The sequence below is a fragment of the Dinoponera quadriceps genome, unplaced genomic scaffold (assembly GCF_001313825.1).
Source record: "Dinoponera quadriceps isolate SergipeBrazil2010 unplaced genomic scaffold, ASM131382v1 scaffold1769, whole genome shotgun sequence".
NCBI classification, from domain to species: Eukaryota; Metazoa; Arthropoda; class Insecta; order Hymenoptera; family Formicidae; genus Dinoponera; species Dinoponera quadriceps.
The window spans coordinates 61,585-133,673 of record NW_014555826.1 but is presented as its reverse complement, the minus strand read 5'-3'; the positions used below and the strand labels follow the sequence as shown (position 1 = coordinate 133,673).

Genomic DNA, 72,089 nt, shown 5'->3' with positions numbered 1-72,089 from the left:
TATCTTCCCATCGAACAATATGGTTGCTCTGGTGTGAATCAGCAGCACTTTTATTCAAACACAAATAATATTTGACATTAAATTATTCTGTTTATATGAAATAAACTCAAGTCAAACACTATATTAAATCCAAGGAAACATTTTTCTCCATATAGAAACTCAAAACTCATAGAAATATCAAATCTACCGTGAAAAGAGAAAAATGCATACGCCCAGATCTGGTTCCCAGCCGCCGCTAATATGAGCAATATTACACAACTTTTTACCACGAGCCAAAAATCAAACACTAGTAACAGATCGCTCGCGGCACGTATCGTTAGACACTTGAAAGACCTCCTCCTGTATATTTCATCGAGTGAAGAACGTCGCTCTCGTCGTGCAACGATTCTCCGGTGCATCATCGGCATTCTCGAATTAATACTTAGACGGTAAAACGTGCCGGAGCGCTCGGTACCGGTTCTCGTTTTTATCTTTAGGCCGGTCGCTGCTTTTTCTTTTTCTTTTTTTTTTGGCTCCGTCGTCGGACCGTCCGATGCCAGTTCTCCTTTTTATCTAACCCCGGCGCAACACGATCGACCTCCGCTTTGTACATTCTAATTCCAGAACCGAATCGGACTTTACGATCGATCGCGGCCGTAGCGGGATCCCTCGGATGCAGATTCGTATGCCGATTCCTTGGCATTGACTCGCACGACCTCGAGCATTACAGTAATGGTCGTAACTGCCTTAAAAAGTGGTCTCGGGCGCCATCGGGAGGTATAACATGCAAATTGCCGGTTGTTCGATCCAGCGGGGAAAGCCGGGATTCCTGGATTGGCTATTCGAGCACACACCGCGCCGTTCCGTATATTTTGCCCGGGTGAAGTACGACGGGGCCGGGGGGCGGAGGGAGTCGCTCGGGCGATCCGTGAAACCATAGGAAATTGTACGATTGTGCACCGGAAAATGATGTTCGAATTCAGGGAATCCGCCGGCGCGTTCGGACAGATCGAGGTTTTCATACGTCAGCGGCAACATCGTGCTCGCCCCGGCAATCACCGCTTCAAGAAGTTACGTACCCTTTCAGCTTCTCCCAGTTAAGCCGAGCTATTAAAGGTCAGCGGCGATTTACTGCATAAGCGCACGAGGTGTACGCCCGCGGCTCTCGGGGGAGTTGCGAGGGCCTCGACATGTGAAAGCCCGTCGTTCGTATTTAATCGCTGGAAATGATAATGCGCGACGGTACACGGGAAAAAAAGTTTGCTTGAATTTATCAGACAATGAACGGACCAAACGCGTTTCGGTTGGAGGAAACGGAATTTCTGCTTCCTATAACCCAAACCCGGTTCTTGCAACCAGAAATTCTGTCTCCTTCAACTAAAGCGCGCTCGGTTTCGTTCATTGCCCGGTAAATTCAACCAAACTTTTCTTCGTGTAGAAAATATGAGTAAGAGTCGGCAGTTTTTAACGATATTCTGTCGATATCTGCCGAACCGGAGATTATGTCTGCGATTTTTACCTTTCCTCGGACGGGCGGAGCGAACAACCAAGGCGGGATGGGCACACTCGACTGGCAAAACGCGAAATCGCAAGGATCCCAGACAACAGTGCGCTCGCAAATGTGACGAACTGTCGGCGAGTCTCGGCACCGGTATCGGCCGGACGTGCGTGTTTCATGTCCCGCAGGATCAATGGATTTGCGGGTGAAGAACAAAGGGCCGCGAATGAGACAGAGCGGAGTAGAGGCGGATGCGAGACGAGGGGGAAGAGAAAGAGAGAAAGAGAGAGAGGAAGGTCGAAAAGCGGGAGTAGATCCGCCATGGTGATAGTCGGACTGCGGTGGCCGGGGACCCATGAAAAATAACGAAAATTTAGCCGGAGGGGGATGGGGCCCAGGCGCAAAGCGATTAAGTCCATTATACAGTTTTATCAGCATGAGAAAGATCTAATAGCGGCACCTCCGTCCCCACCATTCCTCGCGCTCCCCTCGCTCGGCCTTTCGCCGGACTAATTCTCACCCCTCGTGAGTGCACCCTCCTTGTGCATATACGTGCACAAGAACCCCCTCGATGTGTCATACGTGCCGCTTGTACTCGCATGTCTTTCTGTGTCGAACGTTTCGTAATGTACGACGAGAGAAAGAGAGAGAAAGAGAAAGAGGAACGCGTACGGATGTGTGAACAGAACGCATTGGCGTACGCTCTCGAAATATTAGAAAAAAAAAATTTATTTCTCGTTGGTTTAAATACATTGTGTACCTCGTTATTGATTTCTGAGTTCTCGACATTTTTTCCCAATTTTCATCAATATTATTATTACACACATTTCCTCCCGAAATACCTGCGCAGATGCAATAATACAAGAACCGTTATTTACAGTTGCGTTAGACGAAAAATAATATTTGTAAATATTAATCAATTTTCGCAGTGACTCTTCTACAAAGAGTAATCTGTGGGGACGAATCCCTTCGATTTTAAAGCTGCGTCAACGATATATAATTCATAACCATGAATAGTCGATAATTTTACGCGGACTTGCGAAGATCGGGGAGCGATCGTTTGATCTACGCTTATGTAAGGCATTAGAATTAACACGGGGGACCACATTGGTGTACGTAACGGACTGACACGCGGTATATCTAACGAGGCCTCGCCTACAACCCTCGGCGATCGAAACACCTGCAGGAAATCACAACCCTCAAATGCAAATATTATCTTAATTGCCATAGAAAGCTGCCGTCGTTACGTATATATACGTAGATTTTTTCCTACCATTTTTTTCCTACCACCTACGTGTCACGGGTGTCGAGTACGAAGACACACGTCGTGATTGAAAGGCGGGAAACGCCACCCCGACTCTTGAAAGAAATTGGACGTTGACGTTCGGTGGTCGATTATAACACAAAGCTGCACGACAACGCTTGGTTTATTAAAAAATAATTTCAGACACAATGCGAACGTCATTGCCTTATTTATTCATCGACTTGTTTGTTAGTGATTGGAATTACTTTACGAAGAACGGGGAAAGATGATAAGTATTATTACATTTTAATAGAATCGACAGATCAACCGAAAGAATTTCTGCCACTTCGCATCAATTCTTATCATAGTAAATACCTTACTTATGCGTTAGAATTCTTCGGAGGACGGTGAAGTTTCCGCCCGCGAAACTGAAGACGTAATGTCGCAAAGTGGCCTTTAGCTGGGTTTCAAGGCACTTGCTCGCTATCAATGCAAATTGCCCGTAATGGAGGCTCTTAGACGAAATCCGATCTCTTCGGGAATGGATAATTCGTGAGTGTCACTTCGCGGTAACCGTGGAAAATCGCTCTGCGGTGAATTGAAGGAGATATAATCCTCGGACGCGGGAGGACTAAAACCACGCGCGCCGAAGGTAAAATAAAAATTTAAACGCAACATTCCCACTGACGTATTGGTTAAGAGAAATATCGAGTTAGCTCCCTCACAAGAAAGAATTACCTTAAACCTATTAACTTCCAACTCTGTTCTTATGTACACTTTCGAGAGATAAGGATCTAGAGAGAGAGAGAGAGAGAGAGAGAGAACTACTTTAATTAATTGACGATATTAACTGTTGCAACGAACTGCGCGATTGCGTTAACGTGGAAAGGAGATCCAGTAGAAACTGAGCCGCTGATACACATTATTTTGCTAACTTACGACTACGGTTATGACGTATTTAGCGCTGTATGTCATGACTTTCACATATTTGAATGTATATACAACGCTAACAAGTCCGTTTCGTCAACCACGACGGCGAATTGTCGATTTAGAAATGGGCTTTGAGCAACGTCCGCTTTGGAAGTTCTTCCTACTGCGCGTATCCATCCTTTTTACACAGGACTTAATTAATTTCTCATGCACGCCGCTTCATAGAAACTCGAATGTCTTGCGCGATTCCACGTGCATAATGAGTTGACGCAAAAGATATTAACAAATCGACCAGCTACGCGCCCCTTAATTGGTCGTTGACTTTCCATCCGATAGCTCGTTACTCGCGAAATTGGTAATTACGGGATCTTATATAATCACGAAGTCATGAAGCGGCATTTACTCCCGATCATTTGTGCAACTCAGATCTATTCATCAACGTGGTTGCAAATAAATAATATTCAAAAATTGCCTTTGTACAATCTTTATTTGATCTTTGCCGATAGTAATTAATCACATACTGTTGATAGCTACACAGTAAAAAATTTGTTAATAAATTTAACATATTTCACACATACCCCAAACGGTCCACCCAAATTTGTGTGTTAATTTAACCTCAAGTGGATATATTGGAAAATATTGTGTTACTTTCGTGTCAAAAATTAACGCAAAATTAATACGTCAACCGACACTGAACTATAAAATGAGTTATTTTAACACTTACACATGTTGAATGTCGGCACAACGAAAAATGCTGAGATAACATAAACGCAAATATATTAAATTAACACACGGATGTGTGAAAAATTTCCTAGAAAAACTTTAACGAGGGCTAATTTTAACACAAGTACAAAATATATTCTTATTGTGTACTAATAACAGATTATTATAACATCAAGTTTTGGAATATTAAAAATTACGTTTTTAAGCTGAAGAAAAAGTTCTCGCTTAACGCGCAGAATAACGTTGGAATAAGCAGCGCGTGCACTCCGGGGAATTAACGCGCGCGGGTCAAGTGCCGCTCCATTAAGTAAATCGACCGCTTTGATATCCGGCGAGATTTTCGTTTTTGCGCGAGCCCCGCTTTTTCCCGCTCCCGACGCGCTGTTAAGACTTCACGATTAACCTTCGACCAGAACGTACGGTTTCTCCCTCGTGCGCCAAATTTCCGCCGTCGCGTCCGTGAGAACGCATTACGATCTTAATGAGCACTTAGCATAACAAACGCAAGATCGGATCGGGTTGCTAAGCGGAGCCGCACACGCATCGACGATGAGCAAGAATGCGCGCGAGCGCATCGAGCGGCTTCGCCGTGAGGGAAACTAGGCGATCGCCCCGAGCCTCGTAAATGCAACGGTTTCGCATGTGCAGCAGCAGCAGTTCGCGTGTGTGAACGTGCGGCGCACAATGATCTCCCTCGTATAAGTAGCTCGTGCGCATATGTGTAAAAACCCCGGATAGTATAAGAGCTGAGCGTGTATGTATGAAGTATAAGAAGGTAGAGTCTCGAATATGCGAGGCTTTCGCACGTGGAAGACATCGGCAAAGATCAGGGGACAACCCTTTGCGGGCGCTTTCAGAGCGCCGGTAACAATTGAACAACCGTTGTTGGTAAATTCAAGCGCGTGCCGACTGTAAATCGAACTTAACTAATCCAACTTAGCTAATTATCGAAAATTCGCTACTTACATCTACATTTCTTCTCAGGTGCGATGAAACACCTGTGGGCACATGTACGTTTTCTCGACCACCTAGACGTTACAAGAGCGGAATACTCTCCAGGTCGGCGCCGATTCCGCGCGTCTCTCTCGTCGACGTACGCTCGGGAGAGAAACGGCGCGACGCTAGAAAGAACAGGTAGCGATCATTCGCGGAGAGAGGTGCGGCTTCGGGCTTCGCCGCGATGCGCATGCGAGCGGCTCCCGACTTATGGAAGTTTAGCCGTTAACTTAACCGGCGTTTACCTTAATCTAAGATCAGCCACGGCCCGAGCCGTGCACCGCGCGGTATAATGTATGGCCGTATGAATATGCATCGGACACGGTAGACTCTGAGGTCTACCGCGTGCGTGTGCCGGGCGCATACACTCGCGCGAGCGCGCCCCGTTGACGTGTTTGCCCACGCTCACTTTGCCGGCACACACTTTGCCGACGATACGCTTTCGTTCTACACGCCATTCGCATGCGCGCGCACATGTATTCCTGCGTATGCGTGTGCCTGTGTGCGTGGGTGCGTGCACGCGCGATTCAATGGTGTTGCCGGTGCGAGCGCCCGTCTAAGAACCTCGATACCGTCGTATTTACTTTAACTTTGCTCTACAACGTAATAATAACGTTCCGGTAAGCGTCGGAAGCGCGCATACGCGTACCGTGGAGATTTCGCGGGGAAAGACCGCCGTCCGTAGGAAGCGCAACGATGTCCAGTCGTCAGGCATCCAGGGTTCGCGCGGATGACAGTCATTCTTCGTCGCTTGATAACTTGGTTGTTAGGCGCTCCTGCGAGAGACTATTACTCGGCTGTACCGTTGTTTAGAGGCTACGTTGAAAATTTCCCATAATTGCGCCTCCCATTTCGAAGGAGATTGCACTTCTTTTTCTTTTTCTCTTTCTTTTCAATAAAATTCAGGGAAACGTTAGAAAATTCGAAATTTTCGATGAAAAATTTGCAACTCCCGAAATTCACGATCCTTCAGATTCTCGCGAAGAATTCGCTCGAAGATTCACCTTCTACTTCGATGTTCGCACTGTATAACGTGCGACTCACAAATTTTCAATCCTGAGAACTGAAAATTTGGAACTTTCAATTCTTTTCGGATACGAACTAAAAGTTGTGTAATAAACTTATCATCTACAATACGTAATCCCACTTAAAAGTACTCCGCTTCTCTCGAAAACTCACTCTTTCTCACACATAGGTCTACATGACCCCCGGTGTTTCAATTAGTTCTTCTGTTTTTAATGATTCAACGGTACCATATTCGATGAATAAAACATAGGACATAATACAAAAAGTAGCGCGCGTCTCGTTCGCTGGTCGTCGGTTAAGCGAATGAGAGCAGGCTGCGTTTTGCGGGTGCGTGTGGGAGTAATTTGTGAGTCGCGCACGATACGGTGCGGACGTCGGGGCGAGTAGAAGGTGGATCTTTATCTGGGCGAATTTTACGAGCGTTTTAAAGGATCGTTAATTTCAGGACTTTTATCGTGCCTCGCCTCGAGCCTCGGCCGCTCGGGTGTCCGCTTCCACCGGCAGCTGCTAAAAGTGGATTTCAACGAAAGTTGAGCATCGATGTTGCGCCGTCTCGTTGTATTAGCGATTCTCTAAATCATCGAAGCGAACGTAAGACTGAAAAGATCGTTGATAAACAAATTTATTCGCGTTGCGTCCGTTTCATGCAACATCTGTTGGCTCGCGGACCGTTTAATTAACTGGGAGGCACATAGTAAAACGTTTTACGACTTCCACGACGAGGCAATATGTCGCGTTCTCGTGTATCTTCACTCGAAATCGAACGCTCAAAAATTGATTTTAATCTCAAATATATTGGCGATCTTAATTACACGTTATCGTAGCCGCTCGATCGATGTCTGAAATACGCTAATTACAAATTGCAATCTCTAAGAGAAGCGTTACGAGTAATAACGATAAAATCATTTTAAGGAAGCGTAATAAATAATCTGTTATTCTTTACGAAGGAGATGCTTTAAAATTCCGCGAGATCCACTAAGCTTTGTAGAAAAATACGGATAAGACGATGCTTGGATCACGGCGAATTCTCGCTGAATATGTCGGGCTTAACTTTATACATTGTTTCAAAGTGACTGAAAAATGTCGTTACGGTCTAGCCGGAGCGTCTGGGATTTATGAGGCTTAATTGGCACGTTGATAGGAGCAGTTTTAACGCTCTTAACTTTTCACTTCGTCTTCCTGACCGGATCGCGAGGCTCAAGTCGTGTCCTCATGTAAATTTAATGACGTACACGTGGATATACTTGTCCAGGGTATTAGGGCGATACATCCATATTAATATCTTCGGGCGGCCTCTCGCGCGTTAAAAAGTTCAAAGAGCCTCGAGGAAATTTCCCGAGGAGATTTCCGACACTCACTAATGGGCGAGAGTGATGCGTTTTAACGACATTAACCTCTCGCCCTCCCACACTCGCCGTTTCCGCGTCGTACATCATTTTTTTTCGCGCACTTGCTATCATTTCTTCCCCCTCCCTGTAAATCTCAGATATGTTATAATTCACGAGCGCGAAATATATCGCGAAAATACAGCGCGTGATATTAAACAAGCGGGAAAGACTCACGAATGTCGACTCACGGCGGACTTTACATTTTCCGGTGGAATATGTTAATATTTCTGGCTCCGCTGTTATTACAAGAATTCCTTTCTGTGCCAAGTGAGACTGCGTTTCGTCATGTGCATAATTCAGGATTGCGTACATCCTACAATGCTGATATTTGCGTTGTTTCTGTTAATCGAGATCGTCGCGAGATAACGTTATCATTAATCGACCTTACTTTATGCTGCGTATGCTCATACGCTTACACATCGGGGATATTTAGGAGAATACGAATGCGCGCGAATATAAATGGCGTTTCCTGGTAATTAGCGTCGGGTTTTTCTACACGTTCGAATTGCATTAGCGGTTTTCCATGGGGATTTCACGAAACTAATTACCGGGCGATAAGTGCACTCTTTAACGATGCTAACTTTTCATTTCGTTGCCTCGTCGGTGCGACACTCGTGGCTAATTCTCATGTTTAATTAATGAGACGCGTACGTACGAACGCATCACCTTCCAGGCGTGCCCGTGCAACACGTACATGCTTGTCCGCCACATCCGCGAAAGGGTGTAAAGGCAAAGCGTGTAAAGGTGCGTGTAAAATAAAAGGTGCAAAAATTAGCCGAGCATTTTCTTACGAGTCACCGACTTTCCTGCCGAGTCACGCTTTGACGATCGCATTACAGGCTCCGTTAATTTTTTTTTCCCTTTTCCTCCCCTAAAGGAACGAGCCGTTTCTCGCGTACAAATCGACGAAGGAATTACTCTCCACGGGGACAATTTCTCGTGACGTGAAATTAGCATAACACACATCGATAACTGATAGTTCTAAAAACTCGGCACACGAGCTATTTCCACGGGAGTCTCTGTGGCGCAGTTAATACATGCCATTTTGTGCCGCGTATGCTGTAATCAGTAAACCACACTCTACCACTTGCATAATTGTAAGGTGTGCATTACAAAGCTCTGTATAAGTAATCTATTATTTCAAAGAAGAATTATTCTCCCGTGTACCCGCGTATCCATAGCAGCACGACATATGGAGCCGCATATGCGTACGACTGCGTGGCCCCCGCTAATTAAATGATGTCACAATCCCCAATTTCTATACTTCTATCGCATTTCTACCTATTCCACCGTACTTAATTCTACTTCGATGCGGTTCCGCCAATGTGGAATAATTATTCGTTACGGGACATACTTGTCTGACTCATGAGCCGACGAATTTCAACGGACATTTTCGGGCGTAATACACCGAAAGAGAAAAAATATTATATTGAAATATATGTTCGCCGAGGAGTATTAAAATAATTATTTCGCTCGGATTAACTAAATATTCAATGCAGCATACTGAGAGAAAAGGAATAAATTAATTACTTCAATGCGCCTTAGCAAATATTTAAATGTAACACTTTTCGGTGTACTTTCCGAGTGCTCATCTATTTATATATTCTATTTTGCGATCCCTATCGCAGGGGAGATCGTCATTTCCATCGATCTAACTCATTATCGGTTTCGGTACCTGATATATTTTCAACATCGGGATCACCCTAATTGAGCCCATCGTCGCACGATTTAACATCCAACTCTACGACATCGGACGAACATATCCCGAGTTAATCAACGTGCTCCTTTGATATGCTTAACGAGCCTTTTCTTGAGCCTCGACGACAGGGCGACGCAAAAAGTTCATGTAGCAAAAAACGCCGCTCGCCCGGACTCCCGTGTCGGCTCGCTCGTCCTCGTGAATTCGTAAATTCGCGGAGTAACTTCGCGGAGAGCTGGTGCCACCCTCCCTCCGTCTCGATAGCACTTCATCCCCTTCCAGGTGGTCTCGCCGGACCCTCTCCCTCCCCTACGCTCTTCTCTCTCTCTCTCGCTCTATCTCTTTCTCTCTCTCTCGACGATCCGCTTCGTCGTTCCATCTCGAGGAGAGCGCACTGGAAGTGGGAGACCAGTATCACAGCCTGCCCCACCTCGCTTAACCCCCCTGTTGCCTCCCCTCCCTCTCTTCCCCCTACTACCGTCGTCTTCGAGCCCGGGTTCCCCCCGCCTCCACCCGGACTATAATGAAAGATATTAACTACAATTTTATATCGAATTACCGCTGAAACACATTTCAAATTACTTGGGCGTAGCCGTGCCACATAGCGGAGGCACCGAGGTTGCTTCAGTTGGGATTGGCGGGATACTTAACACCAACGTGTCGGATTGGCCAGGGCCAGTTGGAAGTGGGGCTAACGCGGGGCGTTCCTCAGAGCCGATATGGCCGCCCAGGAACGAGTGGAGGTGCCTGGTGTCTTCAGTACGGACAGACCAGTCGAGGCAACTCGATGCACACGCACGCCTCGCGCCACGAACACGTCCTCAACCCTCTCAGATCATTTAGAGTGGTTCTACTTCCGGTGGACGTCACGGTTACTTTCGCGAGGATCGATCTCTGGTTCCGGGGGACTGCACGAACGCGATCGTCCGATTCGCGAGTTGCAGGGGCCGGTCCAATCGGTTGGACCGACCGCCCAATTGAGGAGTCTTATGTGGTTCGCCGTAACGAGCAGTCAATCACGAACAAGTTAATAGACATTCGTCCAGGTATCATTCGACCCTGCCAAGTGTCCGGATAAGCCGACGCAGCTGTACATAAATGACTCGGTGACAGTGCGATTTGGAGGGAAGAGCAGTGTCGATAGACCGTAACGGTACTACCCAATCCGATCGGTTTCGAGATCCGTATTCCGACGAACGGCACGCAGTGATCAATTCTGGCGCGTGTGACAGGCGGGACCCGCGATAAGCCGGCTAAACATAGACTCTCGAGCTGGCGAGCTAGACAAACCCCAATCGAGTGTTGAACCGATCGGACTCTGATAGATGTGATCGTTGATCCGGCAACAGTCGCAAGCTGCGGAGGCGCGCCGACATCGAGGAATTCCTCCCGAGGAGGCCGCCGCGCGTCTCACATCGGTTTCGCGCGGTTAAACGACCGGTCGGCGAACGGTAGGGAGCCTCGAACTTGTTCCCATTCGCGAAGAAGGCACGCATCATCTCGTCCCACCGTCTCGTACTCGCGCAAAAGTGAGAGGAACGCGCGCGCGCGCGCACGAGCGCCGCGGGGTCTTATATAAAAATAATTAATAATTGAACGCGCGAGCGAGGAAAAGGAGAAAAAGGAAAGCGGAAATGGCCGGCGGCTTCGCTCTTATGCGCGGCAATTATGTTAAGTGGCCAATTAGCAATTAACCAAGGAGCCGAGCCGAGCGGCCCCTTAATTGCGCCTGGGAAGAAGGTGGAGGTGGCGGAGGTGGAGCGACCGAGTGAACGGGAGGAAGTGCAAGGTGCATCCCGTGAATATCTGTCTCGCGCGCCATTTACTCCAGATTTCGCTCGTCCGAATTCTTCTCGGACTCTGGCCACGCTCGGACGGGCCTGATACTCGAGCGAGATGAATCATCACCGAGTCCCCGAAGCGAAGGTTCCTCTGACTTGACTTCGGAGACGTCGGAGACGAGTGCGTTCGTGTCCTCGGCGCGATCGACCGTCGGCGAAATCCAGACTCGATCCACGGATTCGAGAGCCAGCCTCGAGAATGTCGGGTAACGCGCTCGTCGCACGGGGGCAGGAGTGAGTCCAAGGGCCGAGGTCTACCGGGAATACAGTGAAGTGAAGTTGACACAGTGAGAGAGAGGGCGCGAATTCCTGGCGCAGGCTACGTCGTCACCGTCGGCAAGATTCTGTCTCCCAGGTACCGGGCGAGTCCTGGGGTGGCGACAGAGGCACCTGCAGGTGCCCGTAGCCCGAAGGAACCACCTGCGTCTACCGTGATGACGGTCCATCATCAGCAGAACCACCACGTGGCCGCTCTCAGTGGCGTCGCCGTGGCCAATAACGGACTGAACCTCAGCAGGATGTCCGGCCTGGAGGCGCACCGGCTGGAGAACATCGTCGACCGGAACGGCGTCGAGCGCCTCTCCAACGGTCTGGACTCGCGGAACAACAATCTAAATAATAACAACGGCCTGGAGAGGGGCGACGCCTCGACGACGATGCCGCAGCGATCGAGGTTTATGATCACCGACATCCTGGGCGGCGCGTCCAGCAAGATGCACCAGACCGGGCTGCCCAGCCAGGAACCACCCGGAAGTCCACCCTCGACGCCGCGAGACCTCAGTGTCAGGCATCAGTCCAGAACGTCCTTGAGCAACAGCAATCTGGACGAGGACAGCGACGCCAGCCACCACGACGGCGCTTCCGTTACTTCCAATGGTAAATGTTACTCCGTTGCACGCTTTCGACACCGCTCGTTCCTCCGCGCCACGGCGACGCGGCGAGGACACTAACGATCCGATTTTATCGAGAGTCTTTCCTATCTTTCACAAGGGCCGCTTGCTCTCACTCTCTCCTATTCCTCTCTCGGAAGTGTAATCTACGTCGTTGCGCGAGGTATTTAAAGAGCGCTCACTGTGTGCCGCGCGGTATTCAATTGTGCGGCACTGAGGAGGAATAACGTAATCGAGAAAATTCTAACCAAAAGATTCAAACGAGATACGTATATGTATCAGGCGCGTGTACATTAATTCGTAGCCTTTGTTACCAAACGTCAGGATTTATTTATCAATAGAAGATGTACAATTTTAATTATCGAAACAATCCCCGTGATTGTAATAATTACGCTATCTATCGGGCAGCTGTCGGATGCCATCGCGCCATTGAAACTTGCCGATTTTGAAATCAGTAAAGTCGTCGATAGGTTTTCGAACGTCTTCTATTGTTTGAGAATGCGTGCCGTAGAAATCTAAAGAGGGCCAAGTCTGAAGAATAAGCCGGGCGCGGTACAACTTTCCAGCCCGTATTAAAAAGCATCTTTCCTTTCGCTATGTGAGATCGAGCATTGCCGTGGAGCGGGTCTTCTCGAAATCTTCCCGCGATCGCTGGTACAAGTTGCACGACTCATTGCACCTTCGCCAAGAGCCGAACAAATCACTTTTGTGGCTCCGGCAATATTTCTTGCAGTTGAAATGTAAAACAAATGCCAAATACACACTTGATCGGCAGCAACATAGTTCGCTACTATCTTCTGAAGTTACTATCGATTGTTCCGCGACGTTATGTAGTATTTTGTAAACACAGATAGCGGCTCTTTAAAATCACAATTGAGCGGAAAAGTGTTTAGGGTTAAAACGCTCATTATGGAAGGGAATCAAGCCAAAGGCGTCGAAATTCATTTATAGACTTAATATTAATGCTGTCAATTTCGACCACTCGATTATTTCAGTAACTGAGCGTACGGCCAATTTCAAGCGTTACGAATTACTAATTTCCCTAAGGATTACAAATAATAATAACGTCCGAAATTAACCGAAATTATATTCAGTTACTGAAAGACTCGGGTACCTGAGTAGTCGAGATCGACAGTTCCGGTATAGCAGGTCCGCAATTTTCCACGACGTATGTAGACAGAGTACGCGATTCAGAGGCTATTTTTCAGCGACGGATATATCCGTCGTACGCAGCAGAAGGATTAATGCGAGAGCGTCTTTTGCGAGAGATCGAGGAGGAAGCGCGCGAATTCGGACCTCGCGATTTCGTCGATTCGCCTAACCGCACTCGCGTGGACTTTCACGAAGGTGTCAAGGACACCTACGGGACATGTTCTCTTTCTTTCCCTCTCTTTCTGCTCCTCCCGACCGGATGTTCCAATCGGTGAGATCACGTCGACCGTCGCTGCTTGCGCGCCTCCTTCGGGAATCAGATATATCTTCGCGAAGATAAAGGTCTCTCTCTCTTTTTCTCTGCCTGTCGAGTCCGTTGGACCGACAACGTTTAGGGATTCTAATGGTCCGAAATTGGAGCTCGGCATTCGAGAGCTTTAATTATGTTACCCTCATTTGTTTCATTCATCTTTTCTACCTGTGCCGCTGTCCTCTCCGGACAGTTTAACCCCGGCGGCCGCTAAGTTGTCGTAACTCCTTTGATCGCGCGACGTCGAATTTCGTAAGAACACGCGTGTTGCGCGAAATGGGAGCTGGAATGTTCGGAAAGTGCCCCCGACACTCGCGACTCACGCACGCTAATGATCACCAAAGTTCGCGGGCTTCTGATCCCCGACTAGCGGGTGGAGCGCCGTTCGCGCAGATACAAAAATAGAAAGTCGGCCTTTTCCTCCGAGCGGCGAACACGCGTCGCGCGAAAACACACGTTGCACGTACGAAAAGTGTCGCGGCGCAGTTTTCGCTGGACGCACGCTAATAAACCGTCGCGTCGTTACAAATCACACGGACGCGCGCACGTTTTCTCTCGAAGCTCGGCGAAGGTGTGCTATTAAGGCGGCCTGAGCGTATCGGCACAATTTCCGTTAATTCACAGCTTCTTCTGCCGGGGACCGGTCGTCCTCCTTTTCCCTCGCTCCTTTTTACTTTCCTCCCTTTTACACGCGCGACGAGGAGACGATCGGCCGCCCGACCGTCGCTAAAACCGCTAAGACCGCCGTGTTAGTTCCGTAATCGGCTTATTCCCTCAAAGAAGCGCATTACCGGCAATTACACGGGCGACGTGATTAGAAGCGACGACGGACGGGTCCGGTTAGCCGGTCGGAACGCTAATACCGCTTCCGCGCCACTAAATCCGGCGCTCCTTGTGAAAACAGCGGCGGGCTGTTAAGGCGCCAATTTTTCCACGACATTGACTCGCCGACGGCTCGCACCTTGCGCCCGCTATTTATAACTCCCCCTCTTAAGTGTTTCACGGACAAGACCAATGACCAGCCCCGGCGCGACGTTTGGAAATCTCGAGAGTCACGTCATGGTGATCGATAAACGTCGTCCTTGCCGCGCTAACGGTGACACGGGGGGGGGGGGAATAGGGAAAAGTCGCCCCGCGATAAGGGATATGTGCCGATCGTGCCGGCGGGGCCACGGAATCATGCGGCACGATCGCGCGCGAGCCCGTCTCAACTTTTTATTGGACCTACATTCGGACCGGATCTACGTGGTGAATTTATCGCGGTGTAATAACGAATCTCCGTCCGCGCAAACACTCTCGCGAGCTCGAGCGAGCGTGTGCACGCGAATACATAGAAACATTCCTCTGAAATTACCTATACTTATTAACCGCCGAGCAGTCGAGGCAGCTTCTTGCACCGCGAGCGAAGCCCCAGCCCTCGTATCGAACCGTCGTAAAGACCCTGTGAAAAAACTCGCGGCGTTTCCGCGACAACACGGGACACAAGAGAGCGCTGTTAAAACGCGAGGTGTTTCTTTAAGCTAATAACACCGGCATTCGTCGGTGTTGTCGTGGACGAGAATGAAATAGAGAGAGAGAGAGAGAAGGAGACGCGGTCGGTCATCATCGCGCGCGACCGTAATCGCCAATGCGTAAATGGTATCCACCTTCCGTGGTACGCCATTCCGCGCGCCACGTCGCGCGAATTATTAATGAAGGACAATTAGGAGGAGTAACGCCGATGTAATTGCCGTGCCGCACGCTTTCACGTAGATTGGCCCAGGCGATTTTTTACGGCCGGCCCCGTTAAAGCCCCGCGCGCGCGCGCGCGCGCGTTTGTCCGTCCGTCCCGTCCATTCCAATTTCCCGTCTCGATTATTACATTCCGCCATCGCGCAGCGGCCGACGCCGCGGCTCGTCACGGTACAAATACGATCGATCTTTCACGCGGCGTTGATTAGAAAATTATTAACGTCGGACTAACAGCCAGACGTAATTGCCGGCGGATTTACGCATCGATCATGCGCCGCAGCGCCACCGCAGCTCCGCTCGAGCCGATCGCTCGTTAGCTGTTTACTTCTCGCTAGGATCGCGAGCCCCTAATTATCGTCCCGAGCGTATCCTTACGCGACAATTACACGCGCGCCGCGCGTCATGCTGATGAGCGGGGGGAATCATTAACGAAGGGCAATTTAAAATCGCGACGCCGCCGTTCTAATCGCAGGAGCGGAACACAGCCCGGGCAAGGACATTCCGCGCGTGTAATTTAATCTGGATTTATCGTCCCGCGGTATCTTACAGTGTCACGGTGAAATTGCTGTTTCGCCGCCGGCGGATCGCATGTTTTCCGCCGTGGATCGTCCTTTTTAATCGTGGATTAATGCATAACCGATTTGTCGACGCGAAGCGTTATCGCCTCGCGCGCGCGCCATGCAGTTTGTCAGCGCGATACTCGTCGGTGCCGCTCACGAGCCGTTTGATCGGCGATTAGGGAAACGAATGGGAAAGTAAAGTCGCGGAAATTGCGGGAGCGGAGCGAGATCTCCGTTCTTTCCTCGCTGGAAAGGCCCAGATGCCTGGAATTGAGGACGATTCGCGCGGTTTGCGATTGGAACGCGCGTCAAAAACTAGGTGTAAACCAGGTGTAAACGCGATCGCGTTACGTCACGTAGAGCGTAGAGCGCCAAATTACGCGTGAGAGACGTAACAGATATTTACAACTCTCCTAGCTCCGCGCCACCCGTTTCTTTTAACGCGATCTTAACGTCGGATCAATGCACTCCGTTCTCGCCGGCTGAGAAAGGCGCGAAAAAAAAAAAGAGCGATCTTTCTCCGCGCAGCGGAATATCATTTCTCGGGCGCGTGTGCGAGCCGTTTGTAATCCGCTTACGAAGCCAACATTCGTCGCCCAGGATCGCATTGTTGTCATCTATATGTCGGCCCGGAAGGCCCTGCCAGAGGGCCGTTTCACGCCCTTACGGAACGAGCCCGCCGGCTTTTCGACGCGCGACTAATCCGAGAACCGGAAATGATTGGCAACCGTTTAGAACCCGGCGCGGATTAGCGGCTCTATGCCGAGAGGGACGGACTTTCGCGAGACGAAAGCAATTTCGAGTCCCGAGGCGCCTTTTTGCGAGCGCAAAACCCGACAAGTCGGTGCCGGCTGTCGGCCTTTTGACGACACAATCTGCGCGAGATTAATCCATGATCTGAATATCGAACCGAGAAAGAGAGAAAGAGANGGGGGGGGGGGGGGGGGTTCAACGGTACGCGGTAGAAGCCATGCCGATAACTGGAATGCCGCTGTGACTTGCTCTGTAAGAATATCTCAGCGTAGTAAAACACTTTAAGTGGCTTGTGATGAAAGAACGATTATCTGAATATCAAGAAGGCAACGGTAACTAGGGATGTTGTGATATCATGAAAGTATTGATATTATTACTCAAGCTGATATCGAAATTTAAAGAACTGAAAATTAGAGGTAAAAATCAGAAAAAAATATTTGTTTTGCAAGCTACTTTTAAGAGTTTCGTACATCTATACGCATAATCATCTTATTACGGTGTAAAGATACTTTTACTTCCTGTACCAGATTTTCTACGATTTGTGATCTAAAAATCTTAAAAAGGGTGTGTCAAGGCTCCTGTGTTCTCGCTGTTCTGTTGTTTGATGACATCAGAAGTGAGAAATCGCACGCTGAAGTTATTGCGGTATACGTGGAAATGAAACAATATACGCACAAAATGATACCCGTGATCGATTCCGCGCTCTTGCGAAAATGCCCGGACACTTTCCTTTTACCGCAGCAATCGATAAATAACCGTCAAGTTAACGTAACAGAAATCATGAGAAAAGACAGTTTTAAAAACGTAAGTTGCATATTACAATAAGTTTCACGGAGCGAAAATACAAGATACCTCGAAAATAGTCTGAGCGAAAATTAAAATATCGAAAGGATATCGAAACAAAAATACTGATATAGGTATGAGTGTCGAATGAAAATATCGATGTAAAAATACTCGATATTGAAAGTATTGAAAGAAAAATATCAATTATACATCCAGTATTATCATTACTAAGACATCCTTAACGATAACAATACTGAAAACTTAGAAAACGTAGAAAACATATCAATGGATTTCGGCAGCGGCATCTCGTAATGCTAATATCGGGAAAAAAGTAGCTGTACACGAGAAAAATATTGTAATAAAAATTACTGCAAAATTTTGTAAAGCTGGATCATATTGGAATTATGACTGAAATTATGATGCGTGTTGTAATCTTTAGTGATGTGTACGCATGATACGCATCACTAAAGATTATAACACACATCATGTGTTCCAAAATTTATCGTCAGCGCTGAAAATCTGTAATTCATATATATACTATAGATTGTCGGTACTGGCGGTAAATATTGGAACGCAGCCATTATTTCAATCATAATTCCGGTATGGACTGGCATTACAAAATTTCATGGTAATATTTACCGGAATATTTTCTCCGTGTACGGACGGCGAGCTCTAATGGAGCGTAATCTTATCCGAGAAAAGTGAAGTAAATACGCGCGCGTTCCTCTGCGAAATAATGAAATTCTTTCACGCCGCGCGGAGGATGTAATCATCCCGGTTGCGATACACCGGGTATTAAACAATGTTCAATGCTGAATTTCAATGTGCTCGGGTGTATCGAAGGTTTAGCAATCGTCATCGTGATTTGACGCCGCGCGTAATATCGCGATGGATCTAATCGCGGCGAATGATCGCGCGATTAGCTTACGGGCACGGTAGGAAGGGTATCGTGTTTACAAAGCGGGTGATCTTAGATTACGCGCGGGTGATTAATTATTCCGTCGGAGGCAAACGTTTACGTAGGAAACAATGCGCAGAGGCGCATCGTCTAATCGCGAATTTCGCGGTATCTCGGCNCCCCCCCCTCCCTCACCACCTCCTCCTCCTCTCGAAGCTACTCGAGATCGTTTAAAACCTCCCGATTCAAATCTCGAGCCCTCCCCGCCATCGATGATCCCCTCTATCCTCGCGTTTCTCGCGTCTAATTATTAAATGAACACACGAATCACATGTACTTGCGGCGATTTAAGATCGCGTGATTTCGGTAGCGCAGTTGGTACGACGTATCGATTTCGAGAACGAGTCGCAAAGCGAGGCCAAGTCTGTCAACGCCGATACCGGGCGCTTAAGAGGATTTGAGAATCTTGTTAAGCGTACGCTGGAAACCAACCGCGCGAATCCCGACAACGACGGTAAACACCTGTCGGCGGCGTACGCGAGGAAGTCTTTAGCACAAGTCCGGTCGTATAATGTGCGCGTGAGCGGACTCGAGCCGCTCGCTCAGAATAACGGGGTAATTATTACTAATGCGTACCGCGGTGGATCTGAAACTTTCGAGCACGGGTTTGCCTTTCTTGCGATTCGAGCACTTTTTCGCACGCGGCTTTCGCGCCGGCTCGAGAATGAAGTTGATCAAATTTCTAACGACTCCCATAAACATCCGAGAAACTGATCTTCTAACCGGCACTAATAACGACTAACAGCCACCTTTCTAATTGAAAAAAAAAAAAATGTGTGACAAGAAATGTTTCGTAGAAATAATTCGCAGGCTAATAATGAAACTTACACTTCGACGAATGCTTGATGTTTTAATATAAATACAAGGGCTGCGTGACTTTCGTGGACACGAATACGGATATTCTCAATTGGCTGTGATTTTAATCGTTGAGACTGCAAGCCGACGGATAAATTTTCCCGAGAGTTCGCGTCGTTCTCTTAATTATTCAGCGGACGGTTCGCGGCTCGATGCAGTCGACGCATTTCTATTCGCCGTCTACCGTGGAATGCGCTCGGAACGAAATTCGAGAAACGAACACGGGTGTTATGCACCGCGCAGAAACCTTAGGCTCGTATAATACGATCCGCCGGTAACACTCGATTGCGTTTTTCCCTATAATGTTTCCGCGTGGCGACAGATCACCGTACAAATCGACACACGACACCTCGCGGTCCTTACTCCGCCACGAGATACTTAAGCAGATTATAAAGCGATAACTATTGAGCGAGCTGTTACGATCGCGCAATACACCGCGGATCTTGCTGCAACGGGTAACTATTTCATGTATTCACGCGCGACGTAATGAAGCTTCCACATTTTCATATTTGCTACGTAGATATTATATAATATTCATCCCCAATTATTACATATATACACATCTCACACGTTTTCCTTATACGCATTTCCGTATTTCATTCAATGATGTGAAAATAACATCTCGACTACGCGGAAGAAAAACGCTGTAATGGGGAAACTCAGGAAAAGACGGGGCCGCTAAGAGAAAGGCTTAATAGAAACGAAACAATCTTAGTTGTGATATTCATTGGGACTTTTTTTATAATTAATGTTAATTAAACTCTGACATTATGTAACCAAATTGAAACCAAGAGAAATAAAAAAATAAAAAGAAAACATTATTTAAAAAAAAACTTTTTGACTTCGTTTTATCCCACAACTTGGGGTAAGATGGGAAAGCGTTGAGGATAAGATGTAATAGTAGAAGGCAAGATGATTCTCTCATTATTGAAATATAAATCACAAATGAATCTTGTTATTTCCTTTTCTTTTATATCAAATCCTGCACCAGATTCGCGTGTCCGATACTAACCAATTTGATGAGCCATTCTATCTTCCACAGATTATAAGTACAGGCCTGCGCAATACACGTACTAAATAACATCAGCAAAGCGACACGAAGTTATGTAAAAATAGCAGTAATATTTAGCAGTAATGAGAATGATTAAAATAATATGGGAACATTCCCATCTTGCCTCAACTGGTAGATGCGAAATTACACATGTTTTGTAGAATAACGGAATTTAATTGACACAAAAGACTAATCTACCGTGAAATATAACATATGTGTGATTTATTTATCTCTTTCAGTATCGTACCACAAACAGAAGTTATCTGACACGGCATCAAACAATTCATAAAATTACATCAGATTTATTGGTTTTCGTAAACTCGTTCGAACTTGTGATATGTGTAGTGCGTGCTATTGTTCGTCAAGTTAGCATGTTGACTAGCTTCTCTCTCTCTTTTTTATACATACGAACCAAAGTCTGCAGTTGCGTAGTTATTTCTATATAAAGTTTTAACCTGCGACTCCGTCTCGCTCCTATCTATAGATTTGCTCGATAGAGAAATAAAAAGAGTGAGAATGAGAGAATGAGTGTGTGTGTGTGTATGTATGAGAGCGCTATAATTTGAATAAATCTTCTTGATTGAACAGGAGTTATTGAAACTAATTGCATCACAGAATGTTTTAATAATTCAAGTATTAGTTTCAATAATATTACTATTGAATCAAGAAGATTTGCTCCAATTATGGCGCCGTCGATCAATTCTCTTAACACCACAGCGCCTTCATTTCCGTGTGGCTTTTTTCGTCCCGCGCACAGCGCGTCGAGGAAAGGAAAGAACAATCAGCACGTGTTGACGGACATCAAGAATACGCGATTTCGAGGAAAGCGATGAGAGAAGTCAGCGGCGCGACGTATGGGACAGTAATTTGCCACAACCCTGCTGTTTGTTTATGAAATTCTCGACGGCATTTTGTCCCCCGTGGGATCGCTGCAAATAGAGTGGGCAGGCAATAAAACGTTGCCCCCATAACATTATCCCCAGTGTTTTCTCCCCCAAAGGTGGCGACGCGGTAACACAATACAGAAGAGGGGTCAGATTCTGCCCCGTCGAGGGCCACCGCCTTTTGTACACGATACGAGGAGGGTTTGTAGGTGGCGATGGTAAGAGAGCACACTGTGCGACACGGGGCCAAGCGAAGAGGTGTGACTCGAATTTGTGAGCAAAATTCCGCGGCAGCGTCCCTACGCGCTTTCACGTGAAAAAAGAACTCTCGGGGTTTCACCTTCGTTGCTATCTCGTGTGTGAAGCTCAGGCACACGAGCGATATGGATGTATCCGCTATTGTTTGGTCGAAATAAAATTGTGTGAAAATAGTAAAAATCATTCCAAAGAGAGCTATTCGTTACCACGATAATGAAGAATCCGTCGGGAATATTTACGTTCGTTCCCATATGCTGATCTGTCTTAAAACTGCTTATTATGTGCTGCTTATTTATGCAAGGTTCCTGTATACTCATCTTGTTTTATGTCAGAAGCGAGAAAATCCATGCCAAGAGTTCTTGCGGTATACGCGGTAAAAGATTTTGCGTTAAAAACGGCCCTAAACTAAAATTTTGTGTTACTTTAACATGGGGAATGTATTAAAAAGCACACGAATATAATGTTAAATGAACACAGAATTTTTTACTGTGTACGTTCAAAGAACGTAAAAGAAAAGATATACTCACAAAATGACATTTGTGAGTCGATTCAATATACACTTGCAAAATACTCCGCACATCTTCCTTTTGCTCTAACAATCAATAAATAGCTGTAAAATTAACGTGACAAAATCGCGAGAAAAGATAAGTTAAAAAAAAAAGGTAGGTTGCATGTCATGTTAATTTTACGGTTGTCTATTGAAATATCTTTTTATTTGAACGTATACCGTAAGAATTCTAGGCATGTGTTTCCTCGCTTCCGACGTCACCAAACGAGACAAATGCAGCGAAGAGCCAGCGGCCTTAATTACGCCTTCGAGTTAGCGCCGCATGGAATTGTTTTCGACGTTTCGCGAACATTTCAGTTCACTTCTTCATGGTAAGGAAACGAAAAACCACTTATTATCTCTCTTATCCCGAGTAATCGCTCGCGATTATCGATTGTCACGCTTCTTGTGTCTCAATAACGAAGTATACCCAGTTGTACATGAAGACACACGCGCACTTTTTAACATCCAGCGCGAAATAAAGCGATACGCAAATAAAATCACAGCTACGCAGCACAATGGGAACTCCGGCTTTCCCGTCTCCGTTTTCTTTCTCCTTCTCTTTCCCGCTTCCTCCCTCGGTCCCAGCGAGCTTACCTCTCTGCTCTCATCCACCAAGATCGTAAAATGTGAGACAACGCTTCGCGAAAGCTTTATTATTCCCATTTTTACGATTCGTCCGGCTGACTCTGTCGGTTGCAACTGTCGACGTTGCGTACTTGGCATCTCGCATGTCCATCGCGGGGCCCGCGAGTTCCATGTTAAGTCCTTGGCCCAGTAACGATGTCGAAGAGCTCGATTGCTTGGGAATTCACCGGCCACGGCACTTACACGCTTCATGTCCGCGATATAATTCCCTCACGTATCTACATCTGTTAATTCGCGCGAACATAACTCGCATTGACAATCGCTCGAATATTCGCCCGGTATAAAGCGCAGGAACGTAAGGCAGCGTTCGATTCAAGTCGGCGGGCACGGTAGACATAAAAGGCTTAACAACTTATCGAGATAAAACGGCCGAATATTTATGCGTGACTCGAGTTTAAAATTACAAGATAAGAAACAAACGGGTAAAGAGGATCTCGTTCACGATACGTCTCCGAGATCCCGTTTCGTTTCGCTATCCCGATTTAATTGATCGAAGCGCATGCGTTTCCCCCTCGCGAATCGCAATCGCAACGCACGGAGAGACCACCGGAATGACGATGTGAACGATTTGACCGCGACGTGGACGACGACGGCAACATGCTGGCACTAATTGCAGCGGCGCATAATTGCTCGATAAACATCCTGTTAATCTCACTTTTATGCGCCATACATTGTGCCGCGGCAATGCTCGTAGCACGCAAGTCCCCCCCCTCCCTCCCCCACCCTCATTTCCTCCCTTTTTCTCTCTCCTTCTCCCTTGCTCTTTCTCTTTCGCGTAATACGACTTGGGAACACGTCATGATTTTCACTGGCGCGTATACGCGCCGCATCCGTTACGGGCGCCATGTTTCCGAGGACCTCTGGCAAAATATATTTCGCCGGCTGACAGTGGAAATAACGTTTACCGTCGTGACTTATGGAAAGCGAATACACTCGGGCGAGCGTTGGCGTTAATTTACACGGAGCTTCTGCCGCGCGTCTCGCGGGAACAATGCCGTGGTAAAAAGCGCGTATTTGGAAAACTGGTTCTTGCTTTACTTGAAAGTCGGAAACATTATTAATCCCGACGGGAGTGTTCGCTTTTCGGCATGGAGTATGGAAATAATCTGGGTACGTCATCGCGAATACATCGACAGTCGCTCATCCGTCGCGTCGAAAATCCGAACTCCTTGCGATTTCGCCTGAAAATGCGCGTGAGATTAAAAACCGATTGTTTCGAAGCTAACTTCTTTTAAAATTATTTTTATGGAAAAACGGCACGATATGCGACGTTTTGTTCAAATTCATGCATTTACTTTATATTATTTTTGCGTATTTATTTATTACTTTCGGCGTATATATTTATTATTTTTGGCTTATTTCTGGCTTATTTCAAAGAGGGATATGATGGATTTTAATATTTTGAGTTAGCAACATTAGTAAGAAAATGAGAAAAAGATGAGGAAGGTTAGCTTGCAGATGGGAAGATAATCTCAATAATTATATAATAGTAAGAATACTCACCATACTTTGTAGCTGCTCGTTATAATTTGGCATATTAAAAAGAGATATTTTTGATTCATGATATACAAAAATTATAACGAAAATAGTATAATTCCAAGAAAACATGACGGCCAGATCATGTGACTTAGACAATCAAACCGATCCTGCCTAAAATGCCGTTTCTCTATATTACTTCTGGGATTCTACTTTCGTCTTATTCTCTGGACCGAAGATAACGATAACAAGAAATCATCATAAACATTTTTTAACCAAACACAAAATTACATAGAACCCTGCGACTAGATGTCACGGTAAAAGGTGGGAAGATAAAAGGTGACTGTCCTACCGAAAGAGTAAACGCTAGAGTTACTTCAGCGTCTAGGCGAAGTTTTCGGTAACATATTGAGAGTATCTCGGGAACTTCACCGAAATTCTACGCGAGAGAAAGAGAAAGAAAGAGAGAGAGAGAGAGAGATCCATCAAACGAATTCTCAAATCGCCGCCTCACGCGGAACTGATGCGTTTTAACGTTTTCAAATTTCATTCAATTTCGTTAAGAGCGCGCATTTCGAGCGATTGTCTTGCACGATACGCGTCGTCGTGAGCGATGATGCGTACTTCATATCCGCGAAGAAAATTTATCTGACGAGCCCGCCTCGATGTGTAATATACGTTGCTGCATAATTATATCGATGGAATATCGCAATATCGCAAATATCCGTAATTAGATGGCTTCACGGCGTAATGAATAACGCGCGGAATTTGCGACGCTGAATTATTGTTGCGGGCGAGAAAAAAATATCGATCTCTTGCGATGGAAATTATTAGACTGCGGAAAAACAACGCTGCATAGAAGGCGTATGACTCGATTAGAAGAATGATCCGTGGAGGAAGTTCTGCCATTTTCCCTCTTTGCGGAAAATACCAAGCGCGATCGTCGCGTTTAATCGGCGATCGGCCGACGCCGACGCGTCACGTCTCGATGTCCGAGTTTCAATTTTACCCGTACGTCCGTGCGCGATACACACGGAAGAGATCGAGAGGTGCATGAAGCGCACGATCGCGGACGGACGGCAGGTTGGAAACCACTTTGCGCAAAGCCGATCGGCGGGCGTCGGCGTTTCGCATCAAAGCGAAAACGCGGGGTAAAGAGTGGCGCATGAACACGCTCGTAAAGACGAGACGAACACAGATAAGCCCCGAGCCCAGGGTCTACGTGCCTCGCAGACGAACGGCGCGCGCGGCCAGGAAAAACGAATCCACCCGCCGGGAGAAAGAGGGATGGATGTTGCGCGATGGTTCTCGAGTTACCACGCAGAGGGAAAGAGAGAGAGAAACAGAGAAGAGAGAAGAAACAGAAGAGAGAAAGAGAGAGAGGGAGAGAGAGAGAAGAAGGGCCGGAGGGTGGGCGGGCAGTCGGGGGTGGAAAAGTTCCGCCTAACGTCTTGGAAGTGTCTCAAAAGGAGAACTCCGACGTCGGTTGGGACTCGGGCTCTAAGTGTATCACATAGTAAATTTAGTTTTCCAACCTCCGTTTCCATCCCCCTGGGCGCCACCCTTCACGTCTCTCTCGCGGCCACCCCTTTTCTCTATTTCGCGGACGAGTCTCGGGAGTCGAGTTCGAGCCGAGTCGAGCGAACGGTGCAGATGCAGCCAGGACGCGCGAGTCCTTGCTCCGAGAGCGCGTATCCTGAGGGGATAGATCGGGCGCGCTACGTTAGCCAACATGGCGCGGCAGCTTCTGCAGCCGTTCGAGCGAATCTGGCCGATCAAACGGGGGCTAAGAGCCGCGCTTTCGTCCGGGTTAACTCAATCCACTAGCTTTCTATCTCCCCGACCTCTTTCTCTCTCTCTCCCTCTCTCTCTCCGTCTCTGTCTCTCGCTGTTTCTCTCCCCCGTTTTCGCCGCCACCCTTCCGGTGCTCTGTGTTATTCCTGGCTGCATCATCCCACCCCGCTTCTTCCACCTACTCCTACAGGATGCTTCTCTCCCGCGCCATCCACGACCGTTCCAATCGATGAGTTCGCGACAACGGGCCTTTAGATACTTTCAGGAGCCTCTGCCGGGCTTCTATTCCCTCCGGGGGTTAGGTCTCGATGGTTTTCTGATCGGGACTTCTCGAGAGGAAGAGAGAGAGAGGCTGCTCGATTTACTCGCGGCAAGACACACCCTCCCCGCTGCGAGTTAATTCGAGGAGGGTCGGACGGTCTGTATAACATAACGAAGGGTTCCCTAACGTATCTCGAAAAAAAAATCTACTCTAAATGTCCGCGTCGCGATGTGGAAATTGCGGCTCTTCGAGGACAGTCGATGTAACGTCGGTATAACGTACGCGTCAGACGAAAATCCGCGTGATTCATGTTCACACGTACACACACACACACACACGCACACACACTCATACGGTTATTTTGTCGTGTCACAGCGAATATGCGCTCGTTCGACGCTTCGATCGAACCTCCGAAATTTTGGACAGCGTCCAAGTGTCGTGCCTCCTGCTCTTCACGCCGCGTTACCGGCACCGTCCACCTTTTCCTCTCCGATAATCGCTCGCAATTTTACGCTTTGTCAAAATGAAGCGTAAAATAGAATATCATCTGCCCGTCATCGACTGGCATTGCCGTCTTTTCGAGAAAGAGGGAGAGAGAGGAAGAGGGGAGAAGGAAAGAGCAGAACAAGGACGACGGTGTGACGAGGTTCGCGGCAGATAAAATGGACACGGGCGGCGCGATTGTGTGCCGCGTGTGAGCGTGACTTGTATCGGGTGTAATCGGTTTCCTCGGGGAATCCCACCCTCTCTTTCCCTATCTCTCCCCGGATACGGCGACGTACCGGGGGGATAATTTGCGGCGTCTCGACGCGGCTGCGTGGTCCAATCCGCGGTACCAGCCAATCGGCTCTCAGCTGCGCGCAGAGAGTCGAACTGAGAACAAAAGGATCTCTATCTCCCTCCCTCTCTCTCTCTTTCTCTTTCGCCGATAGAGAGGCGGCTGCAATCGCCATGCAGGCAACGGCAAAAACGACCACCACGTATAACCCACGCGCGCGGCATCGATTCCACCCTCCGCGAAAACAAAAGCCGCCCTCGGTACTTCGCAGTCTACGGGCCTGATGATAGACCGGCGACACTTTATAGTGATCTTTTTGGCAAGGTGATCGCACCAGCATCGCGTTATATATACGGACGCTGCGCGAAACTTGTGTATGTATGGGGCGTCTCCAAATCATTGTTATAATTTTTGCAACCCTTCTCCTAATGTTGTATATCCTTTAGAAAGTAAATTTCGATGTCTCGTCAAGAGCGAACTTACATGGAGTCACGCGAGTGTGAACTTTTGTTATTCGTTTGTAGACTTGTCAAAGTAATACAAGTAACTGAATAAAAAGACTAAATACGCTTCGTTCCTTTCTTCCTTTTACTATAATTTTATCGCGCTGATTTGCGCAAAGAGACGGAGAGGCGAAGGGGACGTTCAATGGGCAATTTTGCAATTTCAGGTGGCAAAGAGGATGATCCTAAAAGCTCGTCCTCGAGCTCCCTGGGTTCCGCGCAAAGTAAGAAGCAGCGTAAAGCGCGCACAGCTTTCACGGATCACCAGCTTCAGACCCTCGAGAAGAGCTTCGAGCGGCAGAAGTACCTCAGCGTTCAGGACAGAATGGAACTAGCGGCGAAACTGCAGCTGACGGACACGCAAGTGAAAACGTGGTACCAAAACAGAAGGTGAGCGAAACCGCGGAAGATGCGTTACTAATTTCTAAATGAGACGCGACGCGGCATATGCGAACGATGATGAAATTTAGCGATCGCCGGTGGCCGGCCGATGTAAACAATCGCGATTACGACGGTAGCTTCTTGTGTGTCTAAAAATTCGTTCGGGTTTAGCCCGGAATTAACACAGTCACAGACGAAATATGCGAATGTAATATTCGTAATTTTCCCATTATCTAATTAAACACTGAAAATTAATGTATGCATATGATTGTGCACACGTAAAATAATGTTTGTCAAGGGAAATCTTTATTTTTCCTCTCGAAAGAGTCGACGAAAGTTTCCACGAATTTATATCGTTTGAATTTTTCGGCGCAGAGTTTCTTATTAAAATTCTGAAGAGATTTTTATTGAAAGATAATTACTATATAGAAGTATCTTCACCCCCCCCCCCTTCAGCACGATTGACTACATGATGAGGCTGCATATAAAAAGCTTGAATAGCCGTTAAAAGTCTGAAACTCTAAAGAGACAAAGGTGGGACCATGAACGATCGATCGTCCTCTCGATGCTCGCGTTACATTGTGAATATCGGATAGAAAGCCTCTCATCACGATCCCCTGTCTCGGAAGCATGGCGGCGCGTTCCTTTGTGCCGGCGCGTGTCGAATCCGTAAATGGAAATCGCGGCGGGCAACAAAGGCGTTGTTTACGTGGTTAAACGCGAGGATCGTTGGTCAAAACCCGAGTAAATATCTCGAGAGTCATGCGCCTCCGTTACCGGTTTTGAGACTCGGTCTTAAGAATATTGTCTTCGTCGACACTTTAATAAGCCGAAGAAAACGGCACACAGATCGGCGCAACGCGTGAATATATTTTGCGAGTTGAATTGTGATAACGGAGCTGTTAACACGCCAACACGTTGATTTTCACGGATTTTTCCAAATTTTAAGCTCAAGTTTGAATAAACAAAGTTATGACAAATACATTTATTTTTCCTAACGCGTACAAACAGAAAAATACATATTACACTCAAATAAATATTATTTGTTTTAAATGTTTTTTGTAAGTTTATATATCCGCAAATATATCGTAAGTACATCATGAGAATCAGATTTATTCAAAATATATTCTGAGTCCTGGTAAATTTCGTATTTCAATCAAGAATATTAAATTAAAACACTAAAACTGAAACTTCAGTTTACTTATATTTAAATTAACCGAATTTTCTTCGATAAAGTTTACAATATTCTTGAAAAGAGAACAAATTCTTTTGAGTAAATGATAACAATCTTTTCTAATGTTTGTGATTAATATATTTTAATACTACTATCAAGAAGAACAAAATTTTTGTTCAAGATAATTGTTACTTAAAAGAGGAAAAATAAATTGAATAATTGCTATTCTTCACAGTACAATAATATTTGTCTCTGTGTACATTTGTTAGCTAGTAGTTATTTTTAATATATTCAATCCGTCAGATACAATTAGTTACGCTTCATGCGTACATTAATAAGGCACAGCAAAATTATAATACTGATCGTTGAAAATTGCTATAGCAATTAACTAATGTTAATTGTTACTTTTCTCATTGGAAATCAATGCGACACTTCGCGAGTATTGAAATTCTAAAAGATCATTGCACGATGATATTCCTCGATGTCGCGAAGTCCTACAAATTAAATTAGATTCGAAAATTTTGACACGAAAATTCCAAGAGTGATTTCTCATGTTGCAAGAAGATAAACTTTATTCTTCAACTGAACATTAAATGTAACGATTTTCTCTACGAGTAATTCATCAAGCATCTAATTTGGTATGAAATCAAAGGATCAGGTAATCCGTGCGTAATAGTTAAGGCTTATTACCAGTAATCATCGTGTCAGCTGATTGCTATAGCGTACGTAGTACTTACAGACAGCGAAATATAAAATCAGCTGGGTTGTTAAAACCGATATCAGCTGAAGCGCGGAAATAAATAACAGATGACGGATCGTTACGTGCGTTTGCGTAGTTACACGGTTCTGAACACGCGGAATCTATGAAATATCACTGGTCAGTTATGATTGTTCATAGCTCGAAAGATATAATAACCTCGATTCGCGTAAAGGTTCTCGAATCTAATTAAGCTCCAGAGTGCGCCGGAATGAAGATGTCCTCCGACAGTTTTGAGATGTCTCATATAATCGAATGAAGATTTTAACTTCGATTTTTTTTTTAAATCTTCTTTCGAATTCATCTGGAGATATCGAAATTAGATCGAAGAAATTACATCGATATTAGAAGGGGGATTACATGAAACGAACCCGAATCGAATTAGAGCACTTCTGCTGTGTTAGTTCGCCACACCACTTGATTCAGATACGTCGACCGGCTCGCTTACGAAAGTAAAACTAGGCGGTTAGAATCGGTTTCACAATCTTCCGCGGCGTCCTTTGTAAGCGCGATTTCACAAAGTCATCCAGTGATCGCCTGCAGTTCCGTGATTTTTACACGCCGCGCACCTCTTTCCAATCATCGAACTCGTCGCTCGGCCCATGTATCCCGTACCAAAAGTTTACCGAGAAAAATTAAAGACACACATACACACACCGCAAACAGTTCAAGGAATTCGCCTCGACACGCTCCGTCTGAGTCTAATGCCGTAGAAAGTTCTAACTCTCCCGCTTTGGACGTCTTCGTATCATTTGAGATTCTCACACAACGTAGTGATACGAGATTATCCTCGCTATTTTATTTGCACGGTGATAAATTAGCAAGAAATATCGCCACGAGATTCGAAACTTCTTCTTCGAATATCCCGCTAACGAGGGTACGCCGCAAAGAAATCGCTACTTTGCCGATTATTTTTCTAATTCTAGAAATTTCACAGCCTCTCTCGGTTTACTTACGCACTCTACGTCTTGCTCTCTAAAGTGTAATCAGTCAAGAGTCACTAGTAATCATAGTTATAAATATAGCACTGTGAATCAGTAAAATTTCGTTGCAAAAGCCTGTTATTAGCGGCAATTCCATCGGAGAAATCTAACTGCAGAAACAATGAAATAAGATATTACTTATTACTTCTGTTTCGTTATTTTGATGCCACTTTTAATAATTCTCAATGATTTTGCCTGAAATATGTTTAATTATGTTTAATTGATCGACGCACTTGAATCCTGATGAGACGCGAACTCGAAATCTCGAACTCTTGAGTTCGCTGCCGTACAAACTACGCCATATGATTGAGCGCACGATACGTACATATATATTTCCGCTACGAGACGCGTAACAGTGATTTGTAAATAGTAAATCTTTCACCGGCGAAAATACTCACTGATTATCAGTAGAACACCGTCCCACTGATTCAATTAGTGACGTTTTCACTGATTCGACTCAAGAGAACGGATACTCTCTCACCACGAGAGAGCCCGGATAAAATTTCTCGCGCACATTCGACTTTCGCGGCGGCATCCGCCGGCCGGTCGGTCAGCCGGCCAAATTAATTCCACTAATTATCAATACCCTCTTGTTTCTCTCGCCGTGCCGAACGGTACGGTGATTAGCAGGGAACACCCACAAGTCATGACTTCGCGACTTCTCCGGGCGGCCGTTTAGTTTAGACAAGCGGCCGATCGCGCACAAAGAAGGTGAATCGTTAATGAGGATCTTCGTAGATCGTGATGTACGATGTACGAAAAGGCGAGACGCGAGGCGAGGCGAGCGCCGGACTCTAGACTGTGTCATTAGACTGTCAATTACCGGTGGAGCGAATGGCGTAATGACAGGCAGCGGGGCTGCCAAGCGTTACGGCGCTCCGATCGTGAAAGACTACCTGCATTTCGGTGGCCGTTCAATTTTTCAAGCGTAATTGCGTGCCGCCGCGAGAGAAAGAGAGAGACCACGGCTCGTTTTTTTCTTCTCTTGTCTTTTTATTCTCAAAGAGACGCTGCTCGTTTCCCATATCACGACGGCGAGTGGGCCTCCCCCTTTCGCCGTATCGCAACTGCGAGCGCGTGTAATCGTTACGGCTATTTATTTCTACAGTCGGCAGTTTGCTCGCTCATTATGTCGAATCGACGTAATGGACTACGGTGATTAAGAGTCGCTTTTGATACAGAATACTTTGCGCTGCGCGCGAATTACTGTTATAGACAGCTCGTTATTCTAGCTCGCGTTACGCTCGCTGTCGCTCGCCGATCGAGAAACAACGAAGCCGACGTTTGCCCGTTAGCTCGTGCGTGTCGAATTGAAAACGTGTGCGTGCCCGGGACAACGATGTTTCATTCGCGCGCGCACGCGGAATGGAGCGTGCTCCTTCGCGACCCGAAGTGTTTTTATCACGGACTTTTGGCCCGGCCAATCGAGCGAACGAATATTATTAACAGTCGCGGGCGACGCGAACTCGAGTGACGGGCTGGACAAGCTGCTTATACAGGGTGTCTCGAATCAACACAGACGAAGCTCGCGAGGACGTAGAATATACCGAAATGAACTGAGAAATCCTATACCGTCATGCGATATTCGCCGTAATTAATGAGGAATCACTCCGGAAATTAGTTCATGCTCATCTACTAGGAGGATCTGAAAAAATTCGCCATTTTTTCACACAGAGTCCGGCATACTGCCTTCTGTGCGCTCATTATCCCACGTAGATTAATTAATTCCTCATTAACTATTACGAATATCGCAAAAACGGTATGGGACTTTTTTGTTCACCTCAATCTGTTCCACGTCCTCAAGAGCTTTGTCTGTGTTAATCTAGGACACCTTGTGTGTATAAGAGGACTCATATAATAATAATAATACTAGCTTTATTGAGCAACGCCACATAGTTAGAGATACAAAGGAGTAAGATAAAGTTAGCTAAGAGTGATCGAAAGGCGAGGCATCAACATTAAAGCTGTTTATAATGTCTTACTTGGAAAGAACTGGTTAATCAAGATTAAGTCGAATATAGTCGCTAGCAATGAAGCGAAGAGCATGGAGAGAGAATGCAGCACAAATGCTAGAAGGAAGCAGATTGTAATATTTAACCGCAGTATAAGCAATTTCCGCTTGAGATCTTTGAATTATGCCAAGGAAAGGCCAGCCGATGACTCGACCGAGTGCCATATAGACCGCTAATCAACACTAAATATTATGACGAGCGCACAGAGAAGAATATCAATTTACCGCTAAAAAAGGCGATTATTCAGTTTCCTCCTTTCGAATAATAGTTATGTTCAAGAAAGAATATTTTTTGGTACAAAATAATTTTAAGGCATATATACTCATCACAAATGTCAAGAAAACTCATTATCGCGCACTGCGTAAAAAAGAATCGATTCTCTTCCCAAGAATATTAGAAACTTTGCGGGAAAGAAAAATTAACTTCGGTTAATTACCGGTAATTTAATTAGAGTAATCACACCGAAGTTTGCTTTAATTTATAATATTCTTAATTGAAACACCGAACTTACGAGGATGCGGAATATATTTGGAAGAAATTCGATGCTTACGATTGAACTTATAATATATTCGCGAGCATATAAACTTACGAAACACTTGAAACAAGTAACATTTACTTGAGTACAGTATGCGTTTTTCCGCGTGCACTATCGGGCATTACAAAGTATCACGTAACGGTGCCGCAGGAATAGGCGTGACGCACGTTTCGTTCCCCGAGTACTCGGTTTCGCGCGATACCTCGAAAATCCGCAAAAGCCCCGACGCGCTCGGCGTGGCCGGTCGCGCTAATTAATTTCCGCCATGTTGACATTCGGCCGCGCGCTTCATCGGGACGAAAGTGAGAAAAGCGACGGCGAGGAACGGCGCGGAGGCACGCGTGCGCCGCGACCGTATCGCCGCGCGAGGCGAGCGGAGCGGAGCGGAGAACGGAGGAGACGGGAGAGCCCGCGAGAGAGGAGAGCGCGAGAGCGGCAAAAAGCCGGGAAAATTAGTGACGCTCCTGACGGCCGGCTTCTTAAGTGCCCGCTTAAAGTTTTGTTGCTCGTCCGCACCGCCCCGATGCAGTGTGACTCGGCGCTTCTTCGCGGAGGCGCCGGCCACACCTCGGGCGCCACGACGACGGAGCTCGGTCTCTTTTTCCTTCTTCTTGGCTAAACGCTCGCCGAAAACAAGAGACGCATCTCAGCGAGCCAACAGCTGGTGATCTCATCCGGGAACGTTGAGTTCATCCCGCCGCCGGAAATGCGCCGTTTTCGTGCCGAGCTTTGCGCTGGATCTCTCACATAGGAAATCTTTCGAGATCTAGTTGGAGTCAGGCCCGATTTGCCATATATATTATAGGTTTTCTTCTACGTTTCGTTCAACTCTCGGGCTTCTTTAAATATTAACATTTTACAAGTACCCACACACGCTATGCGCGCGCTCTTAATTATAGTAACATAAAAAATATAACCCCGTTTATTAACCTCCTAATCTGATATCCGGTCAAACAGTCACTCGACTCTACATCGCCGCTCGTTATTTATCCGCTCGCGAACGTCATCACCCCCTTGGATGACCTTTCGGAGAAAATTCGTTCAAACTTCCGCACTGGGAATTCAACAGTGAATCTGAATCTTCAAACTGAAGATTCCCAATGATCCGTTCAAGTTCGTAGACCGAAGATTCAGGAGTTCGTTTGAACATTTTATAACGCGCCTCGAACGACAAAGAAATCGTTCGGTCACGAGCACTTCGTCATCGTAAGAAAGGAAGCGAGTCGAAATGGCGTGTGCTCCATTAACAAAGAATAATTCGCAGACGTCATGATTAACTGCGATTACGAGCGGTTTCCACGGAAAGAAACGTGTGGATTTATCTAACGATCGTTCCTCTCTCCCGCCGCCTTATTTCTATTCCTCCTTACGGACGTGTCTTATTTAATCGTTGATCAGCCGTCGCCATCAATCGCGCGTTAATTACGCGCGGCGATGAATCACTCGGGCGACCGTCCATCCGTCCGACGGACGCGCGAGATGTAACGCGCTCTTCGCCTCTCCCGTGAGAATATCGGCTGCATCTTTGAGAAGTCGGTCCCGTTAAACCGTGAAAAAATCGATTTATCAGCAAAAACGAGAATTATTATCTTCGAGACTACCGAACGGTAATGAACGGTTCTCGCGCACAGACGCGTACACCGACGTTCTTCCCATTTTCCTCTACGGACGTCTCATTCATCGGGTGGTTTACCAACACGGGCGCACGTAAATTACTCCCGACGCACAGTGAGTCACCCGTGCGATCGCGCGACACTCACACGCAGCTATGTCATCCGCACGCACGTATCCTGCACGCAGGTAGAGTGCACACGCACGCACGCACGGTACCGGCGATCGGCCGTACGATGCCTTTCCGCACGAAACTTTCCGTGAAATCGCCGCCGCCGGGAAGTTAAACGCACGGAGATTGCGAGGAGGTCCGACCGTAGGCGGTTTTCCAGCGATAAGCGATACGCTCTTCGCTTTTCCGCGGCGTACGCTGCACAACATACGCGGGGCCGGTCGTTTAGTTGTTTAGAAGCCATTAGGACTCGTTACGTTACTCCCGGCAAATCGTTCCTACTTATCGGCTAATTACGTGCTCGGCCATAAGCGAGCCACGCAAGCAGCATGCTGCGTATGCGAGCACGTGTGTATGCGCGCGCGCGTGTGTGTGTGTGTGTGTGCATTCTACGGTAAGAAGCGCTCACCCGCTCGCGCGCGCGCGCTTCTTTCGATCTTCAGCGTCGGCGTGCTTAGCGCACAGAAAGTGCATTTTAATGAAACACCACGAGAACCGCGCGTTTATGCCATTCGTAATGCACGTCGAGATTTATGCGCACGGGCGCGTGACTTATGCATCCGCGGCGGATCAGCAGCGGATATCGCGGCCGCCTCGCGTGATTAGCGACAAGTGCGACCTTAACTCGTTACTTTAACACCTTCCGCGTGTCCTTGTTTCCTCGATTGTTTACGGTATCTTAATAAACACTCGGTGTGCGTGTTCAATCCTCCGTTAGTCGTAATATTTTTCACCTGTGAATGGCCGCAATGTATCTCATAGATATAATAATTCTCCCATTATTTCCCCCTGCTTCTCGAAGCGATTTTTCTTTCATTAGCACTTGGTTAATAGACCAGACACTAAATAAAAAAAACTTGACGCAGGGTTAGACTTATAATGTTGCAGTTGGTAGATAATTTGATGCCACAATTGAAGCGACAATGTTTTGCTGAAAATTGATGTGTAAACGTAAGTATTGTGTGATTACGCGTTTTTTTTTTCTTTCGGAAAATAATAAATAATGGTGTTATATTGGGGTCAGATGGTGTATAACTTACGCGAACGCAAAACGCGATCCTAAATAATTGATTTTTTTTAACAATGCTTATTACTATTTTGTAAATGAAAAATAAATTATTTTTGACACCTTCACGAATTTTTTATTTTTTGATACTTGAACAAAAGCATTTTTTCCCATAAAAACACTTATTTTCGACACGTAAAAATATTCTCTTTTCAGTGGTCCGAAAAGATATGTTTTTCGAACGCACAATAGAGTCATATTTTTAAAAGAACTATCAACCTGCCTTACAGTTGCAGATTAAAATAAAAAAAAATAAAAAAAATTAAGAAATTACGATTTTTTAAATAAAATACTGCCTTTCGCGAGATTCTTGATATAAATTCGAATTTTTTGCAGTAACTTAAAACTTGATTTTCTACGAATGCACGGTCAAACATTAAAGTAGAAGAATTTTTATTCTAGAATTTTATCAACTTCTTACCTCCTTACCTTTTACAATTTTTCAGATACGGAACTTAGGAAATCGCATAGGGTTAATGTGACCCTGTTTGCAATCAAACAGTTGATTTGACTAATGAGAGACACATGCGAGGAGGCGTCTCCCTTTCCGCGAGAACCGATCTTAATTCCCTTTTTCAAAAAGTCGATCTTTCTCATATGTAAAAACTAATGCTGATATTCATAGTCAAATTTTACATTCAAGGCCGTCCTCATTCAAATTCATCTTCAGATGTTTCGTAGCCAATCAAGTGAGCCGCATAATATCTACAGATGAATTTAAGGTGGCCTTAAACGTAAGATCCGACTACGAATACCGGCATAAGGCTAATACCGCGCAATGCCTTCCGGCATTGTGTCCGTGTAACGGTTTCAACGAAGTTGAGTGAAGCCGAAATTGGAACCTCGCCGGTAACTTCGAGCCACGCGAAAGGATCTTTCTGGGACGCGGCGATTCCGAGGGAGAGGGTCTGCCAGGTGAGGTCGAGGAAAAATGCGTGATTTCAGTTAGTTAGACATTTATGTTACGTCACCTAGTCCGCCTTGTTGCGCTCACGACACCCGCGCGCACGCTGTCCCAATTTTTGCGCGTTTCGCTGTGCGTGCGAGGGGAGAGCGAGGAACCTGTGCCCTCGGGACGTGACTCGTAATTCTAGAGTATTATGCGGTAGCGCTTCATGATGCTCTCCGGCTCGACCAGTGCGTTTTTCTTTTTCTCTCCAAGCCGCTACCGCGCGCCGCTCTCCTCCCGTCGTCGCTCTCTCGCGCTTTTACGCGCTATTCTGTAATTCGACTCACGAAATTACCGGACAGAGACGGGTAACGAAAAACGACGCACGAAGCCTACGCTTCGAAGTGTAAAAACGATAAGACGCTAATGACACCGGCCAACGAGAGAGTTTGCATCTAATGTGTTTATACGGAGCGTGTGCCGTCACTTTCGAATAAAGCCGCGCACGATGACGTATCTTCATCGCTCGCGCCGTTTTCACCGTGTAACGACCGAGCGCGTGACTGCGTTCAGGCTGATGAGAAATAAAAGGTGACTCGTTTGAGAGACTTAAAATTATATCGTATCGCACGTAACGCGCGTCTCCCTCTCTCTCTTTCTTGAGCAACGATGATTTATTCGCCGAGCACGAGCGCGACCGCTAATGCTCTTTTCAAACGCGCGAAAGAAATTAGGTTGGCGACGTGCCTCTTAGATCCCGCGGAAAAAGAGAGAGAGAGAGATTCGCGCGGCATCGTGAAACGCCCTCGGAGACCGGTGCACGCAATTTAGAAACGAAACGAAGCTCCACGCACCGTGGAAACTGCACGTGGACTCGATCGTTGGAGGGATGCTAAGGTTGAATCCTTCACACGGTTTTGCGCTCGTTACATGCCATCAGGCATTACACCGTAAACGCGCGGCGGTACGGTATTTTGCTGCGCGCGGGCGCTCCTAGCTAGAAACGATAACTCCGTTCGCGCGCCGCGGAGAATGCAAATGTGGGATTATCTATAACGGGGATAACGGCGCCGAAATGCGCCGCGGAAAAAAATGACTAATGACCGCCGGCCGCGAGCGAGCGGGCGCGTGTATTCCCGCGCGATAACTCCCGCCAACTGCGCGAACTGGACGATAAATAAAAATTATTCGCGCTTTACGCCCGGCCGACGAGGTGCGCGCGAGATTAATAGCGATACGCGAGCGATAAATGTCGCGACGACGGGAACGCATCCGCGGGTCTCGCGTTCTCGCTAATACACGCGCGATCGACGGCGTCGTGAACGATCCCGACGCTCCTGTCGTCCTGTCAACGTGTGTGAATGGGCTTTCGGGCTTTTTGGGGCTTTGATCGACGCGAGAGATCCCGAGGGACAAATTTACTATCGACAGATATCGCGTATTTATTCGACGTCACTCGTAATTAAGATCGTTTCTCACTGTCACCCGAGGTGAAATTTTACATTTTCCATTAAGTCCTCGAGTGGAAAAGACGGAAATAAGTTTGTAGCATCAGAGGAATACAATAGAGGACTTTTAAAGATTTAACGTAGAACTAAACTAGGCTTGATGTAGGACTGAAATTTCAAATCGGGCGGTCTGTCAAATAAGGAGCTTGTAAATCCTTCGTCAAAGCATTCCTCGATGCTTTTGTATTGGAACATTCGCAACATCCGTCACTCTGCATAATAAAATATTTTAAGTTAAATTCAACACATTTCACACGTCCCAAACGGTCCATTCAATTCTGGTGTTAATTCAACGCAAGGAATATATTGAAAGGTAACGCAAATATTATGTCAAAAATTAATACAAGATTAATACGTCAGTCGACACTGAAGTATAAAATATATTATTTTAACGTCTACACATGTTGAATATCGACACAACATAAAATGTTGAGATAAACATAACATGTTAAAACATAAACGCAATATGTTAAATTAATACACGAGTATATCGAATATTTTTAACTTGAGACAGAAATGTGAACAAGGGCCGATTTTAACACAAGCGCAATACGTTTCTCACCGTTTAAAATTGGATTTACACCGGGCGAACAAGGAACGAGCAGCGAACGCAAACTTTTGCTTTTGTTACAATTTGGAAAATGTGTACGCCACAACGTATTCGGACGAAACATTTCGAGCCGATTGGTTCATAGAGTGGTTTATCAAAGAAAATTCACGTGCTAGACGGAAATACGATCACTGTTCGTTTCCTCAATGTATATCCACCTTGATACCAAATTATTGATGAATATTTCAACGTATGCATGCGAATCAACCTTTACGCGACTCTTCGCGACAAACTTCGGGAGAGAAACGCGAGAGAAACGCGCATGAAAATCTTCCCGGCATCGATAACCTGCCGTCCTGACGCCGTGTTGTCGCGACATGACGACATCGTCAGTACGTTACACACGTTACGATCGTGAGAATTCGCTTCTCTCTTTCTCGGGGAGACTCTCTTCTTATGCGGCGGCGGCGACGGCGCGCCGGAAGAACAGCGCGCGCGGGCTTCCCACGCCTCCGGTAAACCGCTTCATAACGGGTCGCCTTGATTTCGCGGATACTTATGTCGAATGCGCTCGTTTCGATCGCGCGACTTGCGTCACGGCACCGGCGCGATTTCGTGCGCGATTCCGTGCCGCCGGGTCGCCGCGGAATTTCACGAAATAGCTAGAAAAACGGGGCTAATCGGGTGGCGCGCGATAACGGCCGGGCATGCCCGGTAACGATGTATTTGCATGCGCATTTGTCGGCCCCCTCCCCTTCCGTCTGGATATAACCACCTGATTAACTCTTTTTACTCCCGCAGGACGTTGGCGCGCCGAAGCGGCCGCGGTTAATTAACGCCCGCTCGAGGGACTCGTCGTCGACCGCCGGAGCTTCCGGCTCGCGAAATTAGGTCGCGTCTTTTTCGGCAATTTCGCGGAATTCTCTGGAAAGCGGTAATTTGTCACGCCTCGCGCTTTTTATCGGGCTTATGTTCCGCGTGCGGCTTATGTTCGGCGCTTCGACAGGAGAAAAAGGCGGAGAAAGCGGAGGACTGGCGGGATTAAACTTTAATCGCCCGCATCTCGATGCGAGGGTTTAACCTTACGGAGAAAAATGCTCAACTATTTGTCAAGATTTCGATCGAGTTTTTAAATACGCACGGCACAAGTGAAGGCTAAGAGGCCTCGGATACAGGCGAAAACGCCTCGAGATGGAGGCGATGATAACCACCGTCGTGTTTATTTTTATTATTATACAAATGTCTTGCAAAATTCATGCAGTGAGAACGACCGTCAGAACACACCGCGCGTGTGTATCAGTTATCACGTAATTTGAGCGATAGTCACGTCACGTGTCGCACAACCCCTATCTTTTCTCGACTGTCGGTGGGATTTTGGGCGAAGTTAACGGGCTCCGGGGTACTCGCAACGAAGCAGGGGGCACATATGAACACGGGCACAGCAGCGGAACATATGAAACATGTGTCTCGTAATCATTGAAGCAGATAATAATTTGAAAACGTCGCCCTTTCGACTCTCTGTCGCCATTATTATCGCAAAACGACCCGGTAGCTCCGCTGCATTAGTATCGCACGGTCGTGTAACCGCAAAAGCCAGGCAGACCCGACCATTATAAATGCATTAACTCTCCCCTCAGTCTTCGCCCTCGTCTTCTTACTGACGCAGGTTTTCGCCTCTGGTTGTACCAGTTGCACTTATCTGACATTCGTCCTTGGCAAGGCGTGTTTGTCGCTCACCAATATCCTAAGCGTCGAGTCTACATTTCGTCGACTGGAATTTGGACTTCCCACACACTGCTAATCCGTTTGGGATTTGTTCACTTCCTTGCTAATCCCTTCTGCCCTGAGAAAATCTCCGGTTTCTACTCTAAAATTCCCAACGTCTGACTTAATGAGGAAGGTGATTTCTACAAGTAATTCTAGACTGGATAAGAAAGAAACGAAAGGAACGAGAAACGCGAAAAGGGTAGTGATTCGCGAGCCTCTAATACCGCGACGGTAATTTCCGAGTCGATTGGACGGTCCGTAGAACACTGACGTGCTGAACGCCTCCTGTCGTGCGAAGGGTGTCGCGTAAGTCACCCTAAGATTTCTAAGCAACACGTCACTCTGACACTCCGACAACGAGGACGGCGACGGGGCCGGCATCGCTCGCAGCGGTGCGATCGATTCTTTCAGGAGGCTCTCGCCGGAAGGAAGGAAGGAAGGACGGGGACTTTTTTTCCACCACGTCCGCGAGCCGGAGAGCTGCGCGATCATTAGGATGGAAGCGCGATGGAAGCGATCGTTACACTTTCTTCGCCACTCTTCAACCCCGCTCTCCTTTCGTTTTATTCGAGCGAGATCAAGCAACCCCTCGAACACCTTCGAAGCGATAAATCAATGACTCTCTCTCTCTCTCTTCTCTCTCTTTCTCTCTCTCTCTCTCTCTTCCTCTTCTTCCTTCTCATCTCTCCCCCTTCCGAGAACTCCTCCCCCCGTTACTTCCGGCCCCCTAAGTCCTAGTCGACGACTATAAAAAGCCAACGGGCAATTAAGGGTGTTTTAGAGTGGCTGCACTCGAAAATCACCGGCCAACCCCGGCCGAAAAGTGGGGGAATTAAAAAACATTACTCATCATATAATCGCACGAGCGGTTCTCGGTGCTGTCTGTCACCGTCACTCTCCCTCGTTCTCCCTCGTTCTCCTTCCCTCTCGTTCTCCGGGGTGCTCGGACACGCTCGTCCTTCTTTCGCCTCCGACATGCCGGCAGAAAAATGAGAAATGATCGTGGCTCGATTCAGAGGTGCCTGTTTAAAATTCATGAACGATTTTACTGCGACCTCCCCTATCGCGGCCCGTCACAAAAGGGCGAGCAGGGCCATATCGAGAGAGGAGAGGAGGGAGGAAAAAAGAGAGCGAGAGAGAGAGAGAGAGAGAGAGAAATTGTGGCCCACATTTTCTCGACTATACATCAGCACAAAATCACGAGAGAATAAGAGAGAAAGAGCGAGAGAGAGAGAGAGAGAGGTGAGGGGTAAGGGGGAGAGAGGGCCGGCTCGCACCCCACGAAATATATTAATTGTCGAATTTTCCGTGCGAGCTGCATATCCGTTAGAGCCGCTTTGTGCCTTGCCAGGCGCGGATCTCTTGATTATTAATTACTCCGACCGCGAAGTGCACCCCTCTCCACCCTCCGCGGCTGTTACCCTGTTCGCGGCCGCGTTTCGAAGGTATAACCTCTTTTTTTTTATTGCGGTCGCAGTTTTAGCCGAAAAAATATAACAAATGTACGCGCCGGGCCATGCTCGTTAATTATCGCCCGAATTTCGTTAACGTACGCGCGCGCGCACGCGAATCGCCGAATTTTTATCGAGATAAAGTTGCGAGACCGTTTAATTTATCGTCGCGAATAAAAGCTGGAGGATCCCGAACACGCTACATAATTCCTCGACGATGGCATTCGATTTGTATAAATGCTATATAACACTAAAATATATGATAGATGCTATATGTAATAATAAAATCTCATCGATAATAATAGATGGCTCGTAAAGATTATCGGAAATGCTGTTTCGCCGCGCTTCTAAATTAGCGGCGACTAAATTTTCTCTACGAGCGGTCATGCTATTGACACATTAATTAATTCCACATCGACTACCCTGTCGATATCTCGATGTGGATCGAAGAATTTAGACGGAACTGCACGCCCAGAGAGACCGTTCGATCAACGTTCAGTCTTGTTTCGCGCGCATACGCGATAACGCATTTGTATATCGTAATTACAGCTGAATTAGTCACGAGCCGGCCGAGTGGCGAGGCTGACATATACGTATGTACATACCATTTTTTTTTTCAAAGCGCGGCACTAACGGGGGTGGCAAAAAGTAGTCGCACTTATCGAGTAAGAACGTCGGATGTAATTCACGCCTCGCCGCCACGAAGGGTTGTGATTTTCTTGATATTATTCATGAACGTTATGGCAGGTTGGCTCATGTAATATAATAGCCCTTCACAGTCGTTTTCTCTTTACGTACATTTTTCTCTGTCTTATCCGCCGTATTTCGTATTAAGCCGCTCGACGCGCGGCGCACTTTAATATATTTCTCTGGCGAAGGGCTGGTCCCCCTAATCGCGTGAGTACGCGCTCACTCCTATCGTGTTTATCAAAAAGTTCATAACGTTTCCGATATTATGTGGAAGGTTACGAGTTCGGTAATTCGTGCCGGCGCGGAATCGTCGGCACTTCTCTTGCAATTTCTGCGTTCTCTCTCTCCCCTGCCGACGTTTTCGCGAATCTCGCCGGCGAATCTCGGGCAACTTCCGCGGGACGCTTTTCACCCGTGAAACTTCGTGAAAAGCGTCCTAAAAGCATTATTATTCCCTAGCATTTTTAAAGCATAATGCAGTACGTGCGCGTCCTCCTTTAGAAATGCGCACAGTTTTTCGCTGCAAACTCGAAATATGCATAAACCAATGAAACGTAATTTACAAGCGTAATTTCCGCGCCTCTAATTTTTCCAGCGAATATAAATCTCGTTATTTCAATTCCGCCCCGGCGCTTTCGATTCCTGTTTCTTTCATGAAATTTCGCGAGCTAATATTTATAAAAAAAACTAATTCGCAATCGGTAATCCCGCTCAAATAAACGTTCTTCTCCCCGTGCGGCCGAGTCGAAATTTTGGTCCTATGGTAAACTTTTAATTTTACGACGTAGTAGGGACTGAGATAGCAAAATACTTTCAATTTCAAATCTAATAATATAATATAACCCCTACTTTTTTACTTGGATAGTGTTTTGAATTCTCGTTTTCGCCGTTTTAGCGTCAAAATAGATTATTGAAAGTAGCATTAAAATACACTCTGTAGAATCAAAAAATTCAAGAAAGAAATTGTAAAGTGTCAGTACCGTAAAAGTAGATTTTTATTAATTTATAGGCCGTTTAACACGTTCCGTGCCATGTGGGGCGACCACCGCTGCACTTTCCGTTCAGGCCATTTGCAATTCTCATTGAAAAACAAAGAATTCTTAAAAAATTTATTGTAGAGTCAAATATAGACAACTTCACATCACGTATACAGCGTTTATGACTTTTTTAAATCTTTAAAGTGTGGGTCGTATACGCCCCACGCGGCCTGAATGGAAAATCTTCAAAAATTGCCGTGGCACGGAACGTGTTAAGTAGACGTAAGCTTAAGAGCGTCCTTAAGAGCGTCAGAGTAGCATCAAAATTTCAGGTACGCACGCATGATATTTTCCCTTATTCGCCCCATTTTTCGCGTCAAATGTTACACTTTCGCCTTAGTATACCGATCAAACGTCCGACACACGCCATTCAAAGATTTCGTTCGCGCAGTCTTGCCCATTGCGCAGATGGAGAGAAAGAGAGAGAGAGAGAGAGAGGGAGAGAGAAAAAGAGAACAGCGTCAGCCGACGAAAAATAATTCGCGTCTTGCTTTTGCGGAAAGTATCGTGATTCTCGCGGTATAATTCGCGGCATTACGAGCAGTAACGTTCGGTTAATGCGACGGCCTTCGGCAGGGAATTTCGCCTTGTGTCTCTCCCTTCGTGTTCCATCGCGTTCGTTTCGCCCCCGTTACACGGTATCAACCCCCGACCACGGCCTGTTGATATATCTCTGTCTCGCGCGCGTCTAAGGGCGCTTTTACGTTCGCAGGTGCGGCGCGACCATACATACGTATGTATGTGTGTGTTTGTGTGCGCGTGTGTATGCCGTGTGGTACGCGCGTGTTTCACGTGTGTACGTGTAGGTGTGTGCGTGCCATGATACGCGATGATTAGGCACTGAAACTCCACGGGCTATTTGTTAGTATAATAAGCTCCCGGTAGTGTGGCCAACGTAACCACTTGGCGGCACGCCACCCCGTTTTAGCGTAATTGTCCCAGATCGAGATTTACATACGTGAGGAGGGTAAAGAGGGGTAGGGCGCGAGGGCGGGAAGGGGCCGGTCCCGGGGAGAAATTGCAGAAAGCTCGTGATTGCTTCGGGTGGCCTCGAAAGCCCAGTCGATTCTTGCGGCCGCGGCATACGCCGCGTTAAGAACGAACGGAATACTTGGAACGGATCTTATCGTTCGCCGTTAGATTCTGGAAAACTACCGTGGAACTACGTTATGCTCGCACGTACTTCCGGTGATCAAGCCCGTATCGCGATATCGCCGTTCGCACCGCCTCCCTCCTCCCCTGTTTTGACATCGGCAGTTGCCGCGCTCAGATCCATTTCGGCGATATCGCGCTGAGTGCGAGAATAACGATCTCTCTCGATCGACGAGCGAAAGTACGCCGGCCGTTTCTCAATGTTCGTACAATTTCGGCGGATATGTGAAACTGTACGCTGGAAGAAGGATTTGGATAATAAGTACTAAAATCTGGTGAATATTTGCCGACCTAACATTTGATTGCCGCACACTAAGTAATTTAGTTTCATATACTAAATACACAATGTACGGAACTACGGTGTTGTATGTACGGTATAGGAAACTAAATTATTTGCTTGCCGTTATCGAATATTTGGTCGGCAAGTATTCACCAAATTTTCGTACTTATCACCAAGTTCTTTTTCCAGTATACGTGGTACAAAGTTTTGTGTTAAATTCGACGCGTTTCGCACGTCTCAGGCGGTCCACACGAATTTTGGTGTTAATTTAATACGAGGTTAATATGTTGAAGTAGAAAATATGTTATTTCAACGTTCATACACGTTGAATATCAATTCACCACGAAATATATATTGAGATAACTTCCGATGCCTCCGCGCGAATAAATGCGGCGGGAGCAGAGTCGCGGTTGTTCACCCGGCCGATTTTCTTGTACTTTCAGAACGAAATGGAAGCGGCAGACGATCGTGGGCTTCGAGATCATGGCCGAGAACAACTTCGCCGTGGCGGCGTTCCAGCAGCTGTACGGGAGCGGCGCGGCGACCATACCTGCGCACCCCGCCGCCGGGCGCTACTGGCAGTACCCCGGCGCGCATACGTTACCCACGAACGGATTCTTCTACCAGCAGGCCTCGGCGGCGGCGACCCTGCAGAAGCCGCTTCCCTACCGTCTGTACCCGCCCACGATGATCTTAGCGGGGCCGAGCAACCCTTTGGGTTCTTTGACGGCGAGCTCCAGCCTATCCTCCCTCAGCAACTACTACAGAGACAGCCCGGAAATGGCCGACGGCCGGGACTCTTCGAGGAAGAGGGAGAGGAGCAAGAGTCCGGAATCGAGGGACAGGTCGCCGCCCAGGAAGTCGGCCGCGAGATTGTACCAGTTGCCGATGATGCAGGCGGGCCCCAGCAATCCCCTCGGCACCCTCACGGCGACCTCGAACCTCCCCAACATGAACAACTACTACAGGGACAGTCCGGAGCTGGTGGAGGGAAGGGATAACATGGACAGGTCGAGGAAGCAGGAGAGAAGCAAGACTCCGGACTCCAGCGACAGGTCACCCCTGAGGAAGGACGCGCGAGCCTATCCCTCGACGATGATCCAACCGGGTCCCAGCAACCCCCTCGGCCCCCTCGCCACGGCCGGTTCGAATCTATCGAACTTGAATAACTACTACAGAGACAGCCCGGAAATAGTGGACGGCAGGGAAGGTATGAACCGGGCGCGGCAACGGGAGAGGAGCCAAAGCCAGGACAGATCGCCCATGCAAAGGGAGGATAGCCCTCGGAGCATAAGGGCCGATAGCGACGAGGAGAGCATACACGATATCTAGAACATGGAGGTCCCTCGTGCCGCCAATGGCGTGTCCGAAACGTCGCACTGTGACTATGAAGAGGAGAAGGGGGAGGAGGATGACGACGAGTGCGTCACGCAGCAGGATTAGGAAAGCAGCGACGCGACCTCCTCGTGATGACGATGCTAAGGTGCGAGAGCGAGTGAATGGCGGACGAAGAAGAGCCGACTCGCCTCGACGAAACATTTTACTAGAAATATCGAGTACGTGACTCCCTTTGGAAGGTCCTTGTGAATCGGGCAGCTACCGGGAAGGTTAAGAGAGGAAGAACCTGTTCACGAGCATCGCGATGCGACATCGGGATAACGAGGTCGCTCAAATTTCAGCAGCTATCGCGCTAACAGTCGACGGATAAGAATCGACCCGCGCGGAATCGTCCCGTAGATCGATTGATAACAGCGCTTGCGTAATCCTGGCAGGACATCCTTGAGAATCGTGCAGGGTGATACGAGTCGCTACCGCGGGCGCGATCGGTAGAAGAAGCGAGCGCAGCCGGTGCAACGAGACGGTTCCTGAGAAGTCACGCCGTGATATACATACATGTACATACACGTGAGCAAGCGAGAGGCGAGCGAGTAGCACGTGGTGGAATTTGTTGCGACGTTATCGCGGCCATTTTTCGAGCCGGAGAAGCCGAGGAGATAGAGGAAGAGAGCGGAAGACTCGGAGACTCGCGCGACGATTCGAAGGAACGAAGCCGAAGGGATCAGATGCGCGAACGCACACGGCGGCCGATTCCGTGAGGTAGCACAGGAAGTGACATAGCACGGGACGTCCGGGATTTTGTAGATAATGGGAGCGAGCAGGAAATATCGTGCGGTTAACCGAACTTTGTGATTTGAGCGTTCAGTGAATGACGGCTCGCCGCGAAACAGTATATTCGGCCTCGACGCGAGCCTCGCCGCGCAGAACGAAACTAACGAAAGTAAAACTAAACTGTGCGCGCGCTCCCCCTCCCCCCCCGGAACGGTTATCCCTCCGGGCAAAATAGAGAGAGAGAGAGAGACTCATTGCTATTCATTCGTCGTTCGTGTTCATTATTTCATTTCCACTCCTCCGTGCAGAATACAACGATCCGACCCGCCGTTCCGAAAGGGAGCACTTATATTTTGCCGATACACTTCGGCGACTTACAAAGTGAATTTTGTTTTACGTTCCCCGTGTTTTATTCCGATCGCAATTATCGCCCCACGTTGATTGCACTGTGATAATTATTATTTAATATCCGCGGAGGTGTTGTATATTGTGTAATTTCATTGCTACGTTTCGTTCCCCCTTTAGTCCTCGCAATCGAGTCACGCACTCTCAGGTTCGTATTAACAGCTGTTACTTGGAACTTCTCTCGAATGGATACTCGGGTTTTCATTCAGAGATTAGATGCGAGACTTTCAGTTTGAACAGCGTTCGCGGATGTAGCGTCAGATGTATCGTATGATTCGACCGAAAAGAGTTCCGATTTAACTCTGAATTGAGATCTGAATGTCTCATTCTCTAAAGTGTAAGCGGTGTATTATCAGTGAGAAGCAGTCAATAGTCACTAGTGATCATAATTGGGATACTTGAAGCAAGTAATGTTTACTTGAACGCGGTATGTATTTTCTTGTGCTCATTAAACATTAAACGAATACTCCCCGATTATCGGTAAAATACCGTTTCAATGATTCACTTGGCGGCACTTTCACTTATTCAACTTGGGAGGGCACACGAGACAAATATCAAAGCGACAACTATTAATACGGACCTCAGAATGCGACAGAGACGCGTTTCGTCGCGACCGATGATCGACTCCGAGGGTTTCTTCCTTTGCGGGATGTCGCGCACGACGCCGATTCTAACACGACGCGAACAACGCGGCGACTATTTCGCAGTGCCAAAATTTGCTCGTCACACGACTCCCTTAATCTCGCAATTTCCAGCAAAACACCCGCCGCAAATTCCCCCGCCCCGACACGTCGTGAATAAAAAGGATCCATTCATCTGCGAAGAAAGCAATCAATATTCATGAACGAAACGAAATTCAGCTTTCCCAATTTACCAACGTACAATCAATCCGGCAGCATCATATCCGCGCCGGGCGGATCGACCCGATCGGGTATTTTCGCAACGAAAAACTACACAGTACGAGAAACCGCGCACCGGTCGAAAGGCCCGCACCGTTGGGCGCTTTCGTGCGTCGGTCACGAGTTGCGCCAGGAAACGGGCCAATCGCGGACGAACGCGAATCTACAATTAATATGACATTAGGGGGACCTGGCCGCGGGGGAAGAAATCTAAAATGACACGAAATTACACGCGGTCGCCACGAACGACAAAAAAGAACGGGGCAAGAGGGGGCGGCATCGGGGCACCGAGCGAGCGAACGAACGAGCGAGCGAACGAGCGAGGGGGGAACCCTGACTATTCAAATAACCGGCGTTCTCGTGGCGGCAAAGCGAAACCGGCACTTTGCCCGCCGTTCTTCTCCGGCGATGAAGCAACGAATCGACCGGCTAATTAATATCGACGAGACGACGAGATGTAAAGCGACGCGACGGCACCGAAAATTGCACCGACAACCGGCCGATAATTTGCGAACAACAACGGCCGAAACTTGCGGCGCGTCCCCGGGAGGAATGTCGTGCGTGCGGTACTTCGGCGGACGGTCAATGTGAGTAAAAGCGAAAAGGAAGATCGAGAAAAATAACACGAAGATCGGAAGAGGATCCTCGTTTCCATTGGCATGAAGCAGTTGTCGTTAGAGCGATACGCGCGATTCGCACGATAAACAACGATGACGGTGCGGCGTTTACGTCAAACGACCGTGATTACACGTTCGCTCCGCGAAACAATTGCGCGGAACAATGTCTCGATCCTCTTAGGGCCAGGAATCCTACTCTGGAAATTGCCGGTATTGTGTGCGGAGAGACGTAAGTGTTCGCGGGGACATAAAGAACGCGCGTGAAGTCTCAGGCGCGGATGTAATGAGTTTCAATCGCGAAGTTAAACGTTTGATTGCACGAGCGAGCATACAGTTCGCGTTTCTGCGTTTTCATTTACGAGGATGCGCAAACGCTCACGCTGAAAACTCCGATTCTCAAGATTACAGGCAAATCTTCCTCGAGCAGCTCGGCGATCTTGCGTTACCTTAAAATGAGACTGAAACACGACCGACACGAACGGAGAACGTACACAGAGAAAAAAATTTGTATCAAAATTCAAGACATATTCTATGTATAAGTAAGAATATATAGTTTTATATGAAGGTAGAAATTACTTACACGAAAACATTTTATATAGTTCCACGAGAAATATCGCATTTTTAATATTCACGAATACAATTTTTAATTTGAAGATATCGTTCTTTCTATCTCATTTTTTTCTCTTATTTCATGAAAGTTATTCTTAAATACTAGAAATATGATATTCTTAGTAGAACTATATACACAGAAAAAAATATTTGTACTACAAAGAAAATTACTCCGTTTATTTATTTTTTCTTTTAAGTAATGTTTATGTTGAGTAAAAAAATATTTTCTTGATAACAGTATTAAAATATACCCATCACAAATATCAGAATTATTATTTATTCAAAAGAAGAATTTGTCCTCTTTTCGAAAATATGCACCTCATCAAACAAAAGTTAAATTCGGTTAATTAATAAGTAAACCGAAGTTTTAATTTTAATGTTTTAATTCAATATTTTTGATTGAAGTACTAAACTTACTAGGATTCACAATACATTTTGAATAAATTTATTATATAATAAATTAATATATAATAAATCAAATGTGTTTATGATGAACTTATGAGATACTTGAAACAAGTAATATTTGCTTGAATGGAGCATGTATTTTTCTGTGTGTAGAATTTCCTCGTGCAAGCAAGTTTCCTCTTCATATAATATTATACATTCCTGTTTATATATAAGAATATAAATTTTGAACTGATACCAATTTTTTTCCGTGCGACATTTCTGAGAAGGAAATTCGTGATTTCGCATCGTTTCGACCAATTGATTGCATCAGTGGCCCCGAGATGAAAAAGTCGTTTTCTCACAAGCTGAAAAATCAAGTGTTACGCGGGACGAACGTTCGTCCACATGGAATTCTCATAGCGGCGAATCTCTCGGTTCGTGCGAGGAGCGGATCTCCGCAACTTTGAGCGCGTAGGAGCGACCATTCTTCTTGTAAATATAGCAAGTAACGCGCGATTCACGCGCTTGGGAGTGCACGAAGGTGTAAATATACGAGGAAGGGAAGTCGCGGGCGCGGAGAATTGAACGGTGAACGCGGGCGGAAAAGAAAGAGTCCGTAGGACCTTTAGGCCAAGATACGATATACGAGACATTTCAAAGTATTTTTCAGATTTCGAATATACACGCGCGCGTAGCGGAACGCGCGAAGTGCGTTCTCGAGAGGTCGCGTGCCGGGAAAAATCGGGCAGTCTTTTTCCGCGCCGCGCTGTCGTCCCGCGTTTCCCTCCTGCCGGCGGAAAGCGCGGCGTCTCGATGTTTCGAGGACACGACGCGGACGCGTTCGATAAGAAAGAACATACCAGTATTATGAATGTATAAAATTAGGCGACGTGCGACGCGCGAACGGAAGTACGCGTTGTACGGAAGCGCGATGCGTCGTGGAAAATTCCGGCTGGCGACCAGATCGCCCCCCGTACGACGCCTTTAGTGATTAAGTATCGCTGCGAACACACACATACAAATACACTCACACAACACGTGAAACACACACGAGAAGTACTTATTAGTATATAAACCATGCTTTGTAAAATAATGTCTGTATAGCGAGAATTATTATATGGAAAATATATTATACTAAATTTAATCTGCCCTGTGTGTGTTTTCTTCTCTCGAAATCAATTTCGACTCGTGCCGGATCGCGTCGCGACGGATCGTCTCGCGATTTCAAATCGATTCATTCAGGCAGATCCATTTTTTTATATGGAGAAAAATATTTTGCCGACACAGAACATTGTTAGCCACTGTAGGGACAGCAAAAAATTTATTTGAACAGTAAAAAAGTTTATTAAGAGTATTAATTGCTATTTGTTAACTGCTGGATATATAGACAGTAAAATAATTTGGTGATGCCAACTTAATTTTATTAAGAATGAAAGATTTTTTCTCATGTAACAAATCATTTCGTTGCCCCCGTAGTAACTAACAATTTACCGTACCGACAATATTATTATTTATCTGTGTATTTGCATCAAAATTAGAGCGCGCATTATGGGAATCTTTGAGATTGTTGAGGTTTTCCTGAGGAAAGAGGAGTATCAAAATTGCACCTCACTGGCCGTGTTCTAAATTCCTTTATCCCAGATTTCCGTCTCTTGTTCCGATTAGATTACCTCAGAGTGATGCGATGCGGCATTTACAAGGTATTTACTGAGTGGTTCATTCACGAAGGAATAATAGAAAGCGACCGGGTAAATTCACGCGAGAGGAGATACAAGGTGATCCGTTAGTAACGTTTCCACTGTCAAAGACGAAATTGCGTCGGTCACGGAATCGCCGAGCCTCTTCGTTTAACGATCGATTTGCAACCTCCTGCATAATGTAAAACGATCAGATTGGCGTTTAGACGAACCCGGCCGAGACTCTCGGGAAATTTTCACGCGATGATGCATATTGTAGGGTTCGCGATTAAGTGAACGCACGTATTCGGAACGGCGCTCGATGCGCCCGGAGAACAGCGAGTGTAAAACCGCACGTCCCGAATTACTTAGCGCAACTCCGTTCTACTCGAGGAGCACGGATTTAAAGAAATAGAGATTACGTACTCGTGAAAAATGAGTTAAACGAATTGTAACTCGCGCTTGAGAATGCGAAGTGTGTTCTTCATCGGTTTCGCTTATCCTTTCTCCCGAGGCTCCTCGAGTGTAATTAAGGTTTTTCTTGAATTAAACATCGAGCACGATTATTCCCGACTTCTAGTTTTTTCACGAAGTTCATCATTTGTATTCTGCCGTAGCCGGGCTTATCAATTAACATGATCAATTAGAGGAGTCGATGCCTTCTCGCGCAATTCTGGCGATCCGGCGATAACGACACTCGAAACAGTCATTACCCGAAACATTTCTTAATAACAGTTAATTTCGTTAATGACATGATGATGTTTTTGCGCTACCAAGTAGAAACTAAGTAATTAAAGCTTTACTTTCTACAGCGTTACGTATATCTCTCGGGCAGAGCAGGCCCCAGTGAGTTTCGCGCCCATATCGTTTTATCACATCGTTATCCTTACCTCACAATCTTCCCTGAATGTGTGCGGCAGGAAAGCTTATATATCCATAATCAAATAAAATCTAGAACTTGTGCGATAACGTCCAAACATATATATAAAGTCTGAGTTTTATTAGCGCCACACGAGTTACGTCTCGCGAACGTAACACAAAGGCCTTGCCCGGTTCTTTCCTAATTATTTCTCACAATGTCGATAACATCTCACATATGGAAAAAACACGTCGGAGGCGCACCATCATCGCATACACCGTTATTTTTATCTCGCCCATGCGGTTACACGCAAATCTCCCTCCGTATTTTATCTCGCGGTGCTGTTACTACACTCTTAAGCTGAATCAGTGAAAATGTTACTAATTGAACCAGTAACACAGTATTCTACTGATAATCAGCTCACTAATTTTTAGTGGAAACTCTTCCACTTAGCTCTTTTGTTTGATAACTTCTCTGATTTGGTTGGATTTTGGTGAAACAACTCGTACACCACATTATCTGAAGATAAATTTAAGATCATTTTAAATATAAGAGCCGGTTATTATAAGAATCAGAGAGAAAATCTGAAAGCCGGTATTCGTCGGATTAGGGGATTCGAACCTGGAATCTTCTCCGCTTGCGTCTGCTCTTATCACTGAGCCACCAACCTACTTCGATATACTCTCTATTTCAACATGTACACGTGGAGAATATTTTCTCAAAATAAGAATGTTTTCCTCCGCGTACGCAACCTCCCGAGTTATCCGCGAGCGCGCGTGCTGCGAGAGAAAAGAGAAGGAAAACGGGGAGCGGAAAAATCGTCGTCGTGTCGTCGGTCACCGGAATAAGGTTTCCTGGCGACAAATTTCACGGAAGAACGAGGACGCGTTGTACGAGCGGAGAGTCGTCATTAAGCGTAACCCCCGCGCGCCTCCCATTAGAGACGAAATTTCGGCGCGGTTCGGCGACGTGTAATTTGGCGAGGACGTCGTCGAAGGCGAAACCCGGCGAGCGTGACAGTGTGCACGGGGCTTAATCGCGTTTGCTTATTTCCGCCGTTGGCCGGTTGCAATTATGTGGCAGCGAGCGCGCGCTCTCTCTCTCTCTTTCCCTCTCGCCTCCCTGCATATAAGGGCTTATTTTATTCCTATTAGGGTAAAACGGGTAGCCCCCCGGACGGACGCGACGCACACTACCGTGTACCCACAATTACGTGAAATTAATTTGGGCCCCATTAGCGGTCGGCCGCTGCCGGGGCACTAACGATTTTCCCCAGCGGCGGACACGGTCGAACGAGACGGCGGCGACGGAGCTCTCGTGCCGCGACTGCATTCGAGGTACGTAGCATTCGAGTACGTAGGCCCCGCCACGACAATGTTTCTTCCCGCGCGGAACGTGGGACGTGCGTGAAAAGAACCTATGGAAATTCTTAATCGCGCATCGTTAAGCCACGATTTCCACCGCGATACTCAAGTTATTACCGGCCGCGCGGCTCGTCGCCGCGCAATCACCGACGCCGCGGCCGGCCCGGCAGCGTGTGCAATTATTTCCTTTAAGAGACTATAAATCGCAGGTAACGGACTATAAATCTTACTTGTTGCTTTTTCATTAATGTAGATTTACGCGGAAAAAAAACGAGGCATCTCGGCTTTTGTTTTTACCGTCGGGTATACCGCGGACTCCCGCGGTGTTTCCACACCGCCGCGAACAGCTACCAGCTCGTGACGATTAAAATCGAGAGGGCGGTTGCGATTGGACGAACGTAGCTTTGTGAATCTATCATGGGAAGAATTAACTGGGATTTACGCTGCGAAAGTTGAAGTCACATCGTGCGTCGCAGCGCGACACGCGGCGCGTCATCGCTGAATTGAATGACTTTCGCCACGTAAGGTTCCTTAAGATACCATACTTGAAAACTTCTAAATCGATATCGCCGGTTGTCAGTTGGTGAAACTGTTTCATTGGGCCCCGCTCTACTCTACAGAAATTATGCAGCTTGTACGTACCGAATGTGCCGACGATCCGAATAGGAGAATTTCAAGGAGCATATTTGTACATTTCCAATTAAATTTAGAGGCTTAAGAAGGCACGAAAAGTTTGCGAACAAATCTTTATACGTCCTGGTTAGATTTTAGATATAGTAAAACAGAGTGGTGTGTATGCTCTTACGCAAGATCTGTCTGGTAGAAAAAAATATACGAAAAGAATAGCGTGGTCGTGTTAATGTTATGTAACGTAATATTTGGAAGATCGCCTCCACATTATCGATACTTGTGAATCGTTCGTCGTTGACTTCGGCATCTTCATTCGATACTTCAGGACAATTGCGCTTCTTCATCGCGGTGAGTACATACACCGTGCGACAAACTTGGCAGAAAAGTCTTAACTGACGCGGTCGCGGTGGGAAACCTGGTAATGATAGTGATTACGCCATTTTATCTCGGGAACTTTGCTCGAAACTGTCGCGTTTAACGATGACACTAAGTGCAAGATTATAACAGTACTCGCTTGATACACACGTCGTAAAAGGAGAAAGAGAGGACTGTGCCGAGAACGGCAGTCGGCGCACTTTGTATAATTGCGGGTTACAGTGACGAGCGGATGCGCTTATTAGCTGAAAGCGGTAGGAAATCACAGTTTTATTATTCTCCTTCTTTTCGCGAGTGTCCGTTAAGGTTCCACGCGGCTCGCTTCCCGAAGGTACGGCCCGATGGAAACCGAAGAAGAAAGGAAGAAGGGCCCGGCGAAAGAGGATGTGGTTAACCCCACGGTCAAATCGAGCTTTTGCCGGGCTTCTGCATCCTGAAGCGCGGCGACAAAAGAGAGAATTGCCGGAACAAAAGTGTTCTGTCCGGTCCGTCATCCTGTCGATTTCCCTCCCTCCTATCCCTTCAGTCTCTGTCGCTTTGCGATTTTGTTTCTTCGATTGTTCGACAATCGTACTCGCGCATGTTATACCTCGGCCGTGCGGAAGAGGAAACCGACAAAGTGAACGTCGGAAATTCTCGCGAGCGCGAATTTTAAGCCCCTATGTGTCGTGAGATGAAATAACAGCGGAGGCTTCCTGTTTGATCTTCAGAGCGCGAAACACGTCCGTAAGGATCTGAAGAAACTCCTCACCGTGTGCGAACAGCGCCTAAAGGAATTCAGAGGCTCGACGCTCATTACGTGGAAGTAGAGTCTTTAGGCGTCCTCCAAGGATCAAGAAATGAAAATGCATTTCTGAGTGTTAATATACGGGGCTGTTTTACATTTTACCTCGATACTTTTTAAAGCACAAGATATACGGAATATCTAATAAAATATTTATTTTTTTTACCCTAGTACTTTCATATGCAGAATGAACACAGGAGTCGATTTAATTATTTTTTTTTAGTTAAAAAACTGTATAAATCTATGTAAAAAAAAAAAAAATGCAAAGGCGACTTTCAGATCACTGAAGTTACTCCACCTAGGAAGGAAGCGTTATCACCGTATAAGACAACTACTTTCGTACTACGTAATTTCTGTTAGATACATTTTTCTCCTATTCTCATAGTTCCGAAGCTATTCAAAGTGATAATAGTTATTTCCTCACCCTGTATAATCGCAGAATTTTTCTCACATTGATTCGCTTCTGTCGGAATCGCACGAGCGAGAAGGAGTCGCACGAGATTACGTCCCGGTAACGAATTCGTGAGAACGAAAAATCGCGTTACACTCACGGGGGAGAAAGATCGGACGAATTAACGTAACAATGAACGAACCATACGCGTTTTCGTCGAAGGAAACGACATTTCGAATTCTAAGAATCCGGAATTTGGCTCGTAAAGACGAAAAATTCCCCCCAACCAGGACGCATTCGGTGCGTTCATCGTCGGCGTGAATTCAACCGATCCTATTTCTCCATGTGTGTCCGCGAGAATCGCGCGAGAACACATTTTCAACGCAACGGAGAATCTCGCCGCAAACGACACCGCTCGCTGAAAAGGTCCATCGTCGCCGTCGTAATAAAGAAATTAACAACATTAACAGGGATCGATAAACGATTATATCACGCGCCTATAAATTACGTCGTACGAATATTGTAACGCGCCGTGCATAATTTGCGTATGAATAAATATGATCGATCGGATCGAGTGTTGGCGCGCGTCGATCATCGGCACGACCACACGCGATTCCAATTACGCGGATGCCTGCTTAATATTAAAAGCCGGCTGTTCGCTCGAAAAATGGTCCGCGGTCCTCGGGCATGATTATCGCGCCGTTTGATAAAATGCAAACGAGCCGGGCCGTGCGAGTGCGCGCGCTGGCCGGTAAATAAAGTTATTTGCCGGATACGCGCGCGCAGAAAAGCGACCGCGGAAGGACGTGCGCGCGCGGCGGGACGCGCGAAGCGGTGCGGAGGAGACAGCGAGAGGAGGAGAAAAAGGGAGAATCGAGACGAGCAAGAACGTATAATGTGTCGAAAAGGCACCTGCCTCTTTCGAGCTTGTTATCTTCCCATCGAGCGGTCGCAAGAAAAGCAGCTAGACTCGAGTTAGCCGATCTTATCTCGCGGCGAGACCAGCGAACCACTTATATCGTTAATTGCTCCCACTTCCGGTCTACCTCGTCTCTCTCTCTTCCTCTCTTTCTCTCTCTCTCTCTTTTCTCTCCATGCCTGCAGAGTAACGTGTGCGTGTAAAGAGCGCGCATTACGCTCCGGGGCGAGCTACGCGAGCGCGCCCGGTAGCTTTATGCCCTTTTAAGCGATCCCGTGCAAGTGGACGCTCAGGAAGAGCAAACATCGCGTTTAAACGGCCGACGTCAGTCATTGTGCTTCATTTAGGGGCCGAACGCGACGTTTTTAATTTAGCCCGCGCTCCCGAAAAACGGGAGCGTGAAGATTGCAGGAGCAGCGAGCGTTGTCACGAATGGGATTCTTGACGGCCACACTTCTGCGGAACACCGTCCGTCAGTCTGTCTCTTCGTTATTCGCCAGTGGGAAGAACAAAAATTCGGCGGCCGGTCGCGTTGCATGGATAATTAGAACTGCGTTCGGTGGCCGAGGAGGGGGGAGGGAACGAAATATTATTATTTATGTTAACAATATAACCTCGCGGTATTGTATTATCGATACTATTATGCGGCGGATTACGCGTAATAACGTAATTACAGCTAATTATACAATATCGTATCATAGCTGACGTAAATTTTGTGAATGGCGTATGACGGAATATAAAATGAATTTTATGAATGACAAGCGGCAAAATAACACACACGCGCGGATCATACATCATAATTGCACGTATCGTGTATGCTCTTTTAAACGTTCTCGCGCAGATTATTATTCAGCCGGGCAACAGCACGCAAAATCATGGCACATAATAATAGCACATCGTGTTGCGCAGCGAGGAAATCGGCAATTTTACCAAGGCGGTCTTAAGCGTGGGAATAGGAAGCGATATTCAACCTAATCATTGACCGTCCAATTACTTGCATTTTTCTGTTATTTACGATCTGTTGCTCGATCTAGATACAGATATAAAATGAGAGCAATTCGCTGTAATTTTATCATAATTCCCCGCTAGAAATTACTCTTAACGTGAGAGAAAGAGAGAGAGAAGGAGGGAAAGGGAGAGAGAGATCGATTGATTTATGTAAATATAATACGCTCATTAATTAATTAAGCAAATTTAATTAAGTTTTATTGATTTAAATTATGTGAAATTTGTTCTAAAAGGTTGTGAACGAGACAAATTGATTTTTAATTTGAACGCGACTGGTGAAAGTCCCCAGATTTTGTTCGGATAATAACAGGGCGCACACAAGAATGGGAATATTCTCGTCGGTGTAACCGTTTAAAGTATCATGATGATTACATGCGCGACTATTACATATACCTGGTTATACGCGCGTAAACGCAAATCTCACGTCAGAATTGCGTGGTGCAGGCGTTTCTCGCGGTATGTTGACTTTTCAGGTTTTATTTTTTCGTGCTGCTGAAAAGGCAGAGAAAGAAAGAGAGAGAGAGAGAGAGAGGAGAAGAGCGAGGAAGATTTGTCGAAGAAGATTAAGACGGAACCAGTCCGTCGACTCGCGGAGCAGGAAAGTGAACGTGGAAAAGAGAGGACGGGTAAAGGGTGGTCGGTTTCACGAGCGTAATCACGCTCTCGGTGTGAACACGCAAATGCGTGAGCGCACAGTCCTCGATCCGCAAGATTCGCCCGCTGCGCACACTTTCTTCACGCGACCGGCGTGGACTATATTTAATAAAGTAATTATTTAACGACAATTTCGTGCGGGAAACTGGATAACCTTCCGAACTGTTCCATTTTTTTCCCCCTTTGTTGCGCGAAATATCACCTTCTTTCTCCTTTACACGTCTCTACGCATCACGTGTCTCCGTACTTATTTAAGTAGGAATTATGCTACCGGCGAGGTATTGGCGCAATACCGATTTATATACAGTACGGGATGCCAGTATTGGTGTAATATTAAGATGATAGAAACGGGCCAGTATCGTAACAGTACCGAAAATCAGTACTCTAATTATTTATCAAAAGTATTCTTCATCATATTTATCATAATTCAGAATATTTATCATAATATTTCCCGGACATTTGGATATTTACAAAAAAATTATCTATATTTTCAAATATTTTATAAATACCGTACTGTCTGAGCTAGTACTAAGCCAGTACAAAATATGATGTCCGCTTTTCGATACAATTATCCGGTTAACCGATTGTGATACGAGGCCAGTAATAATAATACTCTTTCTTTAATACGAGGCCAATATATCAAACCAATACCGAAACATGACATCTGCTTTTTAATATCGACCTGGTACCGTGTCGATATCCTATATTGGCGGACTGTACATGATTCCTACATAAATAGCGTAATCCAGTTTTTGATTAATACGACGTACTGCGCGCGTTCACAGCTAATTTTATCTCCTTTAATTATTTATTCGAAACTGTCGTGTGTCCGCACGAGGATATATATTAAACCTAATTTCTTGGCCGGGGCCAGTTGAAATTGCAGTTGCCACGAGACACGCAGCATGCGTGCACACGCACGTACGGACGACAGGTCGGCCGGCCGCGGGCAGAAGTTCCGCGGACAGGCATTAAAGTGACATCATCCGTAGTTTGTTATTAATCGACGGTCTTATTTGCGCATCAATTTCAGGAGAGGCATTGCGCAGGTGCGTTAACGAGGCCGATATAATCGATGGTACTCCGTCATTATCGGCTATCGTATTATCGATGCTCGTCAATGTGCCGTACGAGCGAGATTTGTCGCTCGCATGGTTGCCCTCGCGGCGACAAATCATCATCTATGTGGCCGGACGGCTTCAATATGATCGCACTAATGGCGTCATTTTAACGGCGCGCTGTTGGCCCCGTAAAAACTACATCAATCGATCGCGCGATATTAGCGGTATCGCTACTCTCTTCTCGCCCTCTCCCTCACTCTCTCTCGTCTCTGGTGTTTCCCTAACAACGAAAAAAATAAAACAAAAAGAAGCCCACAGAACCCACGTGCAAAGTGACCGCTTTATGGCCAATAATTTCAACGTAACGATCCTTGAGCTAACTCGGCTCGCGATCCGAGCGATTCTGTTCTCTCGACTAATTTATCGCCCGCTTCCAAGGCGACTTGCTCCAATTATCGGTTAAGTCTTAAATCTCCGGAGCGATAAATCGACCCGCGGAATAATTAACGGAAAACACATCGCTCGACCGGTACAAAGTAGACACCGTGTAATAGAAGAGAAAAAATCCGTATAATATATATTCTATTAACCGAGCGTCTCGAAGCGTCGTTTCGCGCGCGTTTCGACATTCGTTTTTTATCTGAAATTCGTCGGTATCCCCGTTATTCACTTCACGACACTCGGGGGACCTTCCGAAGGTTCGAGTCGGTGGCTCCTCTCATGGAATGAGCCGGCGTTAAAATTGAATCGCCTCGTTACAAATGGATCTTAACTCGCGCGGGCGATCGGGAATGATGCGGATACCGACACATTGTAACTCGCGCAACTGGCACGTATCTGATGCCCCGGGCCGGGTAATGAATTATCGGCGCGGCCGATCGCGCGATAGCTCTCGAATGTTTAGCCAACAGCCTCTTCCGCGAGGCCCCGTCGTAATTTTCGTGCGTAAGCCGCGCCCGCGTTCACGCATACGCGCGCAAGCGAGCGTGTCGGCGACGATAACGCGGCCATTCAGCGCCGTGGCCGAATTGGCCGAGCACATGTCGGCTGGAATTTAAATATTGTAATTAGAACGAAAGCGTAATCGCAGAGCGATCGGGATGAGAGGCCCCGAGGAGGCTCGAGGCCCGGCGTGTTTCGGTGGGCGAGCCCGGGGCGAGCATATGGCCGGACAATTACCGGCGCGAAACTCCGAAAACACGAGGGACACGGACAAGCACGGACTCTTATCTGCGCTCACGATCCCGGTCATTTTCGGTCGCGTCGTCCGTTGAAAGAGTCGTCAGCCCGAGAGAACGTCGTGCCCACTCTTGGAACCGTACCTCGTTACGTTTTAACGTACTTCTCGAGACCCGAATACGTCCAAGTCCGAAGTCCACGAAGATGTGCGATTGTGTAATCACAATATTGATCGCAATTTGCGAGCAAAAGTGGAAACGTGCCGCTGATAAAACGAAGCACTTCGTTGTATCGTAAATATTCGCTGCCACCTCTTTTGCAATTATAAAGTAGAGGAGAAGGTGGTATTATGGCTTATACGGTATATTAATGTGGCGGCTTTATGGCGTATTAATATGGTGGTTTTATGGCGTATTAATATCTCTATTAGGTTGCGAATCCAAGCGATTACTTATGGAATCGTTTGTTTAACCGTTACGCGGTGGTGCTAGTATGCTAATATATAATAACCGGTATTTATTATATCGCATTTTTACTTGCGAGCATTTCGAAACCTTCCCAACATTCTGGCATTTAATTACACATACTTCCTCATTATTCTTAAATCTGAGCTTATTATCACACGAATATATGTACATTTGAATGTTTTGTTCGTTATTGTTAATGTTTTATTTCGCTGTACATATTTTGAGTTACGCCAAGTTAGACAATAGCATAGCATATTGTGCTAATTTGGCTCTCCCCAAAAATAGATTTAATACGGCCTCTCTTACGAGATTTTTTTATGTCGAAGTACTTATTCGATAAGTCAATAATTCAAGTTAAGTTTAAAATTCTACTTGTTTTGTGAGAATTGTTTTTTTGACAATTTGTATTTTTCTTCTAATAAATAAGTCACTATCTACATTAAAAATTCACCGTTATGTTCATTATTGTTTCTTTTAAGAGTTTATTTTGAATAAATATATTAATTAGTAACAAAGTATTCTACTTTTCTAAACAAATCCAATTTTCAAAATCTATTTTAACGAGAAGCCACATTATTATCTCTGTTTCTCTTCCTCTTTGACCCCACATTATGTTCCCACATTTTTATAAATAACGTCCCAAGTAATAAATATTTAATAACATAACCTTAATAACATAATCTTTTCGTAACTTTGAATCTAAAAATCGGCGGAAAAATATTTTGACGAATGTAATTGTTCAATTTTCAACTTAAAATATCAGTTATTGATAAAGTTATTGTACAAAATATAAATGGGAGAGGCCGTAATACCACCCTCTCTTTTATTAATTAAAACCTTTACGCGTGACGCAGCGAGAGCTAAATGTAATACCAGTTATAATCCTGACGAGAGTTAATTAATGATTTTCCGTAGATCGTGATACTGTATAATAGATGAAGAATATTTATAGTAAAAATAAAAAAACTAGCGGAAGAAATAATTTAAGGAAAGAAATAAATCGCGCTTAGCGAAGGAACCGGCGATTGTATCCCGCCCCTTCGATCCGTCCCGATCGTTTCGCGATCGATATAAAGATAAAATCATTTGATTCGTTATGCCACGCGGTAGGTAGGTATCGGTCGCGAGCGCGAACGAGCGAACGCGCGCGCGCATTTCGCGTACGTAAAAGCGTGGCCTCCAGCGGCGGCAAATTGATAAAGTGGGTGACAAGTCGTTAAATCACCGGCAGGAATGGTCATCGGGATGCGATTGCATGTGCAGCTGCACTTTCGCGTGTGCGCGATAATCTGAGCCGCGAGTGACCGGGAATGCGCGAGGAGAGCGAAAGAAGAGAGATGGGAAACACATCGGGTTTTTTTCGATGGTCATTTAGAAAGACGCATTTAGAGCGAGAAGATTAAGAAATGTAATTGACACTTGCTTTCTCGCTCGAGATGACGCTTCGAGATGAGCGCTTCAGTTAGAAAATTTCACTTCGTCATTAGAAATAACGCCCGGAGTTCCCCGCTTAACCGAGTGAAATTGCGCGAAATAGACGCACGGAAAAATCGGATTTTGCTGGCACAGCAAATTCTTAGTCACTACGAGAACAAACGAAAAAGATTCGTCACGCGGATAGAAAGAATTTTGTTGTAGCAAAAAACCGTTGTTGCAGCAGCGATAAAATTTAGTCGGCATAATCGAAACTACTTTGCCGTCTATACATTCAGTAAATAACAATTAATACCCTTAACAAATCTTTCGGCCGTCGAAATAAATTTTTGTTGTCCTTACAGCGACTAACGATGCTTCTAATTTTTGCAAATCGACATTTCCTCTTTCTACGAAAAACGATCCTTTCACTTCCGCGGTATTTTCCGGGCCGCTCTCTTTCTCTCCCGTTCCATTCAGGGCGTGGAAAAGGAGCAGCCCCGACGAAACGCGCGGAAGAATGAAATTTTGCATTTTACATGGCTTCGCGGAACGCCATGAGCCGTTTCCCATGAAAGCAGAAATTGGGCGTTGCGAGAGAGAACACGGCCGAAATTGGGTGAGAACCACTGTGAACGAGGATTGTTTTGCTCGGCATCCTTCCTGCGCGGACGTCGCAATTGGTGTGTGCTGGTCTAAATCGCGTCTACCATATTCCAGCCTCCTGAACGGCGCTCACAACTCGCGCTAATTCTGACGCCGACACCGTGCGCTGCGCCGCACTTTCTCTTTCACCGTTGCCATCGTTCCACCGACTCGGGATTCAGATCGCAATCACCGTCATCAGAATGTAACAACGCGCGTAAAAGAAACGGAAGTTCCGGGGACGAGATCCGGGGAAGCGATTGCGCGGATCTCACGACTCGGTGCGGCGACGACGGCTTGTGAGGCGCCTAACGCTCGTTGCGTGAGCAATTGGACCAATTTTTCCAATTACGGCGAAGCCGCTTCCCACATGAGTCCCACCTTCGACGAAAATCCGCGGGCTTGATTACGACGATAACGATAATGACAGTGCGGGAACGCGATGGAAATTGAAATATCCTAGGGATTTTCGACGCGAAAACAGTCCTCGGAGCGTAATCGACGAAAATCTCCGCGGGAGCGAAAAAGATTAATTACACCGCGGAGGATATGCGTATGTATGAATTCACGGTGAAAGTAACACGCCGAAAGTAAAGCTCTTTGCATTCGCACGGAGAGAAGAAAGGGAAGAAATCTTAGCGGTTTAGCAGATGCGCGCTTTGAAAAGCCGCCGGCGTCCATTTCCGCACTTTTGTGCGCGGGAGAAAGAAAAGTGCCGTGCCGCTGCAACTCGAATTAACGAACAATTACCGGTCACTCCGTGAGATGACGGCGCGATCCGCAGAGGGTGTATTAACCGTTGGGAACAGCTCTCGAGAGCCGGTCCGTCGGCGTTTTCAAAAGGAACGTCCGATGAAAAGCGGAGAGGCGCGATCGGGCGCAACACGCGGGAGTAACGCCGTAAGGACAATTGAAATTTCGACCGGCCGACATTGACGCGGGAAAATGATTTCTTCCGTCCGGAACAATTGCCACCATATCCTCCCCGGCTGGATGATGATGACTCGGCCGGCGATCGGCTCGGATCGCAACGAGGCGACCGACGAGGAGCCGAGCGGCCGGTGGGAAGCGGATTCTGGGAAATCGAGTGCCGAACAGGCAGTCCCGAAGACTCACGATGATGGATGAAGAATCATTTAGGGAGGAAGAGTGGTAAGGACTCGCGCGCGGGAAGGAACTATTAATTATGACAAAAGGGACCGCGGCTTCGGCACCGGGCACATAAGCGGCGGGCCCGAAAAGGGGCGAACGATTAGTTACTTTAACCAAATTATCTCGCGGACAATGGGCCCAACAGGTGAGAAGTCTTCTTTTGCTTCGTGTTTCTGCTCCGGAAGAGGATCGTTGCCCTCCCGACGCGTCGACCGGCGGAAAAAGGATGTGTGGACCGACATCGGTATCGACCCCGCGAATCTCCCGCGACGAAGCGATCGACTCGAGCCTCGGGACTCGTCGTGTCGTCGAGCAATTCTTGTCTGCTGCGCAGACCCGAGTCGACATTTTCAATTCTGCATTAAGTCTTCAAGAAAACGGAAATAAGTTCCTATTTGTAACACCAAAGGGGCACAATATAGAGAACCTTTCAAGACTTAGCCCCGGTTTTTCATTCTCCAGTTAATTTATGGACTTAACTATATTTAAACTTAAATTGATAATTAATAAAACTTTTGTTTTCCTTCTAAATTTAATATTTAGCCTACTCAGATACTCTGAAGCCCACAGAAACCCTTTTTGATCCTATTTACTTGTAGCTTCTACCTCAAGTCTGTAAATTCTATTTGAAACTCTCCCCGGTTTGCTGCTCCTGTAATGCAATACTTCCAAATCCTCCCTAACTTTTTGTAACATAAATGAATCAAGTATAATCAAAATTCTTCTTCTGGCTCCCACCCTAGTGGAGATTTCGATCCTATACTGACCCTGCGTGAAAATTTCGACTCGAGTACCGTATAGTTCCCGACGCCGCTTTCACGACTCGCCGGAGAAAGAAGAATCGGCTCCTCGTACCTCCCGATCGACATTTCTCAGCAGCCGAAAATCAATTACCGAGACCGAGTTTCCCGCGTCCGTCGTTACCGCCGTCTCGCCGTTTTCACGTGACGGACAATGCGCGGCCGATGCGCAATTACGTCAATTACACCGAACTCGGTAGCTAAATTGGACGCACGGACGCACGCACACGGGCGGAGTAACGGCCGGTTATCCAATATCCAGGACGCCGTGACGGCGCGGCGGCCGCGATGGTTTCAGGTCGTCGTTTCCATTGTGCCCCGAGTGGACAAGATGATCGTCGCTCATTTGTTTCCTGGCGGGGCGCGTCTGGACGCGCGGCAGCAACGACGGCAGCAGCAGCAGTCGCCGCAGCAACGGCAGCAACGGCTACAACAACAACAACGCGACGGACAGAGGCCGAGTGCAGCAGCGCGCCGACAAGACTGCCAGTAATTTCGTACGTCAGCGCCGAATATTAATTCGAATTCCTGCCTCGGCCTCTGGTCTGCCGTGACCAGACCAGGTGAGAGTAGGAGAGACGAGGTGAAGGAGGACGCCGGGGACGAGGGGCGGTTTTTGTCCGGTAAATGAAATATCTTCGGTAGCCGGGCGTCCCGCGGCGATCGAGTTCGCTTCCACCGGCTTTTGTACCGGCGTCGGATTCTTCGGGGACTCCCCGTAGCGGATAAGTGGAATCATTTCAACGATCGTCTACGAAGATCAAGATCGAGCCGGCCGGGTCTCTCGTAGCGAACGCGGCGTCGCTAATACGGCGCTCCTCGCTCCCGAACGCGCGGTGATCTTCGCGGGCTTCCGCTCGAAATGAGCCGGCCTTCGTGCCTGGATCGAGACCGGTATGAAATCGCGTAAATTCTTGCTCGTGTCCGGACCGCTGTAACCCATTGGATTCGCGTCGTGCGGCCCGAGAGAGAGCGTCGCAGCGGTGATATTAATCTTTCCTTCGCCTTCGCGGGAAAATCGCGCGCGGGGGACAAATCGCACCTGCGGAGGGAGGATTTCGCGCGGACTCGGAGCGCTTTCGAGACCACCGGCAGCAGCCGGTGTGCACCGGGGGAATTAATCAACGGACGCGGCGAATCTCGCGCGGGACATGGAAACCAGAGCTGATGAATTAGCTCCCCTCGCACACGTCATTAGACCGGACGATCTTTATTCACCGCGCCGCGGAATTATCCCCGGCGATGCGATCTAATCTGCCTCACATCGAGCCGGCGTAACATCCTTTCACACTACGGCCAGCGCGCGACCGAGACGGCGATTTGAAATTAATTCGAGAATATCGATCACCCGATATACAGCTCGCGGTAATCAGCCGCTAATTGACGGGGCCATTTGCATTCTTTCAGGTCCACCTCTCGCGCGGCAAGAAATCGCGGAACCGTCGAATTCATCGCGCGCTTATCGGCCGCACTGCATTTGCTCGTCGATAAGATGCACCAGCAGCTGCGCCGGTCGCGCCCAACTCCGAGCTTCCAGGACGGACGTTTTAACTTTACAAGACGGCAGTGCCGGCTTTAGAGACGCTCCGGACGACGAGCACGGTCGCTCCGGGGTGCCGAGAATCCTCGCGATTTTCGCGAGGGACACTTCGGTGTGTGTTTGCACAAATTCGCGAGGTCACGAGCAGGCAGCTGCAGCAGCGACTTAGTTATTGCTTTCCTTCAAGTCTTCCTAATTCTTTAACCTTGCTCATCCTGGGCCAGAATTGGCAGTTGACAATAGTCATCGATTCATTTCCGAACGAAACGTCACGTTTAGCCAGATCGAGTTCATCTTCGCCGCTGCATACTTTATCGCTTTAATCGATGCGAAACTGCTGTAACAACTAAAAGACTGATCTGCGAGACCTGCGGAGAGAATATTGCGTCCGCTATCTGTGAAGAATGGTTGAAAAGGTTCCGAAATAGTGATTACAGTGTCGACGATAAGCCACGTTCCGGCTTCAAAACGGGACCGAGAGCAACAAATTGGAAGCATTGCTCAGCGGAAACTCGGCCCAAACATTAAAAGAGCCTGCGGGGCAGTTTGGAATTAACGAATCCGTGATATCCATAGTACCCCGCCGTTTAAAAGCAATGAGAAAGATCGAGGAAGAAAGAAGATGGCTTCGCCACGAACTCTCTGCGAACGCAATTGTAAACCGTCCGTCTCTCATCGCTCGCCAGGCGAGAACTAAACACTCATCATTTCGCCGTCTAATTTATTCGACTCTGTTGAAAGAATTTATTGGAATCGAGCAATCTGGACGGGGGAAACGCGACGAAAGGTAACCTCGCTCGGGGAGTCGACGCGCCTAAAGCCGGCGCTGCGGGACGAGTTCGTGTTGTTAGAAGGGAACAGGTCGATCGCGGCAGATATCAGGAAAGCACGAGCAACGACGTCGTGCACCGGAGTGGCCGTGCCAAAAGGGAAGACGGCAGATAATTAAGGCGCTGTGTAGTAAACGCCGGCCTCGTGTGCGCGTGTAGGCCGCGTGTATGCGTGCGTGCGTGCCTATATTATGCGTATCGGCCCGAGTACATAACTCCGTGACACATATTGATGATGGTAGCACTGCCATCTTTTAACTGATACTCTCGTCTCTACCTCTTTGTTTTCTACCGACACGCACGGTGGCGGATGAGCATCGCCGCGTGCGGAAAGACGCGCGAGATTCGACGGGATTGGAATCGACGTGCTCGCAAAGGTCACTGCGAGTACGGGTCGAAGTGTGCGAATTTAGCAGCCTTCGTTACACGCGCATCTCGATGCGACTGTGACCTTTAATCGCTGATATTTGCGAATGCGCGCGCGTAATAATAAAATAATTCCGGCCGGTGCGACAGAACTGGTGCCATTTGCGGAAAACTTCGGGGGAAAATGACGAGGTGCTTGTTGCGCCTTTTAAGAGTTCCCAGACAGCATAAATTCGTGAAAGATGTCTCAAAGCTATCTGACAGATGTTTGGAAAATATAAGACATCTTCCGGATATTTGTGCAGTCGTCCGGGTCGCTCGTGATATCTCTCTTTGAGGGGGAGCGATGAAAAATGTAATAAGCGCGTAAAAAGGAGAGCGGAAATGTCCTATACGTGTGTTACGACATTCGAAATTTAGCAGGCTCGCATTATCCGCGGGTATTACGTTGCAACTATTACGAACATTCTGCGGGAAGAAGATGAATGTGCGCCGCTAAGAACTGCTAAAACGGCGGGAATCATTAAAAATGGTGTTACAAGGAATTCTCATTAAGGCGATGTTTCGATATAACTATAATATCACGTGTCCGTTACATAATACAGAAATGAAGAGAAAGAGGCGCGTACATAAGTCGGCGACACATATTGATGATGGTAGCACTGCCGTCTTTTAACTACCGCTCGTCTCCTCTCGTTCTTTCTTTCTCCGCGGCGGCTGCACCGCCAAGAGAGATCGGTGAGGACCGGATGACGCGCGAATGAAACGAGAGGTGGGTACATTAGGGGGCTAATTTGGCAGCGTGCCGGTTGTTAATTTTAATTGCAAAAATAATACGGCAAAAACTTCCGCGCCCGGGAACCGGGCCGTTACAAACGAGCCTGGGTGGAACTTCGAATTGTGAATTTCTTTTTGGCGCGCGGGATACGCGCGTGCAACATCGCGCGCGGCTACGAGCTGCCAAGTATTAAAATCGAAAATGGTGGAACACTTCGTCACGGATATACAGTCGCGCGAATCCGAAAGATTTTCGACGATGTCTTTCTGCGGGATCAGCGCGATTTCTTATGACGAAGGAATAAACTTTCGAAAAATATCGCCCTCCTGTAATTATTCGGTGATTGTTCCTCGATATATCTTTGATTTCTTTGAGAATCGAAAGAATCTTGAAATTAATCATAGGGAAAAATAAACGTGTCTCAATTTAATCTACAGCGACTCAAAGTCCGCCAAGGCGAGCGGAGAAAAAGCATTAAATGTCATCAAATGTCACATCAGACATATGTATGGAAAATGAACCGTGTTTTTCATAAAGCACTGAACTCTGTCAACGAACAGTGCAAGAAGATTCGCAAGACTCAAAATGTAATCATTTAATTTTCAAAAAAACTACTAAATATATTTTAATAGAGAAATGTTGCTGCCTTCTACGTGCATCGATTTTATTTCTACATCTTCGATAGAGTTTCGAAGCCCAAAAACAAAATAATACGTCGGTCTTGATACTCTTTCTCTATTCTTGAGATTCGCGATATTCGCGAAGTAACAGTTATTGCTCCACTTTGCAATTCGCCGCGCGCTCCGTGGCGAAAGCACTTTTCGATGAAAGCCCGATCCTGCCGAGGACTTTTCGGCGGGACCCTCAGCCGGAGCGAGGATGTCACAGGCTGCGCGGCCCGCGACTGAATAATTTGTCAAACTTGTCAAGGAGACAGCGGCGCGACCGTGGCTCGGCCTAATGAAGCGTCACGAAATTCCTCTGCGAAACACGTTGACGATTTATCCGGCCCATTGCGTCCCGACTAGCTCACCATGAGAACGGTCTTATTTCACGGGACGTTACGACGCCTTCGGCGCGCTCTCCGGCGCGTTTACGAGCGCGGAACTCCGCAAAAACATCCGCGAACGAGGAAATCGCAACCCGCGCGGCAAGGCGAATCGCAAAATGTGCGCCAATCCAGAGCGCTCCACGGTGTGCCGATCGCGGATCGTGACGACTTTATCTGCGACTGGCGTAAACGGCGGGAGACATCGTTCCGCTTTTAGACGACCACGAGATGCGCGACAATTAAAGGACCGTGACGCTTCCAGACTCGAGATTCGAATGTTCGCCCGTATAGAAAATTTCTTAGCGTCTAATTGAGATCCCGGGCCGATTTCGCAGACTAATTACGGAATTCCAGTGGGAAAATCTACGCGCATTGAGAAAGAGTAATTAAAAAATCTATTCTTTTCTTGACGTTAGAAATTTATTTGTGTGACATAAAGTTTATTTCGCATAAATAAATTTCACCTTTGTAAAATAAACTTTGTTTCTCCGTGAAATAAACCTTATGTCTCACAAATCAATTTGTAAGTACTTCTTTTCTTCTTCAGTTCAGATTTTGGTTAAATACGTAGTGTTCCAAATATACGATTCTAAATGGAAAACACATAGGTCCTTTATTCGCTCTCTTATCTCCAACATTTGTCCAAAAGTTGCTTTTAGTTTTCCCATTTTACGTCGCCGATTTAACAAAGCGGACAACAAGCGACCAGAATTTTTCGGGCTGTCCCGTAATTGCTTTTCACGCCTCGGGCTCGCGGAGACACCCGGCGTTACAGGCGTCGCAGGCGTCGATGCTCGGCGCGCAATAACGTTAATAAAAAAGTAGCTCGGGGTGGAGCAGCTGGCCGGCTAAGTGAAATTAATTGACGCCGATAACTTAGCATATAGCGGATAGCGGGGCTGCGAGAAGAGGAGTAACATCGCTCGGGCCCACAACGTTCGTATACGCGAGTTTTCGAGTCGGTCCTCGTCGTGGTCATCCTCATCGTCGTCGTCGTAGTCGTCATCGCGTGCATCGTTGCACCAGTTGCCGTAGGCGCGCGCGCGCGCACGCACGAGTGTGTCGTTGTATGCATATCTCCTCGTGTACGGCCGCCTGCATAAAAGGCCGGGTCTGCACATCGCCTTTATGATGCAAAGAAGGCCTGCATTAGCCGGCAACAATGCATCGACCACGGCCTCCACCCTCCGACTGTGCGCCCCCTTCTCCCCTTCGCCGTGTACCGGTCCCCTCAGCCCGCGCGCGGTTCTTCTTCTTCTTCTCCGGTAACAGGCTTGTTAAAGTAATAACTCTAATTATACACCGTTCCGATACACCTTCTCACCTTTTTCAATGAGCCGGGCGAGAGCGCGTTACGTCTCGTTCTCTTCCGCCGCGCGCGCTTCTCTTTTCGTCCTGCGTGTCTTCCCTCTTCTTTCGGGATCTTCTTCTTCTCTCTCTCCCTCTCTCTTCCTTTTTTCGTTCCTTCTCTCTCGTTTTATTCTTCTTCCTCTGCTCCTTTCTCGTCCGTCGTCGTCGTCGCGCGTGAAGCGCGAACCGAAAGTTCCGGTTAGGTTGCATCCGGTGCAAAATGGGGTTGAATGTAATGCG

The 72,089-nt window shown here is 47.0% G+C and overlaps 1 protein-coding gene across 1 annotated transcript; it reads left to right on the top strand.

Moving 5' to 3' along the window:
* Nucleotides 1–11,533: 11,533 nt before the first annotated feature.
* LOC106745484 (homeobox protein B-H2-like) lies at nt 11,534–47,137 on the top strand. The gene is made up of 3 exons (XM_014621122.1): nt 11,534–12,199; nt 27,684–27,906; nt 45,975–47,137. Exons 1-3 carry the CDS (start codon nt 11,758–11,760, stop codon nt 46,861–46,863), a joined length of 1,554 nt encoding a protein of 517 aa, XP_014476608.1. The 5' UTR covers nt 11,534–11,757; the 3' UTR covers nt 46,864–47,137.
* The last annotated feature ends 24,952 nt before the right edge of the window (nt 47,138–72,089 follow it).

Bases quoted from the DNA above. Each gene is read 5' to 3' on its own strand.
- LOC106745484 (XM_014621122.1), top strand. From the start codon at position 11,758: ATGACGGTCCATCATCAGCAGAACCACCACGTGGCCGCTCTCAGTGGC. The intron at 12,200-27,683 runs GTAAATGTTACT...TTGCAATTTCAG, and splicing joins CGCTTCCGTTACTTCCAATG to GTGGCAAAGAGGATGATCCT. The intron at 27,907-45,974 runs GTGAGCGAAACC...TTGTACTTTCAG, and splicing joins ACGTGGTACCAAAACAGAAG to AACGAAATGGAAGCGGCAGA.